The sequence below is a fragment of the Hemiscyllium ocellatum genome, chromosome 40 (assembly GCF_020745735.1).
Source record: "Hemiscyllium ocellatum isolate sHemOce1 chromosome 40, sHemOce1.pat.X.cur, whole genome shotgun sequence".
In the NCBI taxonomy this organism is placed as follows: Eukaryota; Metazoa; Chordata; class Chondrichthyes; order Orectolobiformes; family Hemiscylliidae; genus Hemiscyllium; species Hemiscyllium ocellatum.
Window position 1 is genome coordinate 32,001,560 of NC_083440.1, and position 72,089 is coordinate 32,073,648.

The 72,089-nt window shown below is 42.2% G+C and overlaps 1 gene segment (V, D, J or C); it reads left to right on the plus strand.

Moving 5' to 3' along the window:
• Positions 1-13,282: 13,282 nt before the first annotated feature.
• On the plus strand, positions 13,283-36,414 carry LOC132834484 (Ig heavy chain C region, membrane-bound form-like). The segment is given in 9 exon segments: positions 13,283-13,412; positions 13,542-13,865; positions 15,045-15,098; positions 26,379-26,687; positions 30,115-30,426; positions 32,125-32,433; positions 32,889-33,218; positions 36,052-36,179; positions 36,319-36,414. Coding segments are annotated over 9 exon segments (1,824 nt in total).
• The last annotated feature ends 35,675 nt before the right edge of the window (positions 36,415-72,089 follow it).

A 72,089-nucleotide genomic window follows, 5' to 3' on the forward strand; every position in this document is an offset into this window, starting at 1 on the left:
TGGAGTGTTTAAGGTATAAGGTGAAGCTGAATAGACTGGGGCTTTTCTTTTCTCTACAGTGAGAGGAAAGGAGGCTGAGGAGTGGCCTGAACAAGACCCTATAAAACCATGCAGGGCATTGATATGGTGAATAGCCAAGGCCTTTTTCCTCGAGTGGGAGAGTCCAAAACGAGAGGACAGCAGATTAAGGTGAGAGGAGAAACGTTTGAAAAGAACCTGAGGGGTAACCTTTTCACGTGTATGTATGGAAACAGCTGCCAGTGGTAGTGGTGGAGGTGGGTTCAATTACTGCATTTAAAAGGCACCTGGATGGGTGTATGAACAGGTAACATTTAGAGAAAGATAGGCCAAATGTCTGGCAAATGGTACTCAGTCAGGTTGGGATATCTGGTCAGTGCAGTTGGACCGAAGGGTTGTTTCTGTGCCTGATATCTGTATGACTATAATGTTTGTTTAAACTGAAAAGGACCTGTATTTTTACCACAGCTGGAATACTGTGGACTGTTCTTGGGACTCATATCACAAAGAAAAGGTACACTGGACTGTGAGACAATCCACACGAGGTTTAGCCGACTGATCCTGAGGATGGAGGGTCTGTCTTGAGAGTAGAGACTGAGTCATTTGGGCCTATACTCATTAGAACATCGAAGATTCAGTGGTGACATTCTGAAACATCTATTATTTTCAGGAAACTTGATGGTGTAAATGCAGAAATGTTGTTCCCCTTGTGGGAGAGGTTCGGACCAGTGAGTAGAATCTCTGAATAAGAGGTCACAAATATCAGGCAAACAGAATTTTGTCTCCCAGAATGTAGTGAATCTGTGGAATTTGTTTCCATAGAACACTGTCGAGGCTGGGTCAGTCAGTATTTTGAAGGCTGAAATGGGCAGGTTTTGATTTGGGAATTGAATCAATGCTTACAGTTAAACGCTGAAAAGTGGAGGTGAGGATTATCAGCTCAGCTATGATGTCATTGTTTGGAAGCTCAAACCCCATTGGCTGAACAGACTGCTTCTGGTTCCCTCTCATTGACTTTTGCTCGAAGTTAGTCTTTTCAGAATTATATAGGTCTCATCGAAATTACCCTCCATTTCATGTTTGAAGCCCAGCTGCTTCAATCCCTCCTCATCATGAAAAAAGACAGGCATCATCTTTCTCACTGTTTGATGGCATTGCATTCTGCCTCTAATGCAGTGACTACATTTATAGTCCTCCAGTTCTGTTGAATATTTGTCAAACACAACCACGGCTGTCACAGAAAAGGTTAAAGATAGATCAAAACTACATTTAAACTACCATATCAAGCACACTGTTGGCATGTGTTGCATGGAATACACACACATTGCATATTAAAGCTCTCTCAGTATTCATCATTAAACACTGCAAGGGTTGTTCAGAGATGATTTGCTTATGTGTGTGTGTATGTCTGTGCCTGTAGATGATAATCTACTTGTATAACAAAGTTTCGATGCATAGTGTTGTTCCCTTTTATTCTGGTATCAAGCATTTCAAAATCAGAAAGACAGTGGGTAGGAGTTCAAGCCCCTTTACACAGCTACATCAAATGTTTTCCGTGATTGTACAGCTCATGTAATGTGCTGGGTAAATCTCCCTCTATATTGTGTTGTCCAATGCAATCATGTCAAATATATTTTAGTTTAGACACAGAGTGAAGCTGCATCCAGGATTCCCTAAAAAAAAATCCTCCCAGAGTCGATACAGAATAAATCGACCTCTACAATATTAAACCTTCCATGAGATGTGCAGTGTAAGGTTAATTATAGACTAAATATGCATGACACTGAACCATTAAACATTCCTCAGACAAGAATAATAGTGCTGAGATACAATGAAAACACTAACACAGTAAAGGCCTGCAGCCTCATTCCTATCAAGCATTTCCAGATCACTCAATACTCAGACAGATTTTTGAGAAAATCTTGCTGTCCTGACTCAAATCTCTCGAAAGAAATGGATGAATTTGGCTGAGAGGCAATGTTGGTGAGGTGTTGGCTTCATGTTATTGAGGAAAACATTGTCCGATTGTGGAGAGGCAAAACAAGGCATCAGAGATAAAGAAAAAAGGGGGAAGGCAGGAGGGGAAGAGAGAAAAAGAGACACAGAAATATTAGCTGTGCCAATGTATCTCTTAATTATAGTTTTTTGACTAAACATGACAATTGATACCTCTGTCATTCAACAATCATACAACTTATGTATTAAAAAGTCCTAACATCAATTAGTATTGGAATCCATTGAGTTATTTGCATTTTTCCACAATTCGTGTGATGTGCTTGTGGGGAAATATAAATTAGGGTTTTGTGGTTCTGTAATCTATTCTGAGAATTCTATTTCTGTGTTTATTTACATAAATGCTTAATTGGCTTCAAGGAAGTGATGATGGCAGCAAAGCCAGGTGAATGAAGTGATTTGGTGGTAAGTTTCAAATCGAAACAAGTTTATTTTAAGAATGTTGACCATTTGCAGAAGTGAATAAAAATTTATGAAGCCGAATTGCAACAGATTTTATTTATTTCTGAAAGATAAATAATTTAAAACTTTTATTTAGGTTAACAATTCAGTGCTGAAAATTCTGCAAATTTAGAATATTCACGTGAAATACAGGAACTGCCGCAACAATTACATTTAATTGATATAGTTGTTACAAGGTTTCGTTACATGTATTACTTAATGGTAAGGGTCAGCAATGAGTCCCTATCCCCAACTGCCCATTGAATAGCTTGCTAAAGCCACTTCAGAACACAGTCAATTACTTCCCAGTGGGTCTGAATCTCATGTCGGCCAGACCATGTAAAGGTGACAGATGCCTTGTCATTCGTGAACCAGCTGTTTTTGTATTTTTCCATTGACTCGGGTTACATGGTCACCATTTGCCTTCCTTTCTGATTCCAGGATTTCTTTAAATTCACATTTCACCCTGGGCAAACGATGATATTCCAAACCCTGGCCATCCAACATCAAACTGGAGTTCAAGAATACTGGTCTCATGATATCATCACTGTGATCCGAATGTTGGCAATGTACAGAAAGCACAGAAATGCAATAAATCTGACACTTTACATCATGAACAAATATTGGAGTGAAATACTGGCAAGAACTCTCTTGCTGTTCACAGCAACATCACAGGAGACTTTGCATCCACTCACCAATCTAAAATCTGTATCGGACTCTGTCTGAAGAGCCTGACTCACCGTAATTAGCATTTGTTGAATTCTTCACTGAATTATGAAAACGTTAGTCACATATCCCAAGAAGGTGGCCATCAGCTCCCTTTTTGAAGGCCTGCCGTCTTGTTCGGCTAATTATGGTTGATCTTTCTTAAGAAACTTTATTACAACCAAATGGCTTCTCAGTCGAGACTGTAGTGCTGGAAAAGTACAGCAGGTCAGGCAGCATCCGAGGAGCAGGAGAATCGACGTTTTGGGCATAAGGCCTTCATTAAGATACCTGATGTAGTTGTTATGGCTGGAACATTGATTCTCCTGCTCCTTGGATGCTGCCTGACCTGCTGTGCTTTTCCAGCACTACACTCTCAGCTCAGATCTCCAGCACCTGCAGTCCTCACTTTCTCCTGATGGGTTTCTTAGTCAGGTTCGGCACAGGAAAGGAACCATCGCCTTTTTGTTGAACAGGTTGGGCAGGCCAGGTAGGAAGGTCACACATCCTCCTCTGAAGGACAATACTGAAACATGTAACATGCTTCAAAACTTTGGTAGGTCTGTGATTATCATTCATTACTTCAGCAGTTTCATTTCATACTCTTTCATTAATTGCAGCTACTATGGTAGAGATTGATTCTGGAACTTTACTCCAAACCTTTCGATTGCTTATTACATACTCATAATGCCTCCTTAACCACTTTCTCAAACTGTCATATTAGCTTCAATGATTGTTTTATTGACTCATGGAACACGGTGGTTGCTTTTAGTTGTCGGTAGGTGTCCTTCAGAAGATGGCAGAAAGCTGCCTTTCTGAAATAACATCTTCCAAAATGACCTGAGGAAGGGAATTCCAGATTTTGACCCAGTTACAGTGAAAGATCGATGATATATTTCCATGTCAGGATGCCGAGTAGTTTAGAGAGGAGCTTACAGTGGGGCTGTTCCCATGTATCTGCTGTTCTTATCCATCGAGATGCAAGTGGGAGTGGGAAGGTACTGTGTAAGGAAGTGGCTAAGTTACTGCAGTGCAGTATTTTAGACAGTGCATATGGCAGGTTTGCCTGAAGAAGGGCTTATGACCGAAACATCGATTCTCCTGCTCCTTGGATGCTGCCTGACCTGCTGCGCTTTTTGAGCAAAGCATTTTTCAGCATATGGCAGGTACTAAGCATCAGATTTGGAGGCAATGGACGCTTGTGGATGTGCTGCTGATCAAGTGGGATGCTTTGCCCTGGACAATGCCTAGCTTCTTGCGTGCAGTTAAAGGTGCTCCTGTCCAGTCAAAAGGCGAGCTGTGCTATTACCCTCCTGACTTCTGTCTCTTAGACAGTTAATTGGCTTTGCAAGTCAGGAGGGTGAGTTACTTGCTGCAGTATTCCTAGCCTCTGGCCTGCTCTTACAACCATTGTATTTATATGGAGTGTCCAGCTCAATTTCTAATGAACAATAAAACCCAGGATGTCGATGGTGAGGGATTCCGTGATGGTAACACTATTGAATGTCAAGGGGTTTTGGTTAGATTGTCTCTTATTGTCAATGGTCATTGTCTCGCAGGTTTGTGGTGTGAATGCTATTGGCCACTTGTCAGCTCAAGTCTGGAAATTGTCCAGATTTTGTTGCGTTCGAATGTGGACTGAGCAGTCACAAAAAAAGTGCTAGATCAATGCAGATTTCACTTCTGACCTTCTGAGGGAGGGAAAGGCATTGCTGAAGCAGCTGAACATGATTGGGCCAAGGACCCTTTCTTTAGGAACTCCAACAGAGATTTTCTTTGGCTGAGACGACTGCCCTCTAACAAGCAGAGCCACCTTCCAATGTGTGAGGTCTGACTGCAGGCAGCAGGGAGGTTGTCACCTGATACCCATTGAATCCAGTTTTGCTAGGACTCCATAATGTCACACTCTGTCGAATGTGACCTTAATGTGAAGAGCTGTCACTCTTCCCTCATTTCTGGAATTCAGTTCTTTGTCCATGTTTAAATCAACTAGGAGAAAGTGAGGACCGCAGATGCTGGAGATCAGAGCTTAAAAATGTGTTGCTGGAAAAGCGCAGCAGGTCAGGCAGCATCAAAGGAGCAGGAGAATCAACGTTTCGGGCATAAGCCCTTCTTCAGGAATCAGCCTTCAGAAGGGCTTATGCCCAAAACGTCGATTCTCCTGTTCCTTGGATGCTGCCTGACCTGCTGCGCTTTAACCAACAACACATTTTCAGCTCCGGAAAACAGAATCAACCACTTCCGAGATGATATCACTTCCACCAAAGCCCTGCTGAATTTTATTGCTTAAACCTTACAATTCCAACTTTTAATGAATGCTGCCTCTTAGATTTATTTATTAACTTCCCTCAAGCTTTCTACTTTTAAACATAGGTTTATGAGCGAAACTACATATTGTCATTTCGCTCCTTTCACCCGGTGATAACTCTTTCTTATCTCTCTGACAGATAATTTACTCTAGCTGAAATAATCTTGTGTCTCTTCTGTTTCATTCTGGAAAATGGGAATGGAATTGAATACAATGTTGAGACCAACAGCAAACTGTCTGTTTGTTCTTGACACTGTCAGTGTGTTCACCCTCAGAGGTAGGAAGACTGTTTGTGCTGATAATACGGAAAGTAGCGCCTGATGTATCATTCTCAGCTGGCGCGCAACTTCCTGTTTCTATGTGCCAGCAGCAAGCCACACATCTCACTTCTGATCAGAAAATAAACCCAGGGGATACAGTCTGGCAGAACCACCTGCCAATGTGGCCTATATCAGGACACAGAGTGTGAAGTGATCACATTGAAGTGACATTTGCAAATTGACCTTTCGATCTCTATTTCACGGTCTGATTCCAGGATGTCGTTGGACGAGTCTCTCGACTATCTAACACGCTCATTCGATTCACTAATGTCTGGAACACATTGACATGCACCTTTTCATGTGTTTGATCGTGTACTACTTGTTACTGTCTCTTCAGATTTAATGTTCCCAGCTTTTGATTCTATCTTCTGTATCCATCACCTTCCCAGCCGAATACATTCTGTTTGATCTATTTCCTAAATTTTGATCAACTAAACAAATAATACAGTTTAGTACAGACAGGTCTGTTGGTGTGTCCGATTAACAACATCAATATATGGAGAGATCACCTTGGCTGTATCTAACTCTGACCGACATTGAATTCAAATAAACCACAGCACTGTGTGGTTTCAAATTTTGCAAATCCTCTCTCTTTGATAGAGCTTGTTCTAACGGTTAATTCTTTTCTTGATTGTTTCAGAAACTATAACTAAAAATCCCTATTTTTAATCAAGTTTCAAATATTATTAAAAGTTGCAGCACTGGCATTTCCTACAGTGAGCTTTGTGGTGTTTAAATGTTCTGGTCAAAATTTGCTTCAAGCAGAAGACTGAACCATTGGTTTCTCTGAGTTCCCAGCCATTGCCCTTGCAGTTCCATAATAACTGCAAGCTATTGATAAGCCCCAGAATGAACAGAATGTCCAGGCCCTGTACACATCCAAACGCCATGATGGAGGCCTCGAAGCCCTCCGTTTCTTCCTGACACGCCAACCCAAGCAGTACATGCTCAACCTCAACTACATTTCCTTTCAATCCTCCCACTCCCTCCAAACCAAATGCCATCCTTTATTCTCAATTCCTCTGACTCCACCGCATCTGCTCCCAGGAGGACCAGTTCCACCATAAAACATCCCAGATCCTTTATCAAAGACTGCAATTTCCCCTCCCACGTTGTTGATGATGCCCTTGAACCCCATCCCTCCAATCGCAACAGGGAGCCCTCCTGGTCCTCACCTTCCACCGCACCAACCTTGCATACGTTATATCATCCTCTGCTGCTTCCACCACCGTAAACAGACCCCATCACTCGGGTATATTTCCCTCCCTACACCTATCGGCATTCCGGAGACACCATTCCCTCCACGACTCCCTCGTCAGGTCCATGCCCCCACCAGCCCACTCCCCACCCCTGTCACCTTCCCCTGTCACCACAGGAAGTGCAAAACCTGCGCCCACACTTCCCCCCTCACCTCCGACAAGGCCCCAAATGATCCTTCCACATCCCATCGAAACTTATCTATACTTCCACAAATGTCATCCACTGTGTCTGTTCCACCTGATGTGGTCTCCTCTGCATCAGGGAGACAGGACACTAACTTGCGGATCATTTCAGAGAACGTCTCTGGGACACCCGTACCAACCAACCCCACAGCCCCGTGGCTGAACACTTTAACTCCCCCTCCCACTCCACCAAGAACAGCCGGTCATATTCCTGTTTAATTCCAATGAATAAATACAAAATAACCGAGTCTGAATTTGGGATGATATTAATAGGATTTATTTCGATCGAAGCATGAACAGATTATTTTGACTGAACAGGTGAAGAGATTCACTTCCTGAAAAAGCAGCTCAAGTGATATAAGCTGGCACCAAACCGAGGTTGGTCAATACTGAGGCAAAACTACAGCATCCAGTCTTGAGTGAAATAAATAAAGAAACTATCTTAACCCCGGAACAAGATAGAGTGTATTAAATATGAACAAAGACACGAGTATTTTAGGATATAATAGAAAAGTAATTTATAGTATATTGAAATGCAAACAGAGATGTGAGGTCTCTACATTCTTCCTAGCTAAATTAATCATTTCAGAAATGCCTTTGTTAATTTTCATGTATCACTCGTCGGTCCATTCCATGAACCTTGCTAGGTCCTTGTTAAATTCTGAACCATCAGGCGATGGTTCTCAGTGGTTGCGAGTTTCATGTTACAGCAAATTGTGATGTTGTCCACTGTATGCCAATGTCCTAGTTAAAAACTTAAAGCAATCCCAGCTCCAAACATTTACAAAATATCACTATGGATCTTCCTTGAGTCCAAAAAAAATGTCCCTTTGATCAATGATTTCTAAAATTTGTTCCCATAACTTGAAGTGCAAATGGTTCACATCAGTCGGAATACAGTAACATTTCATGTGTTACCCCACACAAAAACAATCAAGCAATTTTGTTGTCACGAGTTGTTCTAAGCAAGTCTAGGATGGACTGTTTTATCAAACAAAATCATTTCCAATGTTGTGAGGGCTCGTCTATCTTCTGTGCAATGATCTGAATTTTGTATCTGAATGCAGATGTAACTGGCTGCTTTGGGTAAAAGTACAGTTTGTGCCTTTCACATTGTTCATGTATATTGCTGACTTTAGTTGAATAAAGTGATGTTGTCCCAGGCATCGTCTGGCACCATTAATTAGACCATTAATTTCCACATCACTAGCCGGACGGTCAGGTGGAGTTTATTGATATCATTGAACTGAAGGCTTGGAATATTTCCAGTATGAATCATGTGAATTAGAGCCTCTGAACGAGACAAAGTAGGAAAAATGAATTGAGGAAAGATGAAGTTTTCACGACAGAGAGAGATCACTTCGCCCATCACACCTGTATCACGTGAAAACAGAACCTTCCAGCCAACACCCACTTTATAGCATGTTGTCCATAACCCTGCAGGTGATAGCACTTGAAGTAAACATTCGGGAACATTGTATAGGGTCTAATCCATTATCAACATAGATATGATCTCCCATGCTGTAAATCCTGGCTTATGGGGAAAAAAGTAGGGGCAGAACGCCCATTTCTAAATGTTGTTTCTCAGGACATTTAGACAATTCTTGACTTAATATCATTGTAAACTGACATGAAAACAATGCAGACATGTTCCCCAGAAATGCTGACAGCAACATACCTTTACTCAGCCAAGATCAGCAACATGAATTAAGAAAGTTTTAAAAAATCTTCCTTTTAACTGATTATTGACAACACGGATTTCACAAAGTGAAAAGTACAGAAGGGAAGAGGGGAGGGCTGGGTGTGGACGATGTTCACTTGTGAGAAACAAAGCTCACACACTTCAATAATTTCAGTCCGAGACAAAATCTGAATCAGTGGTGCCCTTTATTTGACTCTTGCAAGATGGTGTGATGTCCATGTCGACAAGGCAGGGACCCACACACTGAATTCAACTCATACACGATATTGATGTAATTTGGTTTCTATTTTTTTATTTCATTGCTCCTCCCCTGTTTACATCTTCCACTTCCCTAAGACCAGCGCCCATTACTCCTGTTTATCTCTTGCCTTATCCAGCCTTATCTGTGACAAAATGCTTATTTCTGGCCTCACAAGGCCGTTTGACCTCATCCCGCTGTGGGTCATTGTTAGATTAGACTTACAGTGTGGAAACAGGCCCTTCGGCCCAACAAGTCCACACCGACCTGCCGAAGCGAAACCCACCCATACCCCTACATTTACCCCTTACCTAACACTATGGGCAATTTAGCATGGCCAATTCACCTGACCTGCACATCTTTGGACTGTGGGAGGAAACCGGAGCACCCGGAGGAAACCCACGCTGACACGGGAGAACGTGCAAACTCCACACAGTCAGTCGCCTGAGTCGGGAATTGAACCCGGGTCTCAGGCGCTGAGAGACAGCAGTGCTAACCACTGTGCCACCGTGCCGCCCAAAAGGCATATCCTTTCTTCACCATTATCTACTCCCTCCATCTGTGCCTTCCCCTACCATACTGATCCTTATGACCCTTTTAATTGGGGTTTGTTCCTGTGTTTCAGTAAAAGTGGGAAACAGATGTTTATACCTATTGTTTGTACAGGCGTATCTAGCTTAACTCCCTCCCCTCACAGCATCTTATCTATTCGTCTGTAATATCTACCATTGTTTTGCAGTCACGTTTCATTCTTGCATACAATTTTAGCTAATACAAAGACAATTATGTATTTCCTCCACATAGTTTCCATTCTTGTTGACTCAGCTCTTGGCTGAAACAATTACACACTAGTGTGAGTTCATTTAATTTGTATAAGTAATTATAATTGCAGAAGTAATACTACTTTACCTCTGTCCCACACACTGTTCCCTGATGTCTGGTTGCATTTGTGAGCAACAGGTGAACCTGCGAACCAGATTCAGGATGGTACTGCAGGTATTTCAGCAGATACTGTGTAAACGGAATTCTCCCATAAATCAGCAATGACATGAACATTTATTTTTTATGGTGTTTGAAACCAAATAAAATTGAACAATATGGTGGGACAAGTTCCTTTCATTTCTTTGAACTAGTATCAAGGGACACTCTCTGTGGGCCTGGGGTGGCAGGAGGATCTTTAACAGCAGAATGTGAGGGAACAAAGTTACCGTTGGAAATCCAGATAGACTGGAACTTGTTTCACTGGAGGGTGAGAGTTCGGGGGGTGACCTCATATAAGTTTATAAAGCCATGAGTGGAAAGGTGAATGGCTCTAATTTACATGATTCATCCTGGAAATGTACGAAGCTTTCGTTTCAAAAATATCACATATCAATAAACTCCACCTTACCCTCTGGCTAGTGGTGTGGAAATTAATGGTCTAATTAACGGTGCCAGACGATGCCTGGGGCAACATCCCTTTATTCAACTAAAGTCAGCAATATACATTAACAATGTGAAAGGCACAAACTGTACTTTTACCCAGAGCAGCCGGTTTCATCTGCAGTCAGACACAACTTAAAATTCAGACCATTGCACAGAAGATAGACGAGCCCTCACAACACTGGAAATGATTTTGTTTGATAAAAGAATTCATCGTAGACTTCCTCAGAGCAACTCATGTCAACAAACTTGTTTTTTTTGTGTGTGTGGGGTCACACACGAAATGTCACTTTAATACGATTGATGTGAGCCACTTGCATTTCAGAAGTTATTTGAAAACATCCATCGCATTACATACGCAAATAAATTTTACAAATCATTGATCAAAGGGGACAATCTTTTTTGGACTCAAGGAAGATCCATAGTGATATTTTGTAAATGTTTGGAGCTGGAATTGTTTTCAGTTTTTGACCCAGACATGGCGTATTTCCCCTATGGTGGGGGATTTCAACAATAGGGAACATGTTTTTACAATGAGAGGAGAAAATTTTTTAAAAGATATCAGAGACCACTTTTTACACAGAGAATGGTTTGTGTGTGGGATGATCTGGTGGTGGATACTTACAACCTATAGAAGACATTTGGATAAGTAAATGAATATCAAATGTTTGGAAGGATATGGGCCAAGTACACACAGGTGGGATTAGTTTAGTTTGGGATTATGACTGGCATGGACTGGTTGGACTGAAGTGTCTGTTTCCATGCTGTCTCACTCCATGACTCTATGACTATTTATCAATGTTTCTCAATATTAAACAGTGCTGTAGTGATCCTCGAATGAACTGTTGATGTTTAGGTTGTGTCTGAGACTCTGCGAATATTTCCTTCAATGAGAGGAGTGACTAGTTCTCCAAGTTTCACAACTGAAAAATAAACTTTTCTCCAGTATTGTTGCTGAGTAGATGTGTTCCTGCAGAGGCAGTGGTTATGGTTTGCAGTTTGCTTTCCACCAACTGGTCAACAGTGAGACAAAATATCTTTGATCCACTGCAGAAACTCCACCTGCTTCCAGTAAATGAACCTGGGAACTCAAGGACCTTTTCTGCAGTCAGCTTAATTGCTGCCAACTATTGTATCTGGCCGATTAAAGGGAAAATGAATCAACTAAAGTAAAATCCTACCAAACAAACTATATTTTCCCATTTACTCACAATGGATACATTTCACTTGGCATTTCTTCTTTAAAAAGGAAAGTCACAGAATACAGCATTCACTGTATGACTATCAGAAACAGGACATTGAATGCAGTGACATTCTGGTTAGTTCAGTCTGTTTATTGAGTATCTTTAAAGCTCCTGAATATGAAGTTAATGGATCCAAAATCCCACATTGCAGTAACATTTGTTATCATCTCAAAGTAAATTAACAAACTTGAATTGGTTCAAACTCACATCACTTGTTGCATCATTCTCTGATTCATGTATCTCATTAAAACTGAGTGGGCCCTTTATACATGGTGAACACTGGTGTCGTGTAACAGTGAATTTTTGCTTATTTTTATGAGTTAACTGCCCCTGTCAGAGCTATCAGTGAGCAGAGAAATGTACTGTTTATAACCTACATTCGTGGTAATGATTATTGTAATACTCTCTAATTTAACCAAACACTCCTGATGTCCCCAGACAGTTACCTGCAATGGTTTAGATGTTGAGGATTTTTTAAAAAAAACGTATGGACTGTCCTGTTCTGGTTCATTAGATGCTCTTTCAAAAGTTTACCTAGGCGTTATATATCACTGCCAACTCACTTTTTGTTTCTCAGGCACACAGCTTTCCTTTACTATGCATTTTAGGGTCGGAGCAATTTGAAAAAAAAGATGCAAGGAGAGACATTCTGCAATGTAAGGAGGTGCTTCTAATCTCCGGGTCCATCCACTCACATTCCGAACATAATCACTTTAGACCTGCTCCATATTAGGTTGCCTAAATGGAATTTAGAAACGCAGATTAGAAATGGGATGTTATTTTGTAAAGTGAGAGAGACTTTGAGTGACAGCAAAAATAAAGTCACTCATTTTGTTGGTTAATAATATGATTGAAGTTCTTTTTAGCTTTATCTGCTTGTGGTGGAATGTAGAATTAAAGGGAGTTAACTTCTAATTGAATATTCTGAATATAATCACTTTGGACACGCTCTGTATTCAGTTGCCTAAATTGAATTTTGAAATGTTTAGTATGAATTTCATGTTATTTTGTAGTGGGACAGAGACTGGCAGTGTCCTGGGAAATAAAAGCTCAATTGTTTTACTAGCTAGGAATACGTTTGAACTTTGATTTTAGTTTTATCTGCTTGTGAATGAATGTAGAAATAAAGGGAGCTAACTTTCGAATGAATTTTTTAAAAACAAAATACTTGCAACTATCATGTGAAACAGACCTGAAGCTACTCAATTTTACTTCCACCATTTAAAAAAAACACTCCCAAAGAAGCTATTCAGCAAAATAAATATCCCAAGATGTGTATATATCCATGTTTAAGCGTAACCTGGTAAATACATGAGCCCATGTGTTGGGGCTGTGCAAGCTGAGACCAGGATCCAGTCTCAGCCTCCAGCAGGAAACCAACAGGCGGAAGCTGTAAGCCTGCCCTTTCCGATGGCCATATAAATCCTAGGCACTGGACCGTAATTCAACACTCCGGGATCGGCTTTGTTTAGAAAGATCTTGACAGAACCGCTTCCCAGAAGTTATCAGAATGATTGTGTCGACAATTTTTCTCAGTTTATTACTGACTTTCTTATCATGTGAGTGTTTTTTTGTTTAAGTCTGTCTTTGTTACTGTCTCAATGTTAGTCCACCTCAGGAATGTAAAAGACTCAGGCATCATTTCATCTGCATTAATGCTCATGGTTTATTTCTTGGCTTTTTTAAAGGTGTCCAGTCAGAGGTTGTTTTGACCCAGCCAGAGGCAGAGACTGGCCGTCCCGAAGGCAGCCTGAAACTGACCTGTAAAACCAGCGGGTTCGATCTCAGCAGCTACTGGATGTACTGGGTCCGCCAGGTTCCCGGCCAGGGTCTGGAGTGGCTGCTTGAGTACAAGAATCCATCCAGCAATAACTATGCACCAGCGATTAAGGGTCGATTTACTGCGTCCAAAGACACTTCAAACATTTTCTCGTTGGACATGACTAACCTGAAGATCGAAGACACCGCCATCTATTACTGTGCAAGATACCACAGCGAGAGGAACCAGGGCTGGACCCATTCAAAAACAGCTCGAGGGAACATTTTGTCAATTCCATCATAAACTGATGGTCAGTTTGAGTTTTAAATGCAATTATACCAACTGCGATCTGAAGCAGACCTCAGGCTGCCTCTTACAAAGCTATCAAAGAGGAAATGTACCATTTAAACTAGCAAACTGGTGACACAATGGGACAATGTTTTAGACATGTCATATGTACTGCTAACACTTCCATCAATTAAATGCTCGGACAAAATATATCTGACAGCTCAGGAAATCACTGCTAATTGTTATGTCAACTATGGCATTCATTCTAAACATAATCAGTACTAAATGGCTCTTTCAAATGATAATTGAGACCTAGAGTAAAGAACAGAGAATGAGTGTACTGGTCTACATCATTGTGATACTACAGTGGGTCACAGTGCTGTTCACAGCGACATCCTCATACAATAACCACTGACAAGGATTTATCTCAAATTGGTGATTTCTACCGTGGCAGGAGCGTGAAATAATGTGAGATGCAATTTAAACACAATCCAGTCGGGCTAGTTTGTACAAATGTATAATTATTTTCTACCTTCTTCGTGTTGATTGTCAAGTTAAATGCAGACCAAACCTGGAAAAGTATTCCAAGCTTTCAAAATGCAATGAATAGTAAAAGCTGAAATAACACACCAAATCATTTTTAGAGGAGTCTGAATCACTGCTTTCTAGGAAGTGAAGAAATTATTTGCATTTTACAGTTTACAGTCTGTCATAGTATTTGACACAACGTGTCTCACAGTGATATAGCTGGAGTGACACTGCAATTATGATCAATACAAAAACCTATTCAGCCTCCATTGTTTGAAACTAGTCAGTGATTACTTCTACAAACCGTCTTAACTTGCAGTGCAGTATTAGTTCTGTGGGGTTTTATGCCAGTATCACTATTTAATTTGTAAAAGGGTTGGGTAATTATTGATACACCAGTTGGGGATTTTGAGAATCAGCTCATGTGTTACTCTGTGAAGTATAAAACAGTATTAAAATTTATCAAGAATGATCAGAATTCACTAGCGCAATTATGTGATGAAGATTTATCGTGACTTTGTTTTGCCTGTGGTTCTGAAAATTTAAAATGATGGTAGATTTTTGAATTGTTTTATGCAGAGCTAGTTATTGTGCGACCCAGTCCAGAGAATGTAACACTGTGACTATCTTGATTACTGGGGCCAAGGGACCATGGTGACAGTGACTTCAGGTAAGAACTTTGAACTTTCTTAGTGGCTTTTTAAAAACTTTCTATTCATGTGACTAATTTCTGAATTAAATGAAGCTCAGATTCTGTGCTGAGTTTGGTTTGGTTCGGATTGATTTTTGTTCAGACTGATTATAGACTTCAGTTAATGCTTAGCAAATAGTTAAAATGGTGATGATGGAGTCAGTTGCTCGGTGTATCTCTTTTTTTTGATCAGATGGGCATTCTATGTGGCTGGGTTACTTGAAACACCTAATGTCTCTTAATCAGTCAGCTATAAATAATGTTTAATGCCAGTGACACCCTGACTGTGAGTTTTATTATCAACAACAAACGCTAAGAATTCAAAGATGTTCAAGATATTACCAAACATGACTAAAATATGCTAAAATATCATTATTCATTTCCTGAATATATGCTCTTACCATGATTACATTTTCTCATTTATTTTGTGAATTTTGTTGATGACAAGCCGGTTAGAAACTGTCATAAAAGTTTCTTGCAGTGCTATATTGCATTCTGTTGATTAGATTCTGAGTTTGTTTTACTTGATTCTGTTGAATTGAGTTGATTGGATTTTGGCTTTGTTTTTACTTGATTTTGTTGAATTGTGTTGATTGGCTTTTGGAATTGTTTTATTTGATTCTGTTGAACTGAATTGGTTGGATTCTGATGAAGTTTCATTCAAATCTTTTGTTTTGAGTTGATTGGATTCTGATTTTATTTTCCTGGATTCTGTTGAATTGAGTTGATTGGATTCTTATTCAGTTTGTGAAATTGATCTGCGTTTTCATGCTTTCTGAATTGGTGTTTTCTTTCTGGTGAGGAGATTGACTCTCTGGAATACTTTTCATTACCAATATTTGTGAAGTTCTTTTGTTTTTCATGAATCATTTCTGCATTTGTTAAACTTATATGACACATTTTTCTCTGCTTGATTGAAAACATTACATCTATTTGTAACGGTCTGAAAAACAACTTAAGGCAGAAACCCGGAAGTGTGAGAAATGAAAAAAAACGAGTTTTTAATGCGTTGACTTTTTTAAAAAACTCCGTTCTAATTGTAAACGAACTGAATTTTGTTTTGAGTAGCCTCATTCAAAATAAAATTTGGGACTAAAATCTGAAACTGCAGAATTGATCAGATTACGTAATTGAAACTAACTTAAAATTATAATGTGGTAATATTTGTCCATTCAGTAATTTTGCTTTGACCCTGAAGTGATTAATCAATATATGCCTTCAACCCCACTCTACTGTGCACTGCACAAGATTGTCATGATCAGGAAGGGTGTGCAGGTTGGAAATAAATTGAACTATTGCCAGAAACGTTACAGTTTTAAGTGTTAAGTCCCCTCACCAACAAGGTTGCTGTTATGACTTTTTATTTCTATTCAATTTAATCATTAGTTTGCTTGATTCTGAGCAGCTTTGTTAGACTTCAATTTGTTTTTTTTGTGAGGTTACATCATGTTCTTGGTTCTGTTGAAAATGTTTGCAGAGCTAGTTCTGCTGCAAACACACCGTGTTGTGATCTGGTGATCGTTGATCTGTTGAGGAGGGACTGTGCTTGGGGAACATTAAATGTGTTATATTTGGGAAACTGTTTCTGGTTTCTACATTGTTTTTGCAATGTTAACACGGTTGGTGACAGTGAACTGCTCTTTCCTCATTCAATACAGTCAGCATGCAAGTTAAAATTTCATAAAGCCTATTATTAAGTGAAAGGCAAATCGCAAAGGTTTTAGAAATGAAGGGAAAACAGATACCTTCAGGCGCTATTTTTACTTAAAATAAATAATTAAGGATTAATCTAATCCATGCTTTACAATCCAAATTCAAAACTCAACTATCTAGTTCAATCACAACGTCTGTCTTTAAACAGTTTACAAGTCATAGAGAAATATAAATAGAATTTCAAAAGTCTAATGTTCTAATAGTTCTTGCTCTTGAGCAAAAATGCCATGACTGTGCTATAATTGATCAAGAAACACCTTTCAATTCCGCTGTACACGACATACATATTTTTCTGGCTGGAAAAGATCATTGGCAAAGACCATTTGGAAATTCTGCTCAAATCTATGAAGAACAGATCAGGTTCACTGCTTTGATCAGTTTCACACATAACTTGAGTTAATTAATTGTTATGTCCCTGATTAAAATGGATTTGCAGGATAAAAATAAAACATTAACTGAATTATTTAACCTGCACAGTACTTTAGGTGTTCCCAATCTGTGCATTTTAAATAAATAATTACATTTTACAACAAAATATCAACTGAAGAGTCATTCTTTCGGAAACAACTGCTATAGTGAGTTATGTGACCAAGGCCAAATTTCGAATTAATTAAAGTAATCCACTCATGAACTCGCAGGGCAGCATGGTGGCTCAGTGATTGGCATTGCTGCCTCACAGCACCAGGGTCCCAAATTTGATTCCACCCTCGGGTGACTGCCTGTGTGGAGTTTGCACATCCTCCCTGTGTCTGCGTGGGTTTCCTTCGGGCGCTCTGGTTTCCTACCACAGTCTAAAAGAAGTGCAGGTCAGGTGATTGTGTAATTGAGCACAGCCATAGTGTTCAGGGATGTGTATGTTAGGGTGCATTAGTCAGGGGCAAATATAAATTAGGGGGAATGGGTCTGGGTGGGCTAATTACTGAACAGAGGGTCAGTGTGGAATTGTTGGGCCAAATGGCCTGTTTCCATACTGTAGGAACTCTCCTCTTAAACCATGGGGGAACTTGCTGCAAACGCAGAGAATTCATTTTACATTGATGTGTTCAGGCGGATGCAGAGTTCACAAATTTGCAGAAGACATGAACTAGAGGATAACAGAGCACATTGTTTATTCAGACACTGAAAATAGAGTACTATTTATTTTAATTAATATACTTGACCAATTTATTGCAATGTAGCGATCGGAAGGAATCTACTCACATCAGTTCAGTGTGACAATCATTTAGATTAGATTTCCTGCAGTATGTATCGGGCCATTTGGCCCAACAAGTCCACACTGACCCTCTGAAGAGTAACCCACCCAGACCCATTCCCCTACCCTATATTTACCCCTGACTAATGCACCTAACACTATAGACAATATAGCATGACCAGTTCACCTGACTTGCACAACTTTGGATTGTGGGAGGAAATCCACACAGACACAGGGGAGATTGTATAAACTCCACATAGGCAGTCACCCGAGGCTGGAACCGAGCCTGGGTACCTGGATCTGTGAGGCAGCAGTGCCACATTTACTTAGACATCCGTTAAAGTGGGCAACTCCAGACAGAAGCATGTTTTCAATTCACACCTTTTTAAACATTTTAGTTCATTAAAAGTAGTTAACAAGAAAATAACCTTGCCCTAACTCCTTCAACAGAAATGCTTTCCACACTGGAATGCAGTATTGTTTATGCAGTGCATGCAAAATCTCCACAGTTTGAGGAATATTTTAAGAATATGTAAAAATAATTTAGAGAATAACCCATTTCCTCCAGATCTGTGCTTTAATTGGCGATATTTCCCACCTCAATAATTTTGTTAAATGCAATGACTTATTAAGTTTATTAACTCAGTGGTTATTTATGTTCATTGTGAACACATTCTCATTCACATTAATCCACTGGTTAGTTCTTCTGATGAATATTCAATTACAGTGAATATATTTGACGTGAGGAGTTGAGCAATGTATCCTCTAGGATTAAGTCTGTTGTACAGTTTGTTTCAGTGCTATCTCTGACTAACTTGTCAACGGTCCTGACCATTTGTAAATTGTCCAGTTGGGATACCTGAATCTCAGACAGTTCAGTTTCATCTCGTGCTTCAAAACCACTTTGATCTGCCAGAAATACAATAGGTGCCTCAGAATTGAGAGCCCTGACTAAGTTGTTCCAATCAGAACAAACGTTTCAGGAACAAAAGGCAGATAGCAAGAGTTTTGAAATTGGTTGTTGGCAACAAGAGATATTTGATTGAGCGAGGCAGAGGGAAATATGCTGCATATTTTCTTTGTGCCTCAGTTATGCAGGAGATGTTTCGTGGCACAATGTAGAATCAGAATTTTTTTTGCATCTTATTATTTGAAAACCTATTATCAGATTTTAATGTCACTGGCAATGGTCATATTACACTTCAAAACATTTTAATCTTTTTCAAACTCAGTAGACCATCTGGTGCAGCAACAACCACAGGGGAAAGAGGAAGGGAGTTCGAAGTTGAAATCTAGTGACAGTGAATTGATGGCAATGCAATTCCTAGTTTTATTCCTCTGTAGTTCCCATAGAGTTTGAACAATTTGGAGCTGCTGTCAAAGTATTCTTGGATAAATGTTGAAATGTTACTTTCATTGTACAAACATTCTGGAACAATCCCTGGTTGTTGGAAGGTGTTAATAACTAACATGTCAAACAGGTGGGCTATGTTCTCCGTGATAGTGTCGAGCTCATTGTGTTCAGGTCTGTTGTGAAGTTATAGTAGGGTCCCTGATTCTGTGCCAGGTGGCCTGTGTTCACTTACAACCTGTTAGAGAGGTATGTAACACCATCTCTTATCAGGTTACTTCAATGCAAGAAAGCAGATTGAGATGTTTGGGTGTTTGTTGGAATTCCACTCACAGAGGCCAGTGAAATCTATTCAGTCGCTGTTCTTACTTGTGTCTCTTAGATATTAAACAGAATTTTGGTGGTTAGCAGCTTTTTCCAGATCAATATTTGTTCACAAGCTTTTGGGCATCGCTAGATGGGGTTAATGGAGTAAGTGCTCAAAGAAATCCCAGCTTTTGACTTGCTGTTCTAACAATATCATTTATAACTAATCCAGAATGAATCATTTCAAAGCATATTTGATGAGATTATGCTGAGACTGTTTTACTTTATATTAAACCAGTGCTGTAGCTGAATTTGATAGTTCAGTACGGTGAGTGTTCTGCTGAATCCAACACTTGCAGCAGATGGTGATAGCTTTTCAGTTGGTCTTCCATTGCTATCTCAGACCATCCAGTATCTCTGCTAAGAATTCTGTTTCCAACAGGAGTCAAGCCAACGTAATCACTGTTTATCTCAACAGATGTGAGCTCTTGTGTCAAAAACATGAAAACAATTTGGTGAAGAGGGGGTCTTTGGATGCGAAAGGTTAACCTTGCCTTCTCTCCACAGGAGCTGCTAGACCTGCTGAGTTTCTTCAGAAGTTTCTGTCTTTATTTTGGTTTTCTAGCATTTAAAGTTTGTTGTTTCATCGAAAAAAGTTCTGTTCGATTGAACAAGTTCTTCAGAGAAAAGATGCATTTGAACAAATTGCGAATGTTCAGAGATATTATTGAATTTGAGTGCCCCGATCTCGAGCTGTAGTTTCACAAGAAACTATTATGAAGTAACAACACACTGCAGAGTGCAGTGGCTGCTGTAATTGGGTGGAAGTTATTTTGATCACTCAAATAGAGAATGTCAATGATCCCGTTCCAAATAATCAACAGAAGTTTTTTTAAAAGCATGTGTGAAACAATTAATTTGTTGAAATATTTTAATGAGAAGTATTCACAGCCAGTGCAAGCTTAATGAATGACACAATGATAGGAAGGTAGGAACAAGAGGAGGGCACTCAGCCCCTCGAGCTGTTCCACCACTTACTTAGATCATGGTGCATCTGTGAGCTCAATCCCCAGGTCTCCCTTTGGCTAAAACTCTTTAACACCTTTGTTTAACAAGCAAAAACTATCCCAGATTTACTGATTCGACTGCCCATAACAAAGGGAGACACCATTTCTGAAAGACATTCCTGTGAGTACTGTGACACAATGAGGCTGGAATTAATTGCTCATGAAAGTAAGCTTTAAATCTCTGACAATTTCCAATGGAAACATCCCAATCATCATATTTCATTAATTTAACACTATACTTCCCTGGAATCAAGAAATATAATGTGTGATTGCCTTGCTAAAAATGAGGAGAAAGTGAGGACTGGAGATCAGAGCTGAAAATGTGTTGCTGGAAACGCGCAGCAGGTCAGGCAGCATCCAAGGAGCAGGAGAATCGATGTTTCGGGCATGAGCCCTTCTTCAGGAAGGGCTCCTTGGATGCTGCCTGCTCCTTGGATGCTGCCTGACCTGCTGCGCTTTTCCAGCAACACATTTTCAGCAGTTGCTAAAAATGAGGGAAGCTTCATTCCTATTATATGATTAAGCAATACCTCTGTTCATTTAGTGAAAACACAGTCAAATCACACAAAAAGAAAACCATGATTTGGAGATGCCGGTGTTGGACTGGGGTGTACAAAGTTAAAAATCACACAACACCAGGTTATAGTCCAACAGGTTTAATTGGAAGCACACTAGCTTTCGGAGCGACGCTCCTTTGTCAGGTGATATTGGAGTGTCGCTCCGAAAGGTAGTTTGCTTCCAATTAAACCTGTTGGACTATAACCTGGTGTAGTGTGATTTTTAACAAAGGAAACCATGTCATCTTGTGTAGACACACAAGTGCCTCAAATAATTTTCAATTCGTCCAGTGGTTGTTTGAATCTCGAGACAGGTGTGGAAGTGTCAGACTTTTTATATCGCCTTGAGAAACCAGTTGTCATCAGTCTATTTGAATTGCTGAAGTTTGTGTGGTATTAGCACATTCACAGCGCTGTTAGGAAGTGAGTCCCATGGCTGTGATTGAGGAAGAGGAAATGGACAGGAAAATAGTTTAGAGTCATTTTGAAGTCTGATTTGGAGGAAAGCTTTACATGCATGTGTGCCCTTATCCTCAAGGATCACAATTTTGGAACATGCTGCCGAAGGGACATGTCAGCATGCAAAATGGAAGCTGAAGAAGGCATCTCGGCCTCTCTAGAAGGCTATTCCATTCATGGGATCATCATTAATCTTGCTGCTCACCAGTCTTCCCAACACTCGATAACATTGAACCTGACTGTTTCCTGTTCAACAAAAGAATGGTGAATTCTTTTGGAATTCTCCACCACAGAAATTCATAGATTCAAGACTCATCGATTCTTGAAAGCGTTGTCTCAAGTACCTAGTGTGTTGAAGGTGTTTGGCACATGTACCTTCATTGGTCAGAGCACTGAGTGCAGGAGTTAGGGCTTCATGTTGTAACTGTCCAAAACATTGGAATGAACTGCCAGAGGAAGCGGTAAGTGCAGAGATCGGTCCCACATTGAGAAGACATTTGAACAGCTACAGGAACTGGATCGGTCTGGATGGATATGGGCCAAAGGCAGGCAAGTGGAATGAGTTTAATTTGGGAACTCTGGTCAGCATGGATGGGCTGGACCAAAGGAACTGTTTCTGTGCTGTACGACTTTATGACTCACTGACTTTATGGTGGAGGAGGCTTAAAGTTGGAAGGTGGTGAGCAAGTGAGGGGCTAGATTGGGCATGTGGGAGAGTTTGGGCTGGGAGGCTGGTTGGCTGGCTGCTGGGTAAGCTTGCGTGCACTCTGTCTGGCAAAAGGTGGCATCAAGGTAAATGGTAATGGTCACAGGATAATTTAGTCGAATTGTGCTTGGTAGGTGAGGGGTAGTTTGAGCTGAAATGCAGGAGGTCTGTCTTTGCCAGGCTGGTTTATGGAGAGGTGGGCAGTATGCCAGGCTGGTTAGTGTAGAGGTGGGCAGAGTGCCAGGATGTTTCGGGGGTGGAAGGTCACTGGAATGAAGTGACAGGTGGACATGTTGTCAAAATGCAAAGCTCGGAGTCTGGCAAAATGGTAGGTTGTAAAGCACAGATGCCAGCGGAGCTAGGATGCAATGTGCACAGGTTGTCTTGGGTAAGATGAGAGGTCAGTGATCAAGGGCTGAGGTCATGTCTTGGGTAGTGGGCTTTTGTCAGAGGTTGTGAAAATGATGGTGCCAGGTCCAGTCAGGGCCAGATTCGCCATGGGCCAGGTGCAGGGTGGCAGGAGTGTAAATGACTGAAAGGAATTGAGATCATATGTCCATCTGGAATATAGAATATAGAACATTACAGTGCAGTACAGGCCCTTCAAGCCCTCAATGTTGCGCTGACCTGTGGAACCAATCTGAAGCCTATCTATCCTACACTATTCCATTTTCATCCATATGTTTATCCAATGATCTTTTAAATGCCCTTAAAGTTGGCGAGTGTACTATTGTTGCAGGCAGTGTGTTCCATGGCCCTACTACTCTCTGAGTAAAGAAACAACCTCTGACATCTATGCCCTCTCCTGCTAGCCATCACTATTCAAGGAAAAAGACTTTCACTGACCACCCTCTGTTTATCTTTTATGTCTCAATTAAGTCACCTCTCAACCTTCTTCTCTCAAACAAAAACAGCTTCAAGACCCTCATCCTTTCCTCATTAAACCTTCCCGCCATACCAAACAACATCCTGGAAAACCTCCTCTGAACTCTTCCAAAGCTTCCACATTCTCTCTATAATGTGGTGACCAGAACAGTACACAATACTCCAAGTGCAGCCACACCAGAGTTTTGTACAGCTGCAACCTAACCTCATGGTTCTGAAACTCAGTCCCTCTATCGATGAAAGCCAGCACAAAGTATGCCTTCTTAACAACTCTATCAAACTGGCTGGCAACTTTTAGGGATCTATGTACATGGGCACCGAGATCTCTCTACTCAGCTACACTACCAATATGGATTGCCTTGGATGTGTTTTGTGTGATAGGGCTTGTGTGTTCTGGGCATGAATGGGTGTATAGCAGGGTAGGGTTTGCCAATGTGAGTGGAAATTTAGGTCTAGGCAGAGTAAGTGCAGTGGTTAGTCTGAGAGATGAGGTTTGGTGGTGAACTGCGTATCAATTTGATAGTTATTAAAGTTAAAGATTACTTGTTCATTTCTCAAATCATATTTACGTAAATACTCAGCTGTAACAGTCCAAAGTGTCTGAACCTTAATGGTTCTCCATTTTTCAGAGGCCTCCAGAATTCAGATCATTGTAAATGAGATGTTTCAACTTCCAGCCAATTGGCCTGAGTTCAGCCGTGACAGCCATCCTCCCCGTCCCAGTGCTCAGCTCCTGCCTGTGCTGCTGCTGCTGCAGTGACCTTCCTCCCAGAGAGAACATTCTGCCTTGCAGTGATAAGTGAGGAAGGCTCACTGGACCTGATTTCCAAGTATGGGGACGGCAAACACGAGGGGACACAACTTTAAAGTGAGGGGAGATAGGTATAAGACAGATGGCAGAGGTAGTTTCTTTACTGATTGTGTAGTAAGGGTATGGAATGCTTTGCCTGCAACGGTAGTAGATTTGCCAAGTTTAAGTACATTTAAGTTGTCATTACATAGAACATAGAAGGATACAGCGCAGTACAGATGTTGCGCCGACCGAATCCTACCTAACCTATACTAGCCCAATAACTTCCAAATGCCTATCAATGCCCGCTTAAATGACCATAAGAAGGAGAGTTCACCACTGATACGGGCAGGGCATTCCATGAACTCACAACCCGCTGTGTGAAGAATCTACCCCTAACCTCTGTCCTATACCTACCACCCCTTAATTTAAAGCTATGTCCCCTAGTAACACCTGACTCCATTAGCGGTAAAAGGTTCTTAGTATCTACCCTATCTAAACCCCTAATCATCTTATACACTTCTATCAGATCTCCCCTAAACCTTCTCTTCTCCAATGAGAACAGCCCCAAGTGCCTCAGCCTTTCCTCATAAGATTTTCCTACCATTCCAGGCAACATCCTGGTAAACCTCCTCTGCACTCGTTCTAAAGCTTCCACATCCTTCCTATAGTATGGCGACCAAAACTGCACACAATACTCCAGATGAGCCGCACCAGAGTCTTATACAACTGCAACATGACCTCAGGACTCCGGAACTCAATTCCTCTGCCAATAAAGCCCAGTACACCATATGCCTTCCTCACAGCACTATTTACCTGGGTGGCAACTTTCAGAGATCTGTGTACATGGACACCAAGATCCCTCTGCTCATCCACACTACCAAGTAGCCTACCATTAGCCCAGTAATCCATCATCTTGTTATTCCTACCAAAGTGAACGACTTCGCACTTAGCTACATTGAATTCCATTTGCCACATTTCCGCCCAGCTCTGCAACTTATCTATATCCCGCTGTAACCTACCACTTCCTTCCTCACTATCCACAACTCCACCGACTTTTGTGTCATCCGCAAACTTGCTTACCCAGCTTTCAAGTCCTTCCTCTAGATCATTTATAAAGATAACAAAAAGCAATGGTCCCAAAACAGATCCTTGTGGTACACCGCTAGTAACTGCGCTCCAAGATGAACATAATCCATCAACTACTACCCTCTGTCTCCTTCCAGCCAGCCAATTCCTAATCCAAACCTCTAATGTATCCTCAATGCCATACCTCCGAAGTTTTAGCATTAGCCTACCATGGGGAACCTTATCGAACGCCTTACTAAAATCCATATACACAACATCTACTGCTTTACCCTCATCCACTTGCCTGTCATTGGACAGGCATAAGGATGTACATGGAATAGTGTAGGTGGGATGGGCTTCATATTAGTATGTCAGAGCAGCGCAACATGGAGGGTCAAAAGGCCTGTACTGCGCTGTACTGTTCTATGTTCTATGATTCACTCTGATTTCTCTCCGGGGGTACTGCCAGCTGTTGGGTATTTCCAGCAGCAGGGTACCTAGTAGTGCAGCACGCTGGTTCCGTGGTTAGCGCTGCTGCCTCACAGTGCTAGGGACTCGGGTTCCATTCCAGGCTCGGGTGACTGTCTGTGTGGAGTTGGCACTTCCTCCCCATATCTGTCTGCATTTTCTTCCACAGTCCAAAGATGTACAAGCTGGGGGAATTGCAAATATTGTGTTCAGTGATTGGGAGGTTAGGTGCATTAGTCAGAGTTAACTGTAGCATAATAGGGTAGGGGAATGGGTCTGGATGTGTTTCTTTTCAGAGGGTGGGTGTGGACTTGTTGGGCCAAATGGCCTGTTTGCACACACTGTAGAATTTCGATGAATCTGCATTTCCTTGGTTTGTATTTTGTGAAACTTCTCTGCTCTTCACAGCAATCCAATGAAAGTGTCAGTTGGTGAGATCTTCAAACAGTTCCTGGGGTGGGATCAGGATGTTCTTCTTCCTAAATGATATGGCAATGGTCAAGGTCAAGGGCATGTTTCTAAAGAGGGAACCAATGATCATGATCAGCAACTGGTAGGAAACAACAATAAACTCCAGTTATGCTGTAGACTTCAGCGGGAGCATACTGGCAAACGTTTCCAGCTGAGGATACATTTGAGTAACTGATAAGGTCAAATTAACAGAAACTAACATGCTCAATTGGTCATTCTATTGTAGAGACACCATCTCCCCCCACGCTATATGGCCTGGTCTCCTCCTGTGAGGAGCACAACACCGATTCGACAATCTTTGGCTGTTTGGTGATGGACTATTCTCCTGACGTCACCAAGGTAACCTGGAAGAAAGGTGGGGAGCTAATCACAGATGGATTGAAGACTTACCCATCAGTGAGAAACAAGAAGGGAACCTACACCCTGAGCAGCCAGTTAACCCTGCCTGGGTCAGCGGTAGATTGCCCCAGCAAAATCTACTGTGAGGTTGACCACAGCGGGTCACACTCACACAAGAGCAAAGAAATGCCATGTGGTACGTATTGTGGGAACTGAGATAAACAGAGCATCTGGGATTAATATGAATAAGGCATTATTTATAACCATTTTCACAGAATCACCTTATACAGCACAGGAAAAAGGCCCTTTGATCCATCCAGTTTACGCCTATCAATAATAGCCACCTAACTATTCCAGTCTCATGTGCCAGCACATGATCCATTGCCTTGTGTGACTTGCCCTTGCAAGGATGTATCTCAATACTTCATACTTATTATGAGGGGCTCAGTTTCTACATGACTTATAGGTGCTGAGCTCCAGGCTAACACCACCCTCTGTTTGATTTTGTTTTCCCCTGAGATCCACTTGGAACCTCCTGGCCTTACCTTCACCCTGTGCCCCTGAGGCATTGATCTCTCCATCAAGGGGAAAGGTTTCATCCAGTTTACCCAGTCTATGCCTAAAATAATTCTAGACATCATGATAATCTTCTCCCTAATTCTCCTCTGCTCCATGGAAAACCCCTGTCTATCTCATCTAGTTTCATAACTAAAACCCTCCAACCCAGGCAAGATCCTGGCAAATCTAATCAATACTGCCTTCAGTGTAATCACATTCCTTCGATAACATGCACACAACGCTTCAGTATGGCCTAACCAGTGTTCTATTAAGTTCCAGTATCATCTCCCTATTCTTCATTGTCAATGTCTAGGCTAATAAAAGCAAATATCCTCCCACCTTCTTAGTCTCTTTATCCAGACGACACAGTACTATAGGGGATCGGTGGGTACATGCACCAAAGATCCTCAGGCCTTTCTAGGGTTCCACCATTCAAAATGTCATACCTCACAGATTCTTCTGCCGAATTCCATCACCTTACATTTATCCAGAATAATTTCCATTTGCAACTTCTCTTCACATACAACCAACCCTTTTATATCCTCCTGCAATCTAAAGCCATAATGCTCATGACTTACCAACATGACAGTTTTCATTTCATCTGTGAATTCACTGGTTAATCCTCCTAAATTTGAGTCTCAATCATTGGTATGTAAGAGAAATAGCAAGGAAATCAACACCAATCCCTACAGAACACCAGGAGACATAGATTTCCAGTCACGCAGACACCCGATGACTATTATCCCCTGCTCCCATCACTCAGCCAGTTCGAGATCCAATCTGTCAAAATAACTCGGATCCCATTGGCTCTGATTATTGCTATCATCTGGACATCGAGTTATCTCTCTGAAAACTACTATCAAATTGTTACACATGACTTTCTCTCAACAAAACCGTGCTGAAAATTGTTGATTTATCTTCCAAATGAAGACTAATTTCACTTTTCAATAGTTTCCCTACCACTGAGACTAGCTTGACAGATCTGTGTTTTCATTATTTATCCCTTCCTTTGTCCTGCGTAACAGTGCAACATTGGCTGATCTACACTCACTTGGCACAACTGCTGTGGCCAGACAGTAATTCTAAATTATTGTCAGCGACCCAACTATTTCATCCTTTGCATCACTCAACCGCTTGGTATACTCTTCATCTGCCCTGGAAATATAACCACTTTTCATTCAGCAAGACAACACAGAACATCACGTCATGTGTCCTAATTTCTGAAAGTACATCACAACACCCCTCCATGATTTCTGTCCCCACATTGTCCGTCTTACTAGTGAACACCGAAGCAACACATTCGTTTTGACCACAACCTAAATTTGTGGGCGGCATGGTGGCACAGTGGTTAGCACTGCTGCCTCACAGCGCCTGAGACCCGGGTTCAATTCCCGACTCAGGCGACTGACTGTGTGGAGTTTGCACGTTCTCGCCGTGTCTGCGTGGGTTTCCTCCGGGTTCTCCGGTTTCCTCCCACTGTCCAAAGATGTGCGGGTCAGGTGAATTGGCCATGCTAAATTGCCCGTAGTGTTAGGTAAGGGGTAAATGTAGGGGTATGGGTGGGTTGCGCTTTGGCGGGTCGGTGTGGACTTGTTGGGCCGAAGGGCCTGTTTCCACACTGTAAGTCTAATCTAATCTAATCTAATCCTCCGACTCCACTCCAATAATAACACTTAATGGGCATTACTGTTTCCCAAATCATTCTTTTATTATGAATGAACCTGTAACTTTTAAAAATATTTTCCTTTATTTTGACTGCTATTATTTTCTCATGGTCCCATTTGCTCTTCTAATTCCTTTGTCTTTCAAACTCCCCCTTGCATGTTCTGTACTCCATACTAATTTCTATTGTTCTGAGATTTCAGTATAGACCGGAAGCCTCCCTTGTTTCTCTTTATCTCACCCTCCATGCCCTTTGGTGTCCAGAGCCCGCTACATTCTTGGTCCTATTCAGTGGCTTCCTGGGAAATGTCGTCCCTGTGATTTTCCTCTTTCTTAAATGTGTCACACTGCTCTGACTCAGATTTACCAATAAGTGTCAGCTTCCAGTCCACTCTGGTTAAGTCATTACCTGATCTTACTAAAATTGTCCTTCCCCTTTTCATAACTTTGGGCCAATTTCTATTCCTTTGCAGTACAATCTGAAATCCAACTGATTTACGATCACTGTCTGCAAAGTGCACCACCATTGATGTTTTACCCACTGGGTCGACTTCATTTCCAAAAGTTAAGTCCAGGTTCACCCCTTTTTTGCAAGGTCTGGATTAAAATTCTCTGTATTAACACATACTTTGTTAAAATATTCTCCTGGGGGCATTTTCAGAATTGTGCTCCCTCTCAACTTTTGACACAATGAATATCCAAGCCTATTCTGAGGAAGTCAAAAACCTCTTTTCTCAATCCCCTATTTAATTTACATTTCTCTGAAATTTGCCCATGTCTTTGCCCTTGGTCTTTTGGACCTATAGTAAGGTCTCTCGTGCTCTCCCAGTAGTTATGTTTGCTGTATTTTGGTTTTGAAGTACTGTCCATTTGCCTTTGTTCGAGGAGGTATCCATGATTTCATTTCTCTTTACAGCCTAAAATACTCTTGTCAGAATTGCGACAGAAGCAACATTCTGTGCCGCAAACCCCCGCCTCCATCCTTTTCCATCTTTCCCTGTCTCGCCTGAAGGCACTAAATCCTGGAATATTGAATAGCCACTCCTGCCCCACTCTCAATATGTCTCCATGATAGCAACCGCATCATTTCCTCATTTATGGCGGTATTTCATCTGCCTTGTTCATCAGACTCTGTCATTAAAACGATTACCATCCAACATTGCTATCTCCCTTCTGATGTTACCGGCCTATCGTTTCTATGCCTCCTTGACTCCCTTGCTGTGCCCTATAATTTTAGCCTTTCACATTGTCCTGCGGATCTTTCTGTGTGGATCCCAGCTTCTCCAGCACTCTGCACAATTATGATTCTTGTATCCATTAACCACAAGAAACCTTGATATATGAGAACTGATTGTATTTGTTATGAAATTGATCAGATAATTTATGCGATGTGTTTCCTAAAGGTACAGGTCCTCTCCCACCAACTCTTCTCCTAACTGTGAGCTCCAGTGAAGAAATCGCAAGCAGCAAGTTTGCAACCATTGTCTGTTCAATCATCGATTTCCATCCGAAGTCAATCTCCGTGAGTTGGTTGAAAAATGGCCGACTCTTGGATTCTGGCTTCTTCACGTCTCCCGTGTGTGAGGCGAACGGGAACTTCTCGGTGACGAGTCGGCTGATGGTCCCTTATGGTGAATGGTACAACAGCGTAGTCTATACCTGCCAGGTCACTCATGAAGACAACATTCAAAGTAAAAACATCACCGCACTCCAGGGTAAGAGACACATACTGAGAGAGCTACAAATCACTCTGAACTCTGATGTGAATCAAACACACTAATTTATCAGGCGTAGTAAACAGCAAGGTACAGCTTCTCGTTTCCCAACATGTCACGTATCTCATTTCAGTTTGATTGTTACATTAGCATTGCTCATAATTCAACATTTTGGCAAGTCAGAAAAGCATGTTTCCTCTCTGTTGAAGATAGATATATAGACAGTGAGCTTTGTTAAATAGTTTGTTGCCTGACCTTGCTGGGAGAGGCATTCAGAGTGCTGAATCCTTGCCTGGTAGTGGCTTCAAGGATAAGTTTGGGGGTGGAGGGGGGATATTGGAGAGATATCTAATTGAAACATAAAAAATACTGAGAGACTGAGGTCGAGTGAACGTGGAATAGATGTTTTGACTGGGAGGCGAGACTAGGACCCAAGGGCACAGTCTCAGGGTCAAAGGGGCACCGTTTAGAACTGAGATGGGGAGGAATTTCTTCAGCCAGAGGGTGATGAATCTGTGGAACTTGTTGCTGCAGAGGGCTGTGGAGACCAGGCCATTGTGTATATTCAAGCCAGAGATAGTTCGGCTCTTGGTTAGTGTGGGGAGAAGACAGTAGAATGGCTTTAGCCCGAAACGTCGATTTTCCTGCTCGTTGGATGCTGCCTGACCTGCTGTGCTTTTCCAGCATCATTCTGATCTCACTGAGCTTCTTTAAGATGCTCTCTGTAAGTAGTGGATGAGTGAGGAGAATAAATTCTGGTAAGAATGCTACAATAGGGATGAATGAACGAGGAACTCGAGACAGGCTGATTTAGCCTGGTTTGGGGTGGTGATGTTTACACAGTGGGTAGTGGATGTCTTTAAAATTAGTGTACATTTCCATCGCGTTTGTAGATTAATTTAAGATGCTTTTGTTTGTTTTTTTTCTCCCCTGCTCTATGAAGAAATTTTAAAAATGCAGCTTGGTAAATAAAGTGAAAGTACAGACCAGTCATGAACGAACTGAATGGAGGGAACGACTTAAGGAGATGGGTGTCCTTCTCGATATCCAATGCTGTACTCAGTGTCTTGTTTTCAGATCTACTCCAAACTCAGCCCACGAGGAACAATGACATAAATTAGAGAATGACATCACACCAATAACGCAAAGTATTTTTGATCACGTTAAATATAATGAACAGAATTTCCATGGATATTCACCGCTCCTGTAACACTTTAGAACTCTGCAAAGAGAATAATTATTATTTATTATAATTTGTCCGAAATTTGGGCTGTGATTTGGCAGTCAGCGTGACCAGCAGCACTTGCACCTAAGGGTTATGAACACGGAATTGAGCTCATTATATTCTGATTACTCTTGTCACAAGTATCAAGAGATGGTCTTAAGTGAGAGACAAACTCTGAAAGAAAGGTAATTCCATGGGTTACATAATGGTACCTTCGATGATTTTACTTTTTTCACAGGTGTCACTTGTTACAAAGCCAGTGTTCTTTAGGAATAATGACACAAGGTATGTCATAGGTAATCACAAATGCTTTCACAAATCAAAATACATCAACAATAGTAAGCATCGTTTCAGCAATGGTTGGAGTTGCCATTTTGAAGGTGGTGTCTTCACCCTGTGAAGAAGTAATCTGAAGATTGGGTGTTTGTATTATAAAGGGGCATTTTTCATTGACTTTGATTTTTGTTTCATAGAAGATACCGAGTGCCACCCTAACACCGTTAAAATCCTCCCACCGCCAGTAGAACAAGTCTTACTGGAGGCGACGGTGACGTTAACCTGCGTTGTGTCGAATCTTCCTTCTGGAGTCAACGTGACCTGGAAACAAGAAAAGAAGTCTCTGAAATCCGAGATTGCTGACCAGCCTGGACAGAATCCCGACAGCGTGATCAGCAAATTAGACATTTCTACTGAAGCCTGGCTGAGTGGCGTTACTTTTGAATGTGTGGTGTACCATCAGAATCTACCGACTCCGCTGAGAGACTCCATCCACAAGGAGAAAGGTGAGCGGTGAGATTAAAACACAAAGCATCCCATGTGGAATCCAGATCCAGTTACATCAATGGCAGGCTTTGATTGGTATTGAACAAACACCGTTGGGAGCATTAATGATGCATCTGAAGGCAGGATAGCTAAGTAGCTGATTAAGAAAAAGATGGACCAAAGGATATTGTATTCTGATTAAGTCAGATAAGGTGGGAAGAAACCTGGGTTGTGATGTCACCATCAGCAATGACAGTTGGACAGAATGCCCTTGTTGTGGGCTGGAAACATGGAGGCAACTTTCACATTAAACTTTACTTTTTTTACTGAACAGAATGTGTACCATACTGCTCCTTTAGAAAAGGAAAGTGAATAAATCCCAAATTAAAAATGGCATATTTTAATATTTAGTGAAATTGTGATATTGGTTCAGGATGTTTTTGGTTGATTTATATTTGTCTCAAATATTCTGCAGTGATTAATCCGCTGGAGCCATCAGTGTCGGTCCTCCTGCCACCAACAGAAGAAATCTCCGCTCAGAGATTTCTCTCCCTCACCTGTTTAGTGAGAGGTTTCTCCCCCCGAGAGATCTTCGTCAAGTGGACAAACAATGACAAGCAGGTGAATCCCAGTAACTACAAGAACACCGAGGTGATGGCGGAGAGTGACAACACCTCCTTCTTCATCTACAGCCTGTTATCCATTACAGCGGAGGAGTGGGCCAGCGGTGCTTCTTACTCCTGTGTGGTGGGACATGAAGCGATTCCATTGAAGATCATCAACAGAACAGTCGATAAATCCAGCGGTAAACCGAGTTTCGTAAACATTTCACTTGCACTGATGGACACTGTTAATTCATGTCAATAAAAATCTCAAAGTTGCATTTAATAATTCAACAGAAGTAATAAAGTTTCTTTTCCCTCCAGTTGTGAGGTAAATACTGAATTAGTTGTTTCTCACTCTGACTTACATTACATCGGTGTAGTTAAAGTGGATTATTAACAGGTCTAGGACAAGTGTCTTGTGCAGTTAATGTTCTCTGCTCAGATACACCCTGGGTCAGAGACAGTGTAAAGCTCACTCATTGCAGGATTCGGCCAAGTCCATTATCCATCCTATATCCCTCTGTGACAAAATCTGACACTGTCCATTTTATGTCAAGGATAGAGCACGAGGTTTGAACTTGGTGTTCTTGATTCCCCTGATTGGGCATTCTTACAAAATTCATGTCAGTTTTCAACTGCCACATTGCACCAAGTGGAAATGTAAATTTAAGACACTTTAAAATTAAATTTGATTGGAGCATACCAATCGTAAAGAGTGCAGAACAGTTTGAATGTAACCTTTGTTTCTGGGGAACTGCCAGGGATCTTGCGCCAGCGCATGAGTTGACAGAATGTATCTTCACTTTCACACCAAAGAGAATCGACAGATAAGTTGTCGTGGAGCAGAGGGGAGGGGAACGATGAATGGTCTGTCCTCTTGCTCCCTGTGCAGAGTTTTCATGGTCGATGTCCTCTGTAATGTAACCCAGTTACTAACAGGAACAGTCAACTTCTTGCTTACTGTCCAAAGATTGAACATTTCCATGTAAAATAATACCTTTGGAACATGTTGGACACGCTTGGCTCTGTTAACAAATGATTAAATTCGATTCCCATAATCCAAAACTGGTGTTTGCATCGTCCCGGCTTGAATTCCATAGTTTTGTCTCAGTTTTCTGGAGCACATGGGATCAATTCTGGTATTCGAATACCTGATATCATTTTGTTTCACATGCAGAACACAAGTAGACATTTTCTAATAAACACATTCAGAAATGTTATCTCTGGGGCAGTGGGGATTTGAACTCACGCCTTTTCTCTCAGAGACAGAAATTCTATCACTGCAACAGAAGAGTTGCTCATAAAACGCTTATCTCTCCACGATGATGGGAAATGTTTCCTACAACACCAAGGTCAAATCTAATTATGGGCAATCCATTAAAATTAGAACAATAAATTAGAATAATAAAAATTGCAGTCTGGTATAAGAACAGATACAGAGAGATGATCGCAAATTCACACGTAATGACACATATATGGGCTCTCACCTAAAGACACATATTTATGTGCACACTCAAATGTGCATATAGATAAGATGTCACACACGCATACTCGCACAGAGCCACACATGCAAGTGGTACTTGAACACTCACCTAAGCTCATACAAAAACTCACATACACAGAAAGAAAATTATTTGCACAAATGAACAGGGGTACTCACACATAACCATGAGAAATATAGACACACGGTAACACACAAATGGGCATGAATACATATACATTCATACAGCACAATGCGTACAGACATACACGCATGAACACACAGATACAAATTCCGAAAAATGTCCTCCCACATGTCAACTCATACAGGCACGTAAGTGCACAGAGATAAATATTAATATCATTATTTTCCCATTTTCAGAATCACAAACATACGATGACAGAGGCAGCTTAATTAGTTATTTTTAAATCACATTGATCAGCATGTATACAATGTCACACGTACACACAAATTCAGAGTCTCACATGCAGACACACAAGTGCATAGATCAACAAATAGAGGGGCGTTTATTAAATAAGGAGAATGGGCACAAGCATCAGCAAGCATCCACACACAGTAACACAAACAAGCTTCTCAGGAGATGGTTTGGGAAAGATTGCCACACAAGCAAACATCATCATATAAATATAAACATCCATCAAAACATAACATTGCATGCTAACATTTATTAAGCATAAACATGAAAATAACCTAGTTTAGGTAGGACCTGAAACAGACACATAAGTGCACATTTTAGATAGCACTAATGAAAAGTGAACACTCACAAAGACATTACAAGATAAGCATAGGCAGCAACAAAATGGCATATTAGCATGATGATGCTTACACAATGTGAAAAGACCAAAATTTCGGTGCCCAAACACACAAGCACCCCAGCAGTAAAGGAACAGGAATATGTTTATTCATGCACAGACTCCAACATGGGCAAGAGTGAAGTAAGAGACTCTCATAACCACATACACAAACATTAAAGGGAAACCAAACACACCAAGCAGTAGGTCAAATAAATTAAGGGACACATGTACAAAAACTTATTCCTAAATATACAGATCCTACAAACAAAAATGTGAAGCAATGTCCTGACTGTGATGTCACTTATATTCACGATTTGCCAAGCAATTGGTCACCAATACATAAAGGTGAGAATTACATTTGAACTTTTATTCAGTGATGGCCACAATTTTCAACTAAAGTGCTGTCACAGCCTATATTTAAAATATAATGATATAATTAAAATAATAATTCGTAATAAGCATTCCTCAAATAATAATATCCTTAAATAATAGATTAAAAGAAAAATAATTTAAAACGTTCTGACATGGACAATGACGAAAGAACATGTGCAGTTAGTATTTGTAATTTCTTGCTGAGAGTCAATAATGCACTGATGGATACAGATAAGAGTCACACTTGAGAAATACCTGATTGCTTTATGAAGATGTAATGGTCTCTAATTACATGACTTGGATGCACATAGATCGATCTGGATCAATAAACGATCTAAATGCATTCTCTCGGCTTTATATTCATAGATTCAATAGATCGCACTTGGATTGAAGACTATGAGGATGATAACAGCAACATCTGGACAACTGCTTCCACGTTCATCACCTTGTTCTTCCTGAGTATTTTCTATAGCGCTGCCGTCACTCTGGTGAAGGTGAGAATAATCACATCTTTCTCACGCCAAGCAGCCCAATCTGTTTTGTGAAATCTCTAAGTGTGCCATTGAATAAACATTAAATCTGAAAGTCCCTGATCATAAATATCTGCGTCATTGCTTTATCTCTCTTTTCCAGGTTAAGTGAATGAATTGTGGACTCCTTTGATTTTCCTGATCTGCTTATCAAGGTCTCTGAATTCCCAATCTACAATCTGTCCTGTTGCTGACTCTAACAGTGAGATCACTGCAGTTTATCAGTGTGTAACTGAGACAATTATTGATGGATTTTTGTTTTTACTTTGATATCTTTGAGATGGTTGTGGTTGGAAGAATTTGTAGCTTCCCTGTTGTTTGAAGCCCATTTGTTATGTTTTTATTTGTTCCTTACTCAGAATGGTTGCCTACCCTTTCTGATCAGCCTTTGTATTCCCTTTCTTGTGACTGTAACTGATGTACAGAAAATTCCCACCTCACAGCGCATGTGTTCTCGTCTCAATGTGGCAACCAGCCATTATATTCACTTCTGTTAGCTTTTACATCAACTTTTTGGATAAAAATGCTTTCTGAAATGGTTAATAAATCTCGAATGAATATGCACTAACCTTGAGTTTGCTTCATTCTTTCTTCAAGGCCAGTCAGTAATCATACATTTTCCCACATCCTACTCCTTTCCCAGCCAAATACTTTCACTTGTTCTGTTTGGTTGTGTTTCATCCAGTCATTTAGTTTAATGTTGCGCTGCCATGCCGCCCACTAATGTAAATACATCTTTCACACGATATGCCTGATGGAACACTCCAGAGGCAGAATGATTAGAGAACATTTCCTCTTATGCACCAAGGGTCACGGCCTCGGGTCACGTAATGATACAAATTAGGAGCTTTGCTCCACCAGAAGCCTATAAAAGGCAGGCAAAGGAGTTTGAAAGTTTACTCTACACCGTCTAAACTACATGTACTCCCAATGTCCGGACAGCCTGGTTAGTAATGCATAACTCACCACCTAAAACGCCCAACGAAACATTCATCAGCCAAAAATGTCAACGTTCAGTCAGGTAGTCAGACAGCAACACGTGCACACTCCAAGGGCGGATTCTCAGAAGTGGAGATTTTCTCACACATAAATCTCATGGAGCACAATTCCTGGGATCTATTTGACACACCACACCTGTCAAATCCCAGGAAATGAGACTGGGATCTATCTGATACAGGGATATTACTGAACAGCAACCCTCAAAAATAATAAATCAGAGTTCGATGTTGATCAGACAAGGCAGAGCTCATGAGTCCCTGAAATATTCAGCCATTGGGATCTATATGACGCAAGATGGAATTGAGAACAAATCATAGCAACTGTTCACAGAGTCTGGGAACTATCAGCAGAGGAGAATATTCTCAATTTCTCAGAGTTGGTGAGGTGTATCATCCCGGGAATAGTGTTGTGAATCAGTCACGCACCCAATCTCATAACTTCGCATTTTGTCAAAAATGTGGCACCTGCAATATTCCAGGTGAGACAAGAGACTGTTTGATTTCAGTGTAACATAATTGCTTTGTGTTTGTTCTCTACAGTGTTATTGATGAAGTAGGGTTTATTTGCTCTTCTGTCCACGTGTCATGGTCCATTCCCTGATTTGTGCACATACACACGGAGGATCCTCTGCTCCTTCACCCCCTTTGGGTTTACTCCCTTAGTATTGTATGTTCCCCTGAGTTCATCACAAAACAAAGGAGCACGTCACCCCTCCCTGAGACGGAGATCTATCTGACACACCGATATTAATGAATAACAATCCTCAAAAATGATCAATCACAGGTTGATTTCGATCAGGGAAGGCAGAGATCAGAAGTTCTGGAAACTCTGCTGCTTTCCACGTCCTTTCCCACAACCCCTCTGTCAAACTTGATGCTCTATGCTGTTCTTCCAATATCCTAACATTTTACCTTAAATTGCTATTAATATTTTTCTGTAATTTTGCATTAGAGACCAAAACACAGGTTGGAACAACAAGGACCCAAACACTGAACTCTGAGAACATACACAATAAGGCAACCTACATTCTGAAACAGCAAACACCCGTTAACAAATGGTTGACAAGTACAAAACAGCGGGTGAGATTAACTTGAACTCATCAAAATAAGTTGAAAGTACTCTGGAGGTACAGCGGTGTAGGGAAGACCTGGGCAGACAGAGTGGAGTTCGTTTTTTAAAATTCTTGATTCTATCCAGAATTTTCCTTCCACACAATGTAACCTTTTATTTCCCATCACCCAAGGTCCCCATAGTATCTTTATTTTCAGCTACTAACTATCACCAGTAAATTGAATCATTTATGTTCAAAGCCCCTTCCACCATCAAAGGTACGGCAGAAGTAGGAAGAGCTGGAAGGAGATTGGAGTCAATTTTTCTTGTGGTGAAACATTACTGCTGTTCTACCACAAGGTATTTCTGAGGGATGGTCCAGTGAAGCTATGTGGATGGAACTCAGAAATAAGAAGGGCATGTTTACTTTGATGCAATTGTAATAGTCCCCCCAGTAGTCAGAGTGAAATTGAGTAACAAATATGTGGAGAGATCTTATTTATACGTAAGAATAATAGGATTGTAATAATCACAAATTTTAACCTTCCAAACATAAAGTGGGACAGCCATGGTCTTAAGAGCTTGGATGGTGAGGAATTTGGTAAGTGCTAAAGTCAATTTTCTTCATTAATATACAGATGTAACTCTCACAGAAGGAGCAATCCTGACCTACTCTTGTGATATAAGGCAGGGCAAGTGACTGAATGGTTAGTAGGGGAGCTTTTTGGGGCCGGGGTCATAATTCGATTAGTTTAAAACATCTATGGAAAGGATTGGCATTATATATAAGTTAAAGTTCTTAATTGAACTAGGGCAAATTTTGATAGTATGAGACAAAATCTTTCAAGAGTTGATTGGAGTAGACTGTTTGCAGCTCAAGGGACGGCCGGCAAGAGTGAAGCTTTCAGAAGTGAGATAACGAGAGTTTGGAGGTGTGATGTTCCTGTTAGTGTGAAGGTAAGGCTGGTAAGAAGAGGGAACACTGGAGGAATAAAGATATTGAGGCTCTGGTTCAGAGTAAGAATGAATCATATATTAGATATAGATAAATGAGATCAAGTGAATCTCGAAGAGTACAAGAGGTGCAGGGACATTCTAAAGAGGGAAATGAGGAGGGCAAGAAAGGAAAATGAGATAGCCTTGGGAGATAATGTTAAAGATAATCCAAAGAGATTCGACTAGTACATTAAGCGCAAAGGGGTAGATCATAGAGTCATAGAGATGTACAACTTGGAAACAGATCTTTCAGTCTCACTTGCCCATGATGACCAGATATCCTAAACTAATCTAGTCCCATTTGCCAGTACTTGGCCCATATCCCTCTAAACCCTTCCTATTCTTATACACACTCAGATGCCTTTTAAATGTTGAAATTGCACCAGCCTCCACCGCTTCTTCTGGCAGTTCATTCCATACACTTCCTGTTCATTCCATACACACCATCCTCTGGATGAAAAAGTTACTCCTTCGGTACTTTCAACTTTTTCCCCTCTCACTCTAAACCTATACTCACGGTTTAGATGAGACTCCACCCACCTCAGGGAAAAGACCTTGTCTATTCACCGTATCCATGCCTCTGATGATTTTATAAACCTTTATAAAGTCACCCCTCAGCCTCCAACTCTCCAGAGGAATCTGCCCCAGCCTATTCAGCTTCTCCCTATATAGCTCTACATGGCTGTGAATATGTATAAGCCTAGAGGATTGGCTTCATAAATCATGTTGCATTTAACATAAATGCTGTTTTTTTTATTGTCATTTAGTTTAAAATGGAGGATGGGTGCCTTTTCAATTTTAAATCAGTAGCACAGAAAGACCTGGGGAAATAAACTGCAACAAAAAAATGGACAAAAAGTTATTGCACTACGGATCATCTCACCATGTCATTCATGTAAAAAATAATTCGCTGTTTTGACCGTGAATTAATAGAGTCTATTAATTAGTCCTGTGTTTGTAATAATTTTCATCTATCTGTCATTCTACATTTAGTTGTTATAGTTAACGTGTGGATTACTGCACCTCTCTAAAACTTCAAAACAAAATAAAGTAAAACTGCAAATTAAATATTGCATCTAATTACGACAAAAAAGTTAGCAATTCAATGACACCAAATTGGAAAGGAATGTTGAAATGTAGCCAATTCTGAGGATTCCAAGAAGTTGCAAGAGATCATTAATTAATTTACGGTATATTCAAATAATTAGCAAATGAAGATCCACACAGATAAACATAAGGTGTTACATCTTGGTAGGAATAATGTGCAGGTCACTTATTCAAAGATGCACGTCTAAGTGAGGGAGTCAAAGGGATTTCAGACAATTACATCAGTCACTAACAATTTCACCACAGGTTCCAAAGGCCATAAAAATGCAAACAAAGCTCTAAGTTGTATCTCTAAAGGGATAGATTTGAAAGTAGGGTCACTATAAAAATTTGGTTGACTATAATTAAGAGTATTGCCTGCAGTTCGAGTTGACATATTATAGAATGTATGAGAGAGAGTGAAGAGATGATTTATGAGAATGCTACACGAGTTTCTGGCTGTGCATATCAACGAAGAATTGTGCTGTTCACTTCTCTCTTGAAAAGAAGGCTGACAGTTCTAAAATTATGAAAGGTTTTGAAAAGTGAAGGTACAGAGAAAACATTTCACTATGGGATAGAATATAACTCGAGGCTGTCAATATAAGACGGTACCTCAAGAAGTCCAAAAGGGAATTCAGAAGAAATTATGAGAATGGGAATATATGACCAGACGGAATAGTTGAAATCAATAGTTTAGATGTATTTCAAGGAAACTAGGCGAGCACTTGGAAGGGATGGGAATAGAGAATTACAACGGGCGATTTAGATGAGGAAAGATGTGAAACACCTTGAGTAGAACATACACACTGGCATGAACTGATTGTGCCAAATGGTCTGTTTTCCCTCTGTAATCCTATGTAGAAAATCACCATTGTATGGAACAAAAAAGTGCATGAAGAACATTTAGAAGAATTATAAAGTTTCTCACAAAAATGTCTCAAGTATCCAGCACTGAATGTAAATGATTTTATCACATGGCCCCACTTCACTATTTGCTTGATAGCACTGAAAAAGCTGTAATCACAGTACTCTTACTGGGAGTAGGAGTAACCCATCGTCCATGCACCAATTGGGGGATCTCAATGACTTATTAATGGCCTCAGTAGGAGCTGCCAACCTGGTCCTGGGAATGTTGTGAACACTCTAGCCCTCACGGCTTCTTTCACTCACTTACTCTGATTTCCAGTTCCCGTAATGATCGCTACCATGGACAGGGGACTGTTCCAGTGTGCAGATGGGATACCCTGTTGTGAGCCATAAGCTACTACATTAGGAGGGACATCCTCCAGGTGTGTCACTAGGATGCAGGGGGAGGTCTCCCACACAATGGAGGACCTTACTGCTAATAAACTGCCAGCATTGGCAGGAACACACTCTACATTGACCACCTGAGTGGTCATCCTTTCCCGAATTTGGGATCAATAAAATATTACGGAGGTGGAAATATGAGAGCCACTGAAACCCCTTCCTTCCCTTCTCATCTTCCACCTTATTATCCACCTAATGACCTTGCAGCCTGTCCCTAGAGGGCTGATAGAACCCAGTCCCATTCCAATATTCAAGAACATGAAGAGCTGGCAACCTGGTCAAAATTGATAAAGCTTAAAACAAACAGTCTTGGCCTGACCGTCAAATTCTAAAGTGTAACTTGAGATGAGTTCAATAAAAATGGCAGAAGTACAGAAACAACCACTTCCATCCATCAGAAACAAATGTCTATGAATGGGAACGGGTGGTCTGCTATTTGGAATGGAGCAGTGCATTTGAAAAGTGAATGAGGAGCAGCAATGTTTTGTGTTGGACGTGGGCACAGTCTGAAGCTGTTTGCTGATTCGGTTTTGCTAAAGGTTTGGCAGATACATTCCAATGAGAATCAATTAAATCTGCCAAAGTGGATATTAATACTCACATTTATGAGATGCTTTAACATAGAACATAGAAAAATACAGCACAGAACAGGCCCTTTGGCCCACGACAGTGTGCCGAGGTCTAATCCTAATGTAAAATATAATAACAACCCACACACCTCTCAACTCACTGCTAAACATTTGCATGTCCAGCAGTCACTTAAATGTCCCTAATGACTCTGCTTCCACCACCACTGCTGGCAAAACATTCCATATTCCTCTCATTATTTTGTATACCTCAATCAGGTCTCCTCTCTCCCTCCATCTCTCCAGAGAGAAAAGTCTGAGCTTATTCAACCTTTCTTCATAAGGCAAGCCCTCCAGTTCAGGCAGCATCCTGGTAAACCTTCTTTGCACCCTCTCCAAAGCCTCTATCTATTTCTTATAGCAGGGCGACCAGAACCTGACACAATATTCCAGGTGTGGTCTCACCAGGGACTTGTAGAGCTGTAGCAAAACCTCGCAGCTCTCAAACTCGATTCCCCTGTAAATGAAAGCCTAAACACCATATGCTTTCTTAACAACCCTATCCACTTGGGTAAAAAGTGAGGTCTGCAGATGCTGGAGATCAGAGCTGAAAATGTGTTGCTGGTTAAAGCGCAGCAGGTCAGGCAGCATCCAAGGAACAGGAAATTCGACAGATGAAGGGCTTTTGCCCGAAACTGTAGCAAAACCTCGTTGCTCTTAATGTCGATCCCCCTGTTAATGAAAGCCAAAGCACCATATGCTTTCTCAATTCCCCTATCCACTTGGGTGGCAAATTTGAGGGATCTACGTACTTCTGCACCCATATCCTTGTGTTGCTGAACACTGCCAAGAATCCTGTCTTTAATCCTATGTTCAGCATTCGAGTTCGACCTTCAAATATGCCCCACTTCCCATTTATCCATATTGAACTCCATCTTCCATTTCCCAGCCCAGCTCTGGATCCTACCTATGTGGCACTGCAACCTGCAATAGCCCAGGATACCATCGATGGCACCTCCAACATTTGTGTCATCTGCAAATTTCGTAACCCATTCTTCAACCCCTTCATCCAAGTCTTTTACAATGACTACAAAGAGCAGAGAACCATGAACAGAGTCCTGTGGGACCCCACTCAACACTGATCTCCAGCCAGAATACATTCCATATTCAAACACTCTCTGCCTTGTGTCAGCCAATCCAATTCTGAATCCAGAAAGCCAAATCTCCCTGTATCCCATACTTCCTGATTCTCTGAATGAGCCTACCATGGGGAACTTTATCAACCTCCTTGCTGAATTCTATGTACACCACATCCTCTGCTCGATCTTCGTCGACCTATCTTATCATCTCCTCAAAGAACTCAATCAGATTTTTGTGACATGAGCTGCCCCTCACAAAGCCATGCTGACTGCCTTTAATGACACTATCCTTTGTCAAATAGTCATAAATCCTATCCCTCAGGATTCTTCCCAATACTTTGCTGTCCACATACATAAGACTGTCTGGTCTGTAATCGCCAGGGATTTCCCTACTACCCTTCTTGAAAAAAGAAACAACATTCACCTCCTTCTAATCCCATGGTGCTACTCCTGTGGAGAGTGAGGACGCAAATATCCTGGCCAGCGGCTTAGCAACCTCCTGTTTCGCTTCCCGAAGCAGCTGAGGATAAATCTGGTCTGGCTCTCGGGACTTATCAATCTTAATGTTTTCCAAAATTTCCAGCACATCTCCTTCACCAGTCTAGATCTGGTCACTCTGTATCCCAGCTCCTCAGAGTTTTCATTCACAACAAGGGTCTCTTTCCTTGTTGAAAACCGAAGCAAAAACCTCATGAAGGGCTTCCCCTGTCTGCTCAGACTCCATGCACAAGTTCCATCCGCTATCCCTGATCGGTCCTAGCTTCTCCGTGATAATTCTCTTATTCCTCACCTATGAGGAAAATGCCGTTACGTTCTCCCATCTCCTTCTTGCCAAGCCTTTCTCGTGCCCCCTCCTGGCTCTCCTCAGTCCATTTTGGATCTCCTTTCTCGCAAGACTATAACCCTCTAAAGCTATGCTAGATCCTTGCTTCCTCCATCTTCCACAAGTTGCCTCCTTCCTCCGGGGGAGAAGCTCCTCTGTTCTCGTAATCCAAGGCTCATTAATCTTACCCCTTCTTACCTGTCTCAGAGGAACAAATTTGTGCATCATTCGCAACAACTGCTCCTTAAAAAGTCTCCACATGTCTGCTGTGCCCCTTCTGTGGAACAATTGCTCCCAGTCGGTATTTCCCAATCCTGTCTAATAGCGTCATAATTTCCTTTTCCCCAATTAAATATCTTCCCTCAGTAACTGCTCCTTTCCCTCTCCAAGGCTATGGTAAATGTGAGGGAGTTGTGATCACAGTCACCAAAGTGTTCTCCCACCGTGAGATCTGACACCTGTCCTGGCAGGTTGCTGAACACGAAATCTAAAATGGCCTCTCCCCTCACCGGCTTGTCTACATACTGAGTAAGGAAGCCGTTCTGAACGCACCTGTCAAAAACGGATCCGTCTAAGCATCTGCACTTACGAGTTTCCAGTCAATGTTGGGAAAGTTGAAATCACCCATTTCAACAATCTTGCTACATCTGAATTTTTCGAGAATCTACCCGCCTATGAGTTTGTCAATCTCTCTACTGATACTAGGTGGTCTGTAGAAAACCCCGAATGAGATAGCTGCTCCCTTGCTGCTCCTAACTTCCACCTATACTGACTCAGTCGACAAACCTTCCTGAACAACCTTCGTTTCTGTCTCTGTGATGCACTCTTTGATTAGCAATGCTGCACGCCCTCCACTTTTTCCACCTTCCCTATTCTTTTAAATGTTCTAAACAATGGACCATCAAGCAACCATTCCTGCCCCTGTGAAACCCATGTCTCCGTTATGGCCATAACATCGGAGCCCCAAGTACTGATCCATGCAAATTAACTTGGGATTTTTAAGTTTCCTTCTGAGAACTGTTCTCCACAGCACTGGAATGTTGTTTCCCAGTTTAACAGAGACTCTGCCATGAACTGATAAGAGTTGGTTACTTGAGTTGACACATTGTAAGCGCTAAACAAATCCAACATTGCAACCAATTAGTTTGAAAAACTGTGAAGTGAGGAATAACAGGAATACAGAGTAGTGTCGATAAGCAGAGAGATCTCGGTGTCAATGCACTTGGATCTTTGAAATTAGCCAATCAGGTTGATAGGGTTTTTAAATAGGCATACGTTGTGATGGCTTTTATTGGTAGAGGGATTGCGTTTCAGAACCAATAGGTCATGTTGCAGCTCTACAAAACTCTGGTGCAGCTGCATTTGGAGAATTGCGTACAGTTCTGGTTGTCGCTTTATAAGACGAATGTAGAAGATTTGGAAAGGGTACACAGGAGATTTACTCAGATGTTCCCTGGTACAGAGGAAAGATCTTATGAGGAAAGGTTGAAGGACTTGAGTCTGTTTATGTAAAAGTAAAGAAGGTTGAGAGGTGATTAAATTGAGACATATAAGAAAAATAACAGATTAGATTGGATGAGAGTCTTTTTCTTCGGATGGTTATGGCTAGCACAAGGGCACATAGCTTTAAATTGAGGGGTGACGGATCTCGGACAGATGTCATTGGTAGTTACTTCCCCTAGAGAGTAGTAGGGGCATGAACTCACCAACTTTAAGAGCATTGAAATTGTCATTGGACAGGCATATGTATGAGAATGGAATTAGAATTTATTAGAATCCCCACAGTGTGGATGCAGGCCCTTCAGCCCAATGAGTCCACACCGACCCACCGAATAGTAACCCATTCGCCTACCCTCTATTTACCCCTGATTAATGCACCTAGCCTACATATACCTGAATACTACGGTCAATTTAGCACGGCCAATTTACCGAACGTGCGCATTCCTGGATTGTGGAAGGAAACCAGAGCAACCAGGGGACGCCCATGCAGACACAGGGAAGAATTGCAAACTCCACACAGGCAGTCGCCCGAGGCTGGAATCGAACCTGAGTCCCTGGTGCTGTGAAGCAGCAATTTTCACCGCTGAGCACCGTGCTACCCAAAAGAATAGAGGTTAGATAGCCTTCAGATTGCGATCACGGGGTGGTGCAATATTGAGTGCCGAAGGGATTGTACCGCGCTGTAATGTTTTATGTTGTATAACTTCTCATATTAAGACAAACCTCTAAACAAAGTAAATAACTCAGCAAAAGATATCCTCAAGAATTGAGTGAGCGCTCATTAATACAGATTGTCCGACCAGGATGAAACCATCCCAGAATTGTTTCAGAGCTGACTCTGAGACACACCTGAAACCATACAGCAGCAGATAGGAATGATTCATTCTCTATTGCCTGGAGTGTACTGGACATGCAGAGAGATGCTGATTGTGAGACATGTAACAGCTACAGGGCAGCAGATGGGAGTGATTCATTCTCTGTTATTTTCAGTGTACTGGACATGAATAGTGAAGAAACCTAACAAAAATGATTGATAATGAGATCGAACAGTTTGAAGAGTGATACAGGGGTATGGCAAGGGAGGTACTTGCCCCAGACCATGATGGACAAATTGGACTTGGTGTGAGTACTGATAATGGACAAAAAGGAAACGGTAGGATTAAATAAGTAAGTTTCAGATTATCATGTGGGCATCATTGGGCACCACAAGGACCATTACTCAAGACACAGCTACTTATAATCTCTATCAATGACTGAGATGATCAATACAATTGTTACGTTTGCTGATGACACAATGTGAGGTTGGACAGTAAAATCCAAGAAGGACATAGAAGTGTTAAAAAATGAAAGGGAATGTTCATAAGTTAGTGAGCAAGAAATAATCTGTGAAATAAAATGCTGAGAACCTTGAGGCTTTGTTTCATAACTTCAGTCCTGAAAGCATTTCAGAGCATTGTTAGATTTATAAATGATGATGTTAATCAAACGTCACACTGCAGCAAGAGGCCTTTCTGTCCATCAAGTCCCAAAAGAGTTCGTTGTTCTCTCGGCAACTTCCCTTCCTCTCAGATTCTTTCCAATCTGGGGATTACAGCCCTGGATTTGTGGGATTTGTCTCCGTCATCATTAAAACCTTGCTGTCCAGCTATCTTCCTGGTGAATATATGCCGCACTCAAATGGAAACGGACTCACAAGCGCCTGCTCTTTTCCCTTTCCAATATTTATGAATCCAAAGTCGATGCCATGCTAACATGAGATTGTGGCAGTAAGAATCCGAAAAAAAGCTGACTGACTGGTTCTGAATGATCAGACCGACTTGGCCAAGTCCAGGGTGAAATATTACCACAATAACGTCAGCATCAACTATCATTAGAAACAAAAAAAAAACCCTGCAGATTCTTTAATCGAAAATAGACAGGCAGGAGGCTGAAAGGACACAACACGCCAGGCAGCATTGGGAGGTGGAGGGGTCGGGTGTAACCCTTCTTCAGGACAGAAGAGTTAGGCAAAAAAGGTTGACCTCACCTCCTGAAGCGGCCTGGCTTGTTGTGTTCCTCCAGTCTCAAGAAGGACACTGAACCGCTTCAGAGCATTTTGGAGGGTGGGGGGGGGGGGGGGGGCGGTGCATTTTGATGGGAGTTAGAGGCGAGAACGAGCAAGTGCAGAAAGTGAAGACTCAGAGGTCCTGGGTTGCTTTGCCATTAACAAGGTTTGGTCATGAAATAACTTCAGAAACTGGGAGCACCTCACCAATTACCCAGTTAATCACAAATGCTTAGCCTTTGACAGTAGCCTCTTACTGAGTCTGGCATTGAGTATCTCAATATCCCTGACATTCAGCTATTTATGAGAGCCAGGTCTTCCTGATTGAATCAGATTATTAGCCGCAGTCAGAGAGCTTATATTGTCTGATTCCAGTTGACTGACCTCATTACTGACAGCATAGGTCGAGAATACAGCGGCGTCCTGATAGTAGAATGCAGGACTCGGGCAAGAGATTGAAAATCTGAAACCTGAGTTACTCCGAGTGCTCATTCAGATGATGAGCATGTGTGAAGAGGAGACCCCTTGTTGATTGGCATATTTATGATGCTTCGGGAGCTGGTCGATGGAAAAATGTTGAAACGTTGGATACTTCTGAACAGAATACGATCTGCACCTTTCTAAGGAGACATGCTCCTACTGTTGTGCGGTATTTAATCGAACCTGTCAGAGGGCTTCAAACGTGAAATCAAAGTCAGTCAGGAAGAAAATAATGCCAGCCACATGAAGTACAAAATCTGTGAATGAAAAAGCAAATCAGCAGAAACACTTTCTGGATCTACAAGAATGTTGTGTTTCAGAATTCTCGCCTTCCGGGTCAAAACCTGCCCTGCCAGGCCTCACTCTTTGTGGAGTGATACAGTTTGTTTTTCCCGGGATCCTCAATCATGTTTGGGTGAAGTGGTGCACTTCCTGTTGGAAGCTCACGGATTGCATTTGATGACACTGAAACACTGGACCTCTGGAAGAAAACATCAATATCCTGAATTACAATAACCCAAGATCAAAACGCACACTTAAAATATTTCCTCTAACATCTCAGAGCATTGAACTAATACAAGGACACAGAAAAAAGAAGGCAGCGATTCATTATACTTTCTTTAAAAGGTCCAACATCCTTCTCCTCACAGAAAGCTATTTTGCTGGACATGTTTTCTACAGAATGGATGCATTTCCATTGCATACCTCGAAGGTATAAACCCGGCAGTTCCACATTTGTTCCCACATCTCAGGTCTCAAAACTCCGTTTGAAACTGAATAATGGATACAGTGGTTATCAAAAAAAACCACAGGCATTCCTTTGCCTCGCCCCATATTGTACCTCAGGAACAAATGCAGCCTTACAAACAAAACTGCAAGAAATTTACATCCCACTGATTTCCAGTTGCTCCTCTTCTCCATCAAATACCTTTCTCCCAAAGTCCACCTGGAGCTCCCTCCTTCACTCTTCTCTCGCTTGAAATCTCACATTTCTATCCTTGCAGCCTCCCTCTCTCCTCTCCTTTTTATCCACCTCTGCTTCCTGGAACCTTTCAGAGTTAAAACCAGGAGATATTGGAGCGGGATCAGGCTATTCAGCCCATTGAGTCTGCCCCACCATTCCATTATGGCTGGCATGTTTCTCAACCCCATTCTCTTTCTGGCACCACTGAAACGTTGATTCACTTACTCATCAAGAACATAATGATATCCTTCTTAAATACACACAATGAATTGATGTTCAAAGCCCTCTGCCACAATGTGTTCCATAGTTTCACCACACCGTGGCTGAAGAAATTCCTCCTCATCTCATTTTGATTGGATCGTCGATTCACTCTGAGGCTGTGCTCTTGCATCCGAGTCTGCCCTGCCAGTGGAAACATCTTCTTCATGTACGCTGTCTACAGGTTTCTTCGTATTCCGTAGGTTTCAATCAGATCCCCTCTCATGCTTCTAAATTCCATTGACGACAGAAAAAGACCCTTCAACTGCTCCTCTTATGACAAGCACATTATCCTTGGGATCTTTCTTGTGAACTTCAGATTCCCCTTCAACGCTAAACATCTCTACTTAGATTTGGGGCCCACAACTGCTCACAATACATCAGATGCAGCCTGATCACAGCCAAATTCAGTTTCAGCAGGACAGCCCTGTTCTTTTTATTCTCGACCCCTTGAAATGAATGCCAACATTGCATTTCCTGTTCTAACTGCCAATTGAACCTGTACAGGTGGGGGTAGGAAATGTGAGAACCAGTAAATGAAGGTAGTATTTGTCTCTAAACTCAAAACAACGCTGGGGACCGACGGGGAGGCATTTAGCGGGGACATGGCAGACTTTAACCTACATATCGGTTGGACAAGCCAAACTAGCAATAATGCTGCAGTGGACAATTTGTTGAAGTCTACACATGATGTTGTTTCAGACCAACTCATAGAAGGAGAAACTTGAGAAAAAGCCATTTTCTGATTGATAGTTGGGCAATGATAATGTATTAATTAGAAAGCTTATTGTATTGGGTGGAAGTGACCACAAAATGCTAGAAATGTTTATTGAAATTGAGAATGAGAACACCAAAAGGGTTGATGTTGGATTGTTGGTAATGTTGGATTGAGGAATCTTAGTAAAAAAGTTGGAAATAGATAGCCAATGTGTAATATATCAGAAACACTTGCATGAGTTACAAAAGTTGTTCATTCCCCTCTGGTGCAACAATAAACACAAAAGGCAGCAGTGGGTCACCCTGTTTGATTCCAGAACTGGACAAGAAGCATCCTTCCCAGACTCATCCTCTGACGCTATTGTTGAGGAAATTACTCAGTCTGAGACTTTGAGTCTTGTTTCAAGAAGCTTTATTGTTCATGAATTGACAGTAATGCTGTCACATAGTCTCCTCTGTCACACAGCATTCTCTCGAGCTGAAGAGTCAGTCTACAGTTCCACAATGATACAAGCGACTTTGCTTACATTCCACACTTAACATGAATTCAACCTTAAGATAAACACAGTGCCAGCTATCACCTTGTTGCTCAAGGAGGGAGAAGCTAATGAGCTCAAGAAGAAGTCCAACTCTGAGCCTGTGACATACTCCCTATATTTCATCAAATTATAATTACACGGCCCCAGTCTTTATGTCCTGCAGCATTTTCTCAGTCAAGCGAGGGGCTGAAAGCCAATATATCTTAATTTTGGTCAAGTATCCCATCATACAGCAGTAGGCCAAACATTTACTACTTCCACAATTCCCTCCTTGTTGATTTTCTAGATCAACGCTTGAGTTTATGGAACAGGCGCATCCAAAAGAGGATGGAACAGGCATCATCCACGCTTGTTAATTGTCGGGGTCATCATGGGGTATTTTCCGGTAGTTGATTCCTTCTATTTTTGAGCAGCATGTGGTAGGAATGAACTGCGCACAACAGCCTGTAATTCTCAATATGATACAAAGTATCGTGAGAATGATAGTAAAGGGATTGCGCCCAATGTTTAGGGAGGATTCCCACTTACCCAGCCAGGCAATGTCCAAGGACCACCAGGAATCAAAAAGGGAGAGCAATTTCTCGAATGCCATGTGAAGGTGAGTCACCAAATCAGAGACATTTTCTTCCTTTTTTTCTTCTTGCCCCAACACTACCGCCTAACTGGGGTAGTGCTTATATTTTCCCCAGCATCCATGTTGTGTGTGTGTAGGTGTGAGACACAGTGAAAGACAACAGGAGTACATATCATGATTCAATTTCCACTACCAGGAAGAAAGTAAACACCAGGTTGGCCAGTGATAAACAGTGCCATTCACTTCAAAGGGTAATGCTTCATGATCAAAAAAGGAGGAGGGGAGGCAGGGATTACAATGCAGTAGAGTTGGAGAAGGAAATAAAACACACCAAACCCTGTGGTGCCCACCTCTCCCTGAAGAGCTCGAGGGCGTTGGGAGACATCGCATATTCCTTCTCCAGGGACACCCGGGCTCAGAAATAACCACAGGAGAGGGACAGACAAACGGAGACATTTTTTTAGAATTGTCTGGCATGTAGGTACAGCATTCCCGCCCAATAACAGCACAAGTGCCACACTCATTTTGGATAATAGACAATCTAAAGCCAAGTGGTTCTGAAGGGCCACTGTTCTGACTGCAATGATCTCAACATTGATCTCAGTAAGGGCCTCAGTGTCATTGACGACAATTTCCAATACTGTTTTCAAGTTGCTCAATTCTTGGGAGTGCAGATAGATTACAATAGAAGGTGTAAACATCCCAACCCAGGTGAATAATCCGGTGAGGGATCTCTTCGGCTTCAGTGGTGAAGTTAAATCATCCAAGACTATAATGCGAGGTACTACATGCATATCTCGTAGGACTCGACCCTCTCCAATCGGAGGGAAGAAAAGGATAGGCATTAAAACCGCATATAAAATAAGTAGCGTTGTAGGCGGTTAATCTGGAATCTCCACCTCTCCACAATTTGGGAACCAGTTCTTTCCACAGGGAACCTGATATCTTATTAAGGACATGAGAACAATTCAACGAAAACTGACATTGGCTTGTCAAATTTGGGATAATTTAAATCAGGGGAATAATGAAAGAACACTGACTAGGTCTCACATAGGTGTCAGTCGATACAGTCCATGTCTTGTGAAGAAAATGGTTTTGCTTTGGCACGCCCACCTTATGGCCATACATTTCTAGTTTCAGTCGTTTACAGTCTGAGGAGTGCATCCACAGGGTTCTCATCATTCACTTCAGTAGCTGCCGAGTTGGTGGGCGTATGTAGTTTACAGTTGGTCGTGTGCACCCACTCCTAACATCCTCCCAATTCATCAACAGTTTGGGTTATCAGTAACACTTGATACGGTCCCTTGAATCGGGGAGAAAGGGAGCCTTTGTTCAGAGACTTAACATTCACTAAATCGCCAGGCCTAAAGGGCGTGTGTGTGAGACCCATGGGGTTTTGGCATGCCCTCTATTACCTTTGTATGATTGGCCTAGGCTGCTTCACTCAGGGTTTAGACGTATTGTAGGGATTTCTTATCAACCCACGTCAGGGCTATTTCCGATGTGGACAGAGGGGGTCAGATACCAGTAGTCATGATTCTTCGCATAAGAGATTCCACCGGGGTTAGACCAGCGGATCTATTAACCTGGTTTCAGAGGATGCACAGTGTGCAAGGTTTCTCATCACTTTAGTTCAATTTTGTGTCAAGTCTTTGCTAGGGTAATTTTTAGCATCCCTTTAGTTCATCCCACTGTTCTCGGGGATTGGAGTGTATAGGGGATATGAAACAACCACACAAATCCCAGTACTGCACACAGTGCTGTTATTACTTTCCCCGTAAAGTGAGTACCACTGTCACTATTCATTTGTCCTTGTATTCCAAGTCAGGGGATTATATCTTTCATAAGATATTTTATAACTGATCGGGCATCTCTTCTCGTGTAAAATGCCTGTATCCATCTAGAGAATGTTTCTACTGTGACCAGTATGTATTTAAACCCTCCTGAGGGGGCCACAGGGACAAAATGAACCTGCAAGTTCCGAAATGGCTCTTCCTGGATAGGTAGATGATCAAAATATGCAGATTCTCTTCTTTGAGTGTACTTTGACAAATAAGACAGATTTCAGCTTTTTGTTTGAAGACAGGAGACATACCGGGAGCAAACCATTGTTAGGCAGTGTGATGTCGCTAGGCAAGGGCATGGAGGAGAGCACACGGACAGACCACCCGTCATCAGGATGCTGCCAAAGACCAGAGACGGCAGGGGAGCATCCAGCACCAGCCCAGAAATCACACTCTACCTCTGCAGCTTTGTTCTTGACCTGAAGAGCTGCTTGAAGATCGATGGTGGAGGGAACCTGTATCTGAACGAAAGAGGGGACCATGACAGTGCCACATGGGGCGGCAGCATCTCCAGCAGCGTGACTGTGGGGAGCTCATCCCTCGGGATATTATGCACTTCACATTTGACCCCTGCGACCTGTGCAGGGTAAAGCACTGTCTGCAATCGGTTGTTGATCAGAGTCACATGTCGAATAGGTTTACAGAATGTGGTAACAAACTCACGGTTTTCCCAGAGTGTACCAAAGTCATGGGCCACCCTAAAGAATCAATGTAACGGATTTTCCCATGACAAGGACACATGCACGGGTAATGGCAAGAAATCAGCAAACCCAGCTGAGATCCCAGACAGGAGAGAGCACGCCTGTAGCAATTCAAAGGGCGTAACGCCGGTAAAACAGCAAAGGAGCAATCATCAGAGGGACACGTGGGCGAGCCATCATGACCAGAGCAAGGCCAGGATTGTTAAGGGACGTGGAGGATAAGTCAGGGAAAGGCGAGGTCACAGAGTCTGCCACCTGTGGGCAAACATGAAAGTAGGTGTCCAAGTCAGGGGAAGTAGGATGGAGCGTAACAGAATTCATTGAAGGGGACGACGGAATGATAGATTCAGCGTGGACAACAGAATGGCCACATACACAGTCCAAGGGGCTGCTGGGAAATGCTGAGGAGCAACCAACTTGAGAAAGGGGCAAAGCAGCCTGAGGGGAGATCACAGTAAAATGGTCCCATTTGAGATGACCTGCATAGTTCGGTTTTGGAGCCACTCATCCCGGGGGATATTCCCTGACCCCGGGTTCCTCTACCCAATCCCCATTTTCTGGCTGGGATTGAAAAAGAATCCTGATCACTGGGGTTTTCCTTTTCCAGCGGGGTCATGGTAGCAGTGACAGCATGGAGGCAGGCTGGCTGGTCACAGACCTCTGGAGGCAACTGGGAGGAGGAACAGGCCTCTGGGTGCTTCAGATCACAAGGACTCTGCTGGCAAAACCCTCTCAGTCATTAACATATGGGATGGAAGGCTTATGATAATCGGTTAAGACCAAGACTGGGGCCTGTGGCAGGGTAGTCCGGAGTTCCTCAAACGCTCACAGCTGCTCAGGCCTGCAAACAGTAGAATGAGGCTGAAGTGTAATGGGAAACAGACGCACAATCCCATCCATGCAGATCACTCAAACAGGAGTGACCTACCCAGAACCTCGTGTTTCACAGAGCACCGTCTGCGCCGGTAATCCCAGTGGAACGATGGGATCTCCTACCTCTTGCAGGGATCTTATCACCTTTCAATGTCTTTGTTTTGTTCACGTTTCCATCTTTGGACCTTTTCTGGGAGCCTTACATCTGCATTTGCGGAGAGGCACGAACTGCTGGATCGCTTTCCCATTTCTGTAACCTTCAGAGAGACATCGCCCCCTCAAGAAAGGAAAAGAGGAAACAAACGGTTACACGCCCGCTTGCACTAATCTACTGTAAACCCTCACCGGTATTTCTCTTCCACCAACAAAATTTGCAGTCTCGAGCCAATTTCATTTGGATAGCTACCAGTTCTTAATCTCTCTCACTGCTTTGGTAAGTTTAGTCTTCTCCACGATCTTGCCCCAACAATTCAGTCGTGTTGGCCCAGCCGGATTCACCTGTCAGGTGCCAGATGATCTCTATACTACACCTCCGTGAGGGGATCACCCCCGACAGCTCGGACTGCCCGCCCACTATTTCCACTACTTCCTCCTTTACTTTGGCTTTTGTCCTGATCCCATAATAATTGGGAACCTGCCTGACAATGCCAGATTCTGTCAAGGAAGTTACTTGTGCTGAGAATTTGAGTCTTGTTTCCAGAGGCTTTATTTTTCATGAATTCATGGAGCGGCTCCTGCACAGTCTCCACTGTCCAACATCGCCATCTTGAGCTGAACAGTCAGCCTATAATTCTACAATGTACAAACAACTTTGCTTACATTCCACACTGTACAAAAATTCAAGATAAAAATAAGCACAGTGCTAACTATCACCCTGTTGCTCAGGGAAAGAGAAGCTACCGAGGTGGAAAAGCACTCCCACCAACGAACCTGTGATATACTCCTTATAGCTCATCACTTCACAATTACACAGCCTCAGTCTTTATCTCCAGCAGCATTTTCCTAATACAAGGTATTCCTAATACTAAATCGAAAGGCTGAGAGCAAAGATAACTTTTACCTCGGTCAAGTATGTCATCAATCATATGTTTTCCTTCCCTGTCAAAACACCTTTTGAGCACATTTGCATGACAACCTCTGTGAGATTTCTTTCTGTACTGAGTCCTTATCAAATAGTTAACTTCACTCAATCTCTGTTTGACTTCCACTAAACCTTGCTTTTAAAAAGTTCACCTATCACTGGAAGTAATACTAAAACAGGTAGCAAATTTGCGATTTTTAAAATTTCTTGTCTGCTTCCTGTTTATTTTATACTGTGATATATTAAATGCTGTCTACTCAACTCCGCAGCTCTATTTAATTGTTCTTCAAATTTGACACATAGTCTAAACATGTCATCTCTGCTTTCTGACTTAGTAGTTTCTCCTTATTCAACTTTCATGGTCTTCTCACTTCATGCCCCCAAACTAATTCAATGGACTGAATTTGGTTGATTCATTTCGTGCATCTCTGATCGCAAAAAGCACAATCGAAATTCCCTTATCCCAATCATCTGGATAGTTTTGACTATAAGCCATCAACATGATCTTTAATGTCTGATGTCACCTTTGAAACACTCCCTGCAGTTCTGCATTTGATGTGTTTTATTCCAAGCTGTCTATAACATCCTTGAATAATTTGGCTGTGATATTTCACCCTTGATCTGATTGTATCTTTGTTGGTAGTTCATATCTTGTGAAACGTTTGAATAATCTGTCTACCAATCCTTTTAGCTGTGGTATTTCATAATGGAATGGCCTCTCGAAATCTAGTCCACACATCCATTATTGTTAACAAATACTGATTCCACATTTGTTGTTTGAGGGAGTTTAGATTAGATTAGATTACTTACAGTGTGGAAACAGGCCCTTCGGCCCAACAAATCCACACCGACCCGCCGAAGCGCAACCCACCCATACCCCTACATGGGCGGGCTACCTAACACTGTGGGCAATTTAGCATGGCCAATTCACCTGACCCGCACGTCTTTGGACCTAATCAATCAATTAAGACTCTTGTAAACGGTTCCACAAATTAGGAAGTTGCAGGTTTTATTACTGCCTGTGGTTTTACAATTACCTGACATGTATTATACATCTGGCAAAACTCAACCGCGTCTTTGTTCAATCCTGATGAAGGGCTTATGCCCGAAACATCGAATTTCCTGTTCCTTGGTTGCTGCCTAACCTGCTGCACTTTTCCAGCAACACATTTTCAGCTTTGTTCAATCCAGACCAGGAAAAGTGTGTTTGTATTTTACCTTGTGTTTTCCTCACTTCGAAATGACCCCCAAATGGGAGCTCATGTCCCAATTACAGCATCTCCTTCCCATGCAACTTTTTGAACATCTGCCCAGTTCTCACCGGCCTGACTGTGATGGTCTCCATTTCCTCACTGAGATATGAGTTTTGTGGTAATAGCATTCAGGGATGCTCCCAGACTCCTTCTCATGGTATACCTTTTGATATAACTGCTTTAATTTTTCATCTTTCTGCTGTAACTCAGTTAATTTGTCTGACCTAATGAAGTCTGCATTGTCATCTATTTACTCCTGGTTTGATTAAACATCTGATCAAACAGGGTGTCTGCAAAATCCACTTCAACTACCTTATCTGTAGTGATCGAACTCTCTTGTTTCAACAGTGGCTCAGTAGCTAGCACTGCTGCCTCACAGCACCAGGGTCCCAGTTTCGATTCCAGCCTCTGGGTGGCTGTCTCTGTGGTACCGCACGTTCTCCCTGTGTCTCCGTGAGTTTTGTTCAGGTGTTCTGGTTTCCCAAAGATGTACAGTTCGGATGATTTGGCCATGTTAAATTGTCCAGTGGTAGGTGCATTAATCAGAGGGAAATGGGTCTGGGTCGGTTACTCTTCAGAGGGTCGGTATGGACTTGTTGGGCCGAAGGGCCTGTTCCCACCATGTAGGGAATCTGATCTAACTTTAAAAAATTGATGACTTTATGACCTCGTTACCAAACAGTCAGAGAAAAAAATCCAGGACTTGTGTTCTGCAACATTCAGTTGCATGTGTTTCCACTGGCTTTTCAACCATACTATCGGTGGATCAGTTATATCATTAGCAAGGACAAATTTTATTCCTGGAGCTGAGAGTTTGTCCAGTACTCCTATCACAAATTCTCCACTCTTTCTTGACAGTCTCACCTCACTTCACAATGTTCAGTGTTTTTTGTCTCACTGTGAATTCCTGTTACTAGTACCCTTTCTGGAAATTTTCCTTCAGAGATATATATCTCCTCATGTTTCAGGATCACAGATTCAGAAGATGTTGTGTCTCACAATATTGTAACCTCTTTACCTTCTGCTCCTGGCCTACGTGAATAACTTCACCTTCACAGGTGTATGGTTTAAGAAGGTCTGGGACTTCCTCCTTAACCTACCTCCGACTAGCTGGTACATTCTGGTGCAGCTTTCTAGCCTCCACTGTGCTTTCCATTACCAGCCCAAAAAATTCAGTGGCTTATCCTGTTTTCCTACTTCTGGCTTCACAGTGATTTTCCTAACCCACCATCACTGTGATATGATTGGTATGTGAGGAATAAAATGACGATGAGATTAGGAACAGGGCCAGTCAAAGACAGAAGTGGGAAGTTGAGTGTGGAGCCTGTGGTGTTCGGAGAGGTACTAAATGTTCATTTAGATTCCAGAAGGAGCGAATGTAGACAAGTTACCTGGGCAGGATGGGATTTATCCGGGGATTCTCCAGGAAGCTAGGGAGGAGATAGCAGAGCCTTTGGTTTTGAGATTGGAGTCGTCATTGTCTACAAGTTTAGTACCAGAGGACTTGAGGATTGCAAACCGACCCTAGCCACAGGGCAACAGCCGAGAAACGGCCTTCAACAATTACCCTCTGCTTTCTCACATTCAGTCAAATTTGAATCTAATTGGCATGCTCTCCCTGCATGTCATGTGTCCTCACATTCATGACTAGTCTGCTTTGTAGGACCTTGTCAAGGCTTTACTAAAGTCCATATAGACAACATTCAGTGCCATACCCTCATCTATCTCTTGGTAGTCAATTTAAAATTAGAACCTTGCAATGGCCAGGAATTGAATGCTGATCAACTGCTTGGAAAGCAGCAGTGCTCTAAACGCAATACTACCATTTCTCATTGATGGGCCTCTGAGTGTTCATCAATGAAGCAGGTGAAGAAGGTTAGACCTACGATGTTTCCAGAGGAATTCTTGCCCAGATATCCTGAAGGTGAAATTACTGACATGAACAATAACGACAGTCTTCCTTATTACTAGTTATTGCTGCCAACAGATGAGAGCTTTCCTTGGATTCTCGCTGACTGTGGTTTTTCCTTGGCCTCCCAGTTTCACACTCGGCCAAATGGTGCCTTGAGGTTAAGGGGATCTCCTCTCCCTCCTCCTCTGGAGTCCAACTTCTTTGAAGCAAGGCTGTAGTCAATGGCCCTTGAGACACCCAAACTGGCCATCAGTTAGCAGGTTATTGCTGACCAGGTATTGATTGATAGCCCTGTTAATGACACCTACATTCCCATTCCCATTTTAGAGTATGGACAGATGAGGCGTTAATTGACAAGATTAGAGTTGCCCTCATTTTTCTGTGCAAAACGTGCCTGGGAGCGTTTTCCGATCCTCAGTCCATGCCAGTGCTGTTGCTGCAGCAGAACTCTTTGCCTCAGAACGCAACACGTTTACGATATTGAAGTTGTCAGGACCCACAACTTTTTCAGTGTCCAGTACCTCCTGCAACCCGGTAATATCAGAAAGAGTGAATTAAATTGGCTGGAGACTGGGATCTGTGAACATGGGAAGCTCAGCAGGAGGCTTAAATGGATCAACGTCTTGGTGTTTTTGGTTGAATATTGTTGCAAATGCTTCAGCTTTATCTTTTTCACTGATACTCTGGACTCCCCCATAACTAAGAATTTGGTTGTTGGAGTGCAGCCTTCTCACTCAGTGGTTTAATTGTCCACCATCTTTTATGACGAAATGTGCCAGAGCGTAAATCTGCAGAACTTCGATGTGATGCAAAACCAGAAATTACTGGCGGAATAGAGCAGTTCTGGCAGCATCAGTGGGGAGAAAACAGAGTTTCTTTGGTTGTGTGATCGCTTAGTACTGCCCGTCACTTGTTGCAGGCAAAATCCATCCTGTTTTGTAGCTTCACAAGTTTAGAACCTCATATATTGGTTTTCAGTGCTGCTGTTTGTAGTCCTGTTGTACTTTTATTTGAACCCGTTTGAAGGCTTCCTATTCATATACTCACCCAGACGCGTTTTCAATGTTGTAATTGTATCAGCTTACACCATAGAGCCATAGGGTCATGCAGCATGGAAGCAGATCCTTCGATACATCCAGTCCAAACCAAATTAATCCCAAACTAAACTGGTTCCACCCGCCTGCTCCTGACCAATATCCCTTCAAACCCTTCCTCTTTATGTATCCATCCTAATGCCATTGCTCCACACATGCATTGCCCTCTGCATGAAGGAATTACCTCTCAAGTCACTTCGAAATCTTCCCCTCTCACTTTAAACCCTTGCTCTCTAGTGTCGGGCACTGTTACCCTGTGGAAGACCTTGGCTATTTACACTATCCACGCTCCTCATGATTTTATGAGCCTCTAAAAATTTATCGCTTAGCCTTTGATGCCCCAGCGTAAAAAAGGCCCCAGGCGATTCAATCTCTCCCTCTATGTCAAACCCTCCAGTCAGATATGACGGGCAAATTGTCTATGATTGTCGATGCAATAATTATGATGCTGCAGATGGCCCACTGAACCTCATGGACAGTTCGTCATAAGTTGGTCGATCTGTTTGATGTCTGGCTCATTTCACACAGACACAGTGCCACGCCACATGATGCAGCTTTGAAAGAATGCGGTGCAGGCGGATTGGTGCGAAAGCCTTTTGTACCGTCCCAGTTGAGTCAGCAGGTCGTGCTGCTGAATCTGTCTTGGTGATGGACACTGAAGCCTCTCACACAGAGTCCATTCTCTGTCGTTTTCAACTTCAATGTTGTGTTCAAACAGGGAGGTTCGAGGGATGTGGAAATTGATCAGAATGCACAGCTAATTGTCGCCCAATGTAGTAACTGTAGTCACTGGCTGATTATTGCTCAGTTCAATAACCGCAATAAACAGCTGATTCATGTTCAGATGAGCAAGCACATAATCTTTGCACTGCCATATACATCAAAAATACGATGGAAAAGGCCAGAATTTACCTGTCAGGCAGGGAGGAAAGTGTCGTGTGAGGGAGCCGTGGTTTCATAAGGAATTGGAATCCCTTGTTAAAGGGAAGAGGGCGGCCTATGTAAAGGTGAGGCGTGGAGGTTCAATTGGGGCGATTGAGAGTTATAAGGCAGCCAGGAGGGATCGAAAGAGAGAGCTGAGAGCATCAAGGAGGGGACATGAGAAATCATTGGTTGGTAGGATTAGGGAAAACTCAAAGGCTTTCTATAGGTATGTCAGGAATAAAAGAATGACGAGAGTTGGAATTGGTCCAGTCAAGGATAGTAGTGGGAAGCCGTGCGTGGAGGCTGAAGAGATTGGGGAGACACTGAATGAATACTTTTCGTCAGTATTCACTCAGGAACAGGACATTGTTGATGATGTGAATATTGAGTCACAATTAATTAGAATGGATGGCTTTGAGGTATGTAGGGAAGAGGTGCTGGAAATTCTGGAAAGGGTAAAAATAGATAAGTCCCTTGGGCCTGATGGCATTTATCCTAGGATTCTCTGGGAAGCAAGAGATGAGATTGCAGAGCCATTGGCCGTGATTTTTCTGTCCTTGTTGTCTACAGGAATAGTGCCAGATGACTGGAGGATAGCAAATATGGTTCCCTTGTTCAAGAAGGGGAGTAGGGATAACCCTAGTAACTATAGGCCGGTGAGTCTCACTTCTGTTGTGGGCAAAGTCTGAGAGAGAATTGTAAGGGATAGGTTTTATGAACATCTGGATAGGAATAATGTGATCAAGGATAGTCAGCATGGTTTTGTGAAGGGCAGGCCGTGCCTCACAAACCTTATTAAATTCTTTGAGAAGGTGACTAAGGACGAGGGTAAAGTGGTAGATGTGGTGTATATGGATTTTAGTAAGTCGTTTGATAAGGTTCCCCATGGTAGGCTACTGCAAAAAATATGGAGGTATGGCATTGAGGGTGCTTTAGAGGTTTGGATTAGGAATTGGCTGGCTGGAAGAAGACAGAGGGTCGTAGTTGATTGTAAAGGTTCATCTTGGAGATCAGTTACTAGTGCTGTTTGTCATTTTTATAAATGACCTGGAGGAGGGGCTAGAAGGTTGGGTGAGCAAGTTTGCGGATGATACGAAAGTCGGTGGAGTTGTTGACAGTGAGGAAGGATGTGGCAGGTTACAGCGGGATATAGATAAGCTGCAGAGCTGGGCAGAAAGGTGGCAAATGGAGTTCAATGTAGGTAAGTGTGAAGTGATTCACTTTGGTAAGAGTAACAAGAAGATGGAGTACTGAGCTAATGGTCGGATACTTATTAGTGTGGATGAGCAGAGGGATCTTGGTGTCCATGTACACAGATCTCTGAAGATTGCCACTCAGGTAAATTGTGCTGTGAAGAAGGCATATGGTGTACTGGCTTTTCTTGGTAGAGGAATTGAGTTCCCGAGTCCTGAGGTCATGTTGCAGCTGTATAAGAATCTGGTGCGGCCGCATCTGGAGTATTATGTGCAGTTTTGGTCGCCATACTATGGGAAAGATGTGGAGGCACTGGAATGGGTGCAGCGGAGGTTTACCAGGATGTTGCCAGGTAGGTAGATCGTATGAGGAAAGGCTGAGGCACTTACAGATTAGATTAGACTTACAGTGTGGACTTACAGTTTCCACACTGTAAGTAATCTAATCTAATATCGTCTTGCTGGAGCACACTGGCACATAAAGAGTGACCAGCTCCTAAATATCTCCATACAGCTCCCAAACAGTATCTGGGCAGTTATTCAAACATTCTCTCACAACAGACAATTCAGCCTCGCCCTTGAACAAGGGGAAAGTGCATGGAGCAGATTGGCTAATGGACTAGCCCAAAGATCAGAGCAATTTTCACTATTTATACAAATGAGCTGTCAATGACCACATCTCGTAACTTCGTCCATGTTGATGACATCTAGTGTGCCACATAACCTTCATAATACTCTTCATTGGAACAGATCGTTATTGAAGGTGTTAGATAAGCGATTGATTACATGCCATCTTGCATTGATTCCCTCCTCAACAACATCCAGTGCATGTCAGCTCCACAATCTCAGTGTCCAAACAGGATTGTGCAACTAACATTATTGTGTGTGATTCAAACTTGAAATTTTATGAAGATGTTTTCAATATTGTATTGAACGTGAACCACAACATGTCATTATTGAAGATCATAAATCCTTTCATAACAACCACTTGATGGTCCGATAAACAAATTCACCCATTTGTTTAGTACAATTTTCAGTCTGAAATCTAATGCAAACATAAATGATGAGTCTGGTTATCCAATGTGTTGTTGAGCTGCTTTCCAGAACTGTAGTCGCCTGTGTGCTGTACTTGCAATACCGTGATGAATGGCTGTGAAGTACACAGGCAGGAGGTTGGAAGAACACGGCAAGCAGGCAGCATCATGAGTTGGAGATGTCAACGATTTGGGTGTAAACATTCTTCTGGTCTGGGCTACCAGGAGGTGGAGATGTCGACTTGTTGTCTCTAATGAAGGGCTGTGAAGCAGAGGTATTTACAAAATGGTGATGATTGACTTGGAAGGGAATTTGTTGTACATGATGATCCCAGGAATGTGCAACTCATGTCCTTCGAGATAATTGTGGGTTTGGAAGCATTCAATTGAGGAACATTGGTGAATTTCTGCAGTGCATCTTGTAGTTGGTACATATTGCTGTGACTGAAAGTCAGTGGTGGAAATAAGATGGTTGTCATGGCCATAAAGTGAGTTGTGTTATCCCAGATAGTGTCAAGCTTCTTGAAAGTTATTGCACCCTCACTCATCTCGGCAAACGGGGTGTGTTCCACCACTCTCCTGACATGGATATTGCAGATGGTGGAGAGATGGAAATCAGGAAGTGAGGTATTCCCTACAGTATTCCTAGCTTCTGCCCTGCCTTGTCACCGCTATATTTAAATGTTTAGTTCAGTTCAGTTTCTGGTCAATGGTCATCTTATGATGGTGGTATTTGAGGAATCAGCAACGGTAACCCCATTGAATATCAAACGGTGATTGTTTGATTCTCTGTTGTTTGAGTTGATTAATGTCAGTTAGTTATGTGTCGTGTATTGTATTTTCCACTTTTAACTCCAAGCCTAGATTTTTTCAAGTTTCACTGCATTTGGATAAGGAGTGCTTCAGTCTCTGAGTGGTCACAAATTCTGCTGAACACACTGTAATCATTCAGTAATGACCACATGACTAGCCGTATGAGGGAGGGAAGTCCATTGATGTAATTACTGAAGGTTGTCAGGCCTAAGAAATTCCTTTGAAAAACTCCTGTAGAGATTACCTGCACTTGCAATGACTGTTCTCAAAGAACCACAACTTTCTTCTTTTCTGCCAGAAATGACTCCATCCAGTGGGAGAGTTTCCCCAGATTTCCATTGCCTTCAGTTTTGCTCCGGTTCCTTGGACCCACACCAAGCCAAACACAGCCCTGATGTTAAATACAGTCAGACCCACCCCACCTCTGGAATTCGGCACTTTCTGTCCATGTTTGGATTAAGGCTGGAGTGAGATCAGTGGTCTCACTGGGAAGGTTTGCAAGTGCGGCTTTATATCACTGTTGATGAAGCTTTTATTCACATTTTTATGATCGATATCATATTGATGGGGTGGGAATTTCCCTGGTTGGCTTTGCCCTGTTATTTATGCACTGCACATACCTGGGCACATTTACTCTCTCTCAGGTAGATGTCAGTGCTGTCACTCAGCAGGAACTGCTTCCCCAGGGGTACAGCATGTGTTGGAGCACATGTTATCTATCCCATTGCTTGGATTTTGGAAAGGTCTCAGCCATTACCCACTAGAGGAGGTCAAGATGGATTAACCATCAGCATTTCTGTCTGAAGAGTAGGTTTAGCCTCATCCTTGCATTTATTTACTGGGTTTTCCCATTGTTGATTATTGCAGATGTATGTGAAGCCTCCTCCTCCTGCAATAAGTTGTTTAATTGTTTACCATCATTCATGATGTGAGAGGACGGCAGATCTAATATGCTGGTTGTAGAATTCCTTTGTTGTGTCTGTCAAATCCTGCTCATGCATGCGCTGGATATGTTGGTGAAGTCCACAGGTGGGAAGTCATTGTAAAGCAGGCAGAGAATAGTGACAGAATTCTGTGGGCTTCCACATTTGAAGAAGGTTTCCCATAATTTCTCACGTTCCACAGAATCAAAATCTCGACGATTGAAGAAGGCTATGTACATCTGTTCCCTGTACTCTGCTTGGATTTGTCACACAGTGACAATCCTGATCATTCAGCCGCTTGATAGGCGGAAGCTGCATTGAGACTTGGGAGGAACTCTTCAGTAAATGTGAGGAAGGACTGAGGGATTATTCTCATGATGAACTTTCCCATGATGGACATTAGCAAATCTCTCTGTATGTCGGACCTGTCTTCTGTCTTGAAGTTCAACACAATAAAGTTGAGTCTGACATCTCCCAGCATGGTTCCTTCATTTCAGAAAAGGATGGTGAGTTGGATTCATGTCAAGAATGACTCTCCACCATATTTTAAACCTTCACTGGGAATTCCATCTGTGCCGGTATACTTGCTCTTGTTCTGCTTTCGGAGGTGTTCTTGCCCACAGGGTGGATTGGAGGTTTGCTGAGATAGCAGTGGGTAGTGTGTTTTGGGACGGTGTCAAGAACACTTGTGCTGAAAGCTGTGAACTGGTGTAGGAACCCGTCGAAGTGCTCTCACTCCATGAGTACTGACTGCCTCTCGGTCTTTAATGAGAGACTCTTAGAGTTGGGCTCTCTGTGGGGTCACGGTACTTGGGCCGTAGATAGCTTTGATTGCACTGAGGAAGCCGCACTCATTTTTCTGTTCGTGAGTCACTGACTCTCCTGCAGCCTCTCTCCACCCACCATCTACTTGTTCGTTCACAGCTTCCTTGATACACCTCGACCTTCAGATGTGTCTCTGCTTATTTCCTTTAGCTGGAGTTATGACGGAGATGCCAGTTTAGAAATACCTCACATTTCTGTTCTTGGAGATACTGGATCTCCTGCATATTCTTGCTGAGCCAGTCCTGGGGTTTCCTGGTCGAGAGGCCAAGGGTCTCCACACATCTGCTTACTGGAGTGGGTTTAGGGTGGACACGATGCTGTGGACACTCTGTGACTCAGGTATCTTGGTCATCATCATGTTGGCTGTAAGGCACTGCCTGAGAATTACTTCCTTCTTCGGGATAGAGATAGTTCGAGGCTGGTGTGGAAAGAATCTTTTTGTCTCCTCCATTGTTTCTAGGTTGGCCAGTGACTGGTACTCATGAGGTGCGAACATTACATACCATTTTCCTGGATATTGTCCACGTCTTACATCATTTGGACATGGAGTGCTTCAGGATTGAGGAGATTCAAATGGTGCTGTACATTTTGCAATCATTAGTGAGCATCCTACTCCAGCCTTATGATGGAACAAAGGTGATTCGTGAAGTAGCTGAAGGTGGTTGGACCAAATACACTGTCCTGAGGGAAGGTAGGGATCACTGATGCTCTACTCAGTCAAATGCAACCTTTGAGCCAAGAGTAGTCAGTCTCATTTCACCTCTGGAGTTCCTCTCTGTTTTTTTACATGTCTGCACCAAAGTTTTAATGACATGAGGAGCTGGCCCTGGCTGAAACTATATTGACTGCCTTTGAGAATGTCATTACCTTGCAAGTGTTGTTTAATAGTGATCCTTTCCATCACTTTGGGAATCACAGAGAGTAGAATATAAGAGAATATTTTCATGCTATTGATACATGAGGGAACACTGGGGAAATTTATCCCATTGTCAGATTATCCCCAGTGCTGTAGGTCTCCTAGAACAGCTTGGCTAAGAACAACATTGTGGAATAGAATTGGGAAAGTGTTTCCCGGGGAATATTTAACATTAAATTTCTGCCCCAATAAAGGTTTACTGCATCAGGACAAACATGGGCCAGTGTTGTTGTTGCGTTGCCATGGACTTAGCATGCATGAGAGAGAAGTGACTGGTGCTGATTTAACCAGAGGACAACCAGACCTCAGGTGAGGGAAGAGAGATTTGAGAAGGAGAGTCCTTCATGGTAACCTGAAACCGGAGCTGGGAATTGAACCCACGGTGATGGTAGGACAAGGGTAGCTCCTGTTTATTCCCAATGACGTTTTGCTTCAACATGCATCATTGTGAACACATCTCTTTTCCATGCTCAGAACCACGTAGAGAGTACACTGAGGGATAAACGATACAGTCTATGCATTGTAGTGCCTCTCTACCTCTCTCTCACTCATGCTGTCTCTCACATTCTCTCACTCTCTCTCTTTCTCTATCTCTCTCAGAGATGTCTTGTTCTGACTGTTTTACTGAGAAAATAACAGAAACATTGTGGAACACTTTCATCCTCAGTCTGCCTGTAACCAGTTTCTTTCTGAGTCCTCTTAAAGTTTGCTACGATTCTCTCCTCTGTTCGCTGCATTGTCAAATTGTGTGGCATCTGCAAAATTGGAAGTTATGTCCTGAGCACCCAAGTCTAGCAAGTACAATAATGTCAGCCAGGTGGACTGGAGAGGATATGAATTCGCTGATTGGACCAGTTTAATAACCCCGGATGAAAAGAAAGAATGCCAGACATCCACGCACTCTGAGAGCTGGCTTTGAGTGAATTGAAGAATTGTCAAGGTGTTTCCCCGTGTAAACAAAGAGTGACTTGGTGACGGGGAACCAGCCTGTGTGGAGTTATTTCACCAAGTCCAGTAATGTTCTGAATATGAGCTGCCATCAGTGAGTTTCAGTTGCATGGAGCAGATGTTGGGACATTGTGTTCAGAATGACTGTAATTTTTAGTCTTTGTTATTTTTAAAGAAGCAACACTGTGCTGCAAGTGTCACTGAATTCAAAATTGCCACATAATTTATCACTGCATTCAGCAAGTTATTGAATGTAAAAGAACTTTCAAATGTCGAGAAAGTCTAAAATTACAGTGGGTGAACCTGTTTTATATAATGCTCATAAATACATTCTCATGGCACAAGAGGAACGCTGTTTTCCTTTCCCTGTTCAGATCAGACAATTTTTCACATCTAGATGTGGAATGATGTGGGCTATATAATCCAAACTGCTCCCATTTCTGGTGTCATTGAATTTATTTTATTGCTGGTATTACTTTGGAATCTCATTCAACATTGAGCATCAATTGAAGTATGTTCTGAAGAATATTTCCAGGATTCTAACAGAGAGACGCCATGAAGGAATCGCCATAGTTCCACAGGGCTGTGCTGTCACAGTGAGAGAGAATTGATGAGGAGTTTAGACTCAGGATCACCTCATCTCTCGACATGTCATATCAGCTTTCCAGCCAACTGTGCTAACTGACACTGACTTATGATATTTTTATTGAAAGTGTGACTGTTATATAATTACTAAGGATAGTTAGGCGGAGGACACAGTTTTGAGGAACTCCTGCAGCTTAAATGAGCTCCACCAACCACACCACTTTCTATGGGACTGGAGTCCCTTTCAGACCAAACCAGGTAAGGACAGCATGTTTCTATCACAAAAGGACATTAGTGACCCAGATGGGATTTTTCGACAATTGACCATTGTTTCATTGTTAACATTCGCGTTGTAATTTCATATATTTATGAAATTTAAGTTCTAGCATCTGCAACAATAGGATTAGATCCAGATCTATGACAATAAATCGCAAGAATCTAAATATGACTCAATTCAATGGCATTCTTCCTGGTTAATTTAGAACCCAACTTGATCATTCCGCTCTCATTAAAAATAATTGTTTCAATTTTGTTGTTTATAATTTAATGTTAATTTGTCTCAATTTGGTTTCGAGTCACAGAGTCACAGGGATGCACAGCAGGGAAACAGAGCCTTCTGTCCAACCAATCCATGCCAACCAGATATCCCAATCCACTCTAGTCCCACCTGCCAGCACCCGGCCCAGATCCCACCACACCTTTCCTATTCATATATAGATCCAAATGCCTTTTAAATATTGCAATTAAACTAGCCTCCACAACTTCCTCCGGCAGCTCATTCCATACACATACCACCGTCTGCGTGAAAAAGCTGCCCCTTAGCTCTCTTTTATATCTTCCCCTTCTCACCCTAAACCTATGCCGTCTAGTTCTGGACTTGTCCACACCAGGGAAAAGAAAGACTTTGTCTATTTATCCTATCCATATCCTTAATAATGTTGTAAACCTCTAAAAGGTCACCCTCAGCCTCGGACACTCCAGGGAACACAGTCCCAGCCTGTTCAGCCTCTCCCGATAGCTCAAATCCCCCAACCCTGCCAACATTCTTGTAAATCTTTTCTGAACACTTTCAGGTTTCACAACACCTTTCTGATCGGAAGGAGACCATAATTGCACGCAACGTTCCAACAGTGGCCTAACCAATGCCCTGTGCAGCTGCAATATGACCTCCCAACTTCTGTCCTCAATGCTGTGACTGATAAAGGAAAGCATACAAAATGTCTTCTTCACTGTCCTACCTGAGACTCCACTTTCAAGGAGCTATGAACTTGCACTCCAAGGTCTCTGTTCAGTAACACTCCCGTGGGACCTGACCATTAAGTTTTTAATTCCTGCAAATATTTGCTTTCCCGAAATGCAATACCTCTCACTGATCTGAATAAAACTCCATCTGCCACTTCTCAGCCAATTGGCTCATCTGATCAAGATCCTGCTGTAATCTGAGGTAACCTTCTCCGTTGTACACTGTAACTCAAATTTTGTTATCATCTGCAAACTTACTAACTATACCTCCTATGTTCACATACAAATCATTAGCATAAACAAGGAAAACAAAATTAAGGACACAGCACCGATCCTTGTGGTATGCCACTAGTCACAGGCCTCCAGTCTGAAACATAACCCTCCAGTACCACCTTCTGTCTTCTAACTTTGATCCATTTCTGAAGTGGGGGCTGTCAGTTATATTCACTTGAATTCATTGGGAATAATTGTGAGACCATCCAGTCTGTGTCTGATTGAGATGAATTAGTGCATTTGCTCAGTGGAAAGTTTGAAGGACCTGTCGATAAACAGTGTGAATTGTTTTCACAAAGGATGGTGTTAAGTAGGAAGGTGGAACAATAATCTACATGTGTGTGAGATTTGTGTGTGTGTGTGTGTGTGTGTGTGTGTGTGTGTGTCAGAAATAACTAAGACATTCTTTCGAGTTTATGAAAAAATTCTTATATTAGCTGGTCTCGAAGACTTTGGAAGGTGTTTGTCAGAAAAAAAAGTGGAATTCAAAATCCAAGACATCAGGTAACCCATTTTTCCCCACCTCAGTATGGATGGGAACAGCACTGGGAAGGTAAACTGCAAGAAAACAAAAAAAAATAAGCTGACTCTTAATCTGTCTTGAGCAGATTTATATCTGATGCGAGCAAGTATTATACAATTGGTGAGCTTAAAAGTGGACAAATCCCTCGGTCCAGGCAGGTTATAACCAAGGAGATGGGGAAAGACATTTCAGGGACCCTGACTCAAGCCTTTTATTCCTCTCGGGCCACAAGGCAGGTGCCAGAGAACTGGAGAACGGCTGATGAGTTTCCATTTCCCAAGGAGAATGGTAGAGATAGACAAGGAATGACAGATCAATGAGTCTCACATCAGTGTTAGGGAAACTATTGGAGATAATTCTAAAGAAGAGGACTAATCATCATTTATAGAGGCAAGTTTTGATCATTGATAGTCAGCACGGCTTTGTCGGTGGCCGGGTCATGCCTCACAAATCTGGTGGAGCTTTATGAAGGGGCGACCAGATCTGTAGATGAGGGTAGGGCAATTGATGAAGATTACATAGACTCCAGCGAAGCTGTTGGCAAGGATCCACGAGGGAGATTGATAACTAAGGTAAACACACATGGCATTCAGAGTAACTTTGCAAATTGTCAGCAAAACTGGCTCAGTTGTGGTGGCACGGCAAAGCTGATAGAAGGCTGTTTCTGCAATAGAAGGCTGGTAAACAGTGTTGGGTCCCTGACTTTGACTCAGAAATGATAATGAAGAGTGTACCTGTTAGCTTGTGTGTGTACACACGCATGTGTGTGTGTCTGTGTGTGAGCATGTGCGTGTGTGTCTGAGTGCGGCATGTATCTGTGTGTGTGTATGTGTCTGCGTGTATGTGTCTGCGTGTGCGTGTGTCTGTGTGTGCTTGCGCACTGAGGGGTGGTTGGGATTGATGATTAAATCTGTGGATGATGAATATATTGACCGAGTAGCTGGCAGTGAGGAAACTATTCTTAGTTTGCAGATGGAAATAGACAGATTGGTCAGATGGACAGATCAGTGATGGATGGAGTTTAACCTTGATCAGGTGAGGTAATGACTTTGGCAGAAGTTGTAAGAAAAGGCAGTTCACAATGAATGGTCAGACATGCGAAAGTTCAAAGCAGCCAAAAGCTCCTGAAGTGTTTGTTAACAGATCTCTGAAGGCATCAGGAAAGGTTGATAAGGTAGTTAAGGCCTCCAGGATATGTGTTGAGATTCAGATTGTAAGAGCAGGGAGGTCCTATTCGAGCTGCTTCGACCCTTGTTTAGGCCACGGTGGGAGTATTGTGTTCAGTTCTGCTCACTGCATCAATAGGAGGAATGTGATTGCCCTGGGCAGAGAGCGAAGGAGATGCACCACGATGTTGTTTGGGCTGGACTAATTTAACTGTGAGAGGGGAGGTTGAATAAGCTCAGGCTGCTTTCTTTATTGCCCAGATCGATGTGTCTGAGACTATGAGCGGCGTAGACAGGATAAATAGAAAACAGTTGTCCCCCTTAGTCAAAGGGCCAATAACAATGATGCAAATATTTAATCAGGAGGCCAGGAGGTTTGGAAGAGACATGACACGCAGAGGACGGGATCTGCTCTACACTTACGGGGAGGCTAGTTGAGGTGGAAATGCTCCAAACCTTTTAAAAGGACTTGAATGAGCACTTGAAAAATCATAACATTCAAGACTATGGACGAAGTGCTTGGGAGTGGGACTCGAATAGTTTATCCTGTAATGTTGCAGTTACAAATTCGATGGAGCAAAGGGACTCTTCCGAATTTCGCAATGCGATCATTTCCGAATATTGAATTTAAATTTTCGATTTTTTTTACTTTGTTTTGATCAAATATTACGAGAAAGTGAGGAGTGCAGCTGCTGTAGATCAGAG